This window comes from Wolffia australiana, chromosome 19 (genome assembly GCF_029677425.1).
Source record: "Wolffia australiana isolate 7733 chromosome 19, ASM2967742v1".
Taxonomy (NCBI): Eukaryota; Viridiplantae; Streptophyta; class Magnoliopsida; order Alismatales; family Araceae; genus Wolffia; species Wolffia australiana.
Genome location: NC_135853.1, coordinates 2369727 through 2441649, shown reverse-complemented (window position 1 = coordinate 2441649; position 71923 = coordinate 2369727). Strand labels below are relative to the sequence as shown.

At 40.1% G+C, this 71923-nt stretch overlaps 4 protein-coding genes and 1 long non-coding RNA gene across 9 annotated transcripts; 3 read left to right on the top strand and 2 right to left on the bottom strand.

Moving 5' to 3' along the window:
- The first annotated feature begins 7124 nt into the window (after positions 1 to 7124).
- Positions 7125 to 9964, top strand: LOC144715648 (uncharacterized). The gene is made up of 2 exons (XR_013584678.1): positions 7125 to 8663; positions 8902 to 9964. It is a non-coding gene; the product is annotated as an uncharacterized LOC144715648 (long non-coding RNA).
- A 17774-nt stretch (positions 9965 to 27738) lies between these two features.
- Positions 27739 to 30789, top strand: LOC144715645 (uncharacterized). 4 transcript variants are annotated; one of them, XR_013584674.1, is made up of 4 exons: positions 27739 to 28155; positions 28673 to 28742; positions 28831 to 28997; positions 30592 to 30789. XR_013584674.1 is itself a non-coding variant. In XM_078590604.1 (4 exons), exons 1-3 carry the CDS (start codon positions 27754 to 27756, stop codon positions 28881 to 28883), a joined length of 525 nt encoding a protein of 174 aa, XP_078446730.1. In that variant the 5' UTR covers positions 27739 to 27753; the 3' UTR covers positions 28884 to 28925; positions 30592 to 30789. The 4 variants fall into 4 exon arrangements, 1 of the variants encoding a protein (XP_078446730.1); XR_013584676.1 differs by lacking the exon at positions 30592 to 30789 and adding an exon at positions 29788 to 30147; XR_013584675.1 differs by lacking the exon at positions 30592 to 30789 and adding an exon at positions 29138 to 30147.
- A 58-nt stretch (positions 30790 to 30847) lies between these two features.
- LOC144715644 (putative 38.1 kDa protein) lies at positions 30848 to 34906 on the bottom strand. Its single transcript, XM_078590602.1, has 8 exons — positions 34610 to 34906; positions 33345 to 33400; positions 33159 to 33273; positions 32444 to 32533; positions 32141 to 32370; positions 31894 to 32053; positions 31723 to 31791; positions 30848 to 31053 (listed from the first exon to the last, which is right to left on the bottom strand). The coding sequence occupies exons 1-8, from the start codon at positions 34763 to 34765 to the stop codon at positions 30958 to 30960; spliced, it is 972 nt and encodes a 323-aa protein (XP_078446728.1). The 5' UTR covers positions 34766 to 34906; the 3' UTR covers positions 30848 to 30957.
- A 14955-nt stretch (positions 34907 to 49861) lies between these two features.
- Positions 49862 to 52560, top strand: LOC144715429 (putative WRKY transcription factor 26). The gene is made up of 4 exons (XM_078590336.1): positions 49862 to 50383; positions 50455 to 50966; positions 51093 to 51251; positions 52092 to 52560. The coding sequence occupies exons 1-4, from the start codon at positions 50111 to 50113 to the stop codon at positions 52390 to 52392; spliced, it is 1245 nt and encodes a 414-aa protein (XP_078446462.1). The 5' UTR covers positions 49862 to 50110; the 3' UTR covers positions 52393 to 52560.
- LOC144715430 (CASP-like protein 4B4) lies at positions 52500 to 53641 on the bottom strand. Of its 2 annotated transcripts, none has more exons than XM_078590337.1 (3): positions 53188 to 53641; positions 52967 to 53102; positions 52500 to 52807 (listed from the first exon to the last, which is right to left on the bottom strand). In XM_078590337.1, exons 1-3 carry the CDS (start codon positions 53421 to 53423, stop codon positions 52604 to 52606), a joined length of 576 nt encoding a protein of 191 aa, XP_078446463.1. In that variant the 5' UTR covers positions 53424 to 53641; the 3' UTR covers positions 52500 to 52603. The 2 variants fall into 2 exon arrangements, with proteins under 2 accessions (XP_078446463.1, XP_078446464.1); XM_078590338.1 differs by having other exon boundaries at positions 52500 to 52795; positions 53188 to 53619.
- Between the last annotated feature and the right edge of the window lie 18282 nt (positions 53642 to 71923).

Here is a 71923-nt window from a genome sequence, read left to right as displayed (position 1 = left end):
CCTCAAGTAAAGCACGTTTGCGTATTTGATTATTTTGATTTTTTTCGGTACGTGCTTCTTCTATTTGGTGTTTTCTCGCGTTCATGTGTTCATGTTCATTGGGCCCGTGTTTGTCGTATCATGTTCATATCTTTATCAATTGTGTCATTTCATGTTTTCATGTTTGTATCACTGAACTCGTGTCAAAAACATATTTTTGTTTTGTATTAGCGGGGGTTCTATGTATAAGAACCCCCACCCCTCCCTAGTAAGGGCACTAGTGCCCGTACTAATGGCTCCCTTACCCTTAGTAAGGACAATCATGGCCCTAGATAAGGGGCACGATGGAGCCCTAGCCCCCTCAGGCCAGTTTATTATGAGTAAGGATTTATTTGTCTCTCGCTGGTCGCCAAGAACAAAAGCAGAATGAGAGCAAGAAATCAGAGGAAGAAGAGACAGAAGGAGAAAGAGAACGCCGCTGCCTTGTGGCTTGGCTGGTGATCTCCTTCAACCGCTCAACACACGCCCCATGCAGTTGGTAGTCCATAATCGTGTGGTCCTTGTACCACTTGACCGTGCGTGTACAAGAGAGGGGAGGGAAAATGATTGCACCCTCGCAGTATGCTCCACGGTACGCTTTTTGTGCATGGTTTGTGCTGCTAACTCATGTCACGCTCAATGATCCGTGAAGCATGCTCCACAATCCAACAGGCCTCTAAGCTGGCCATCGCACCGTACGACGGCTCCCATTGGGATCTCCAACAACTTTGTGCCAGAGTGTGGCCCCACTATGACCGCACGTTGATCGGCTGATGCCCTGGTGTCAACGCCAACCATTGGTCTATTCGCTCGCATGCCATCCACTTGGTCGCATGACACAAGTACTCGATGCGACGTTGACCTGCATGACGACGCCAATGCTGTTGCAATTGTGTGACCTTTGAGGTCAATGCAAGGGTCCAGTAAGCGCTGCCAGTCGCCTCCTCTAGAGCCACCATGTTGCTGGTCATACGCTCGCCACTTTGTGGCTACGCACCACACATGTCATACTCATCGCATGATTTCCTGACGCCAACTGTGCCATGTCATACTACACGAGCTCTATGTTACGCCACTTGGTGTTGATCGCCTCGCACTCCGAGTTGCTGTGGGATTGCCAGAGTCACCGTCTCCTACTAGTGCACACCTACCAGCCTCGCCCGTGCCAGCAGGACTAGAGAGTTGTGACACCCTAACGGGTGGCCCTTTCCCCTCGAATTTGCACCGGTCATACCTCCTTTTGCACCCCTAGTGTTTGCGTTGCCTACATGCCTTTCAACGCCACTCGCATCTGCCGTGTGGCTCTGCTTGTGCTGACCCGTCTTAGGGTCACTCCGCCAAATCTGGCCGATTGCTTGAGTCACATCCACAGTGTACATCTCCTCCAACTTGCCCTTACCTCTAGCCATTGGCTACCCCTCCTCTACCGTGACACTGCCCCCACTTGAGCCAAGACATGCCCTACAAAGACATGCATCTACCTTCATGCGCGCTTCGGCCCGTGCCCAGCGAAGACACCAAGAACGAATGGTGCCACCAACGAGGTACGTTGTTCCCCTTGCTCATAATTTATATTACGTCATTCAATAAATGTTTGGCTGCACTCCATCGCGCTCAGGTTAAAATTAGGTGAGAGTTCATATATCAAAAAATATGACTTGAGCAAATTCCCTAGAACAGGTCGAGCCCGTCTGTTACGTGCGAGTGACAAGGGAATTATTCCATTTAATGCCATATTTTTTGCCATCCCTCTGACAAGGGTCAGAAGGTCAACATCACCATGTGCAATCGCCCACCCTGGTGCTTAGAACGCAGAGAATCCCCACGAGTCAGAGCCTGCACGTACGACTGCCTAGGATTCATTGCATCATTTAGTTACATTCCCCTTAGAGATTTATCCATCACGTGACGTCATTGACGTCATCTAGGTATCTGAGTATTGTCTCGGTACCAATCGGACGACGTCTTGATGATGTCCGACATCACTCATCCACACCATTTATTCATTTTCTCTCTATCTCCAGATTGGACCACTTTCTCTCTCTAGAGCATGTTCTTCCTCTTTGTAAATTCTATCACTATCGCTCTCTAAATTTTTCATCATCTCCCATTTTAAAATCCAAAAAAATCGCAATAAAATTTCATTAACTAGGCCAACCAAAGTCAGATTTATGCTCCTAGTGCCGCCATCGTGTGATGTTGTGTGGTGTCGTGTGGCGGGTATGCAGCACGTTCTGCCCGCTGGTCCACACACAAAAAATGCCTGCACCCTTTGGGAAAAGGGGTGCCATGTTCAGGACTTTACTTCCGCTATGTCTCGACTTAATTGGGACGATCCCAATTGTGTTGACCCGCTAGGCTGACCTACATGGGCCATAGTCAGGCCCCCCAACCCAAAGGCCCAAAGCAGAGCTGCCGCTGCCTGCACCGTAATCCCCTGCCAGGCTCGCCACCCACCGCCATCCCCCCCACACCCCCAACCCGCGTTACTAGAAAAAGTAAATTATTTATTCTAGGCATTTACAATTGTAACCAATCAGGAGATATCTTTGAAAAATATTTTGTGCATTAAAAACATGAAACAATTTTCTAAGTTAAGATAGTTAGTTTATCAAAATTTTAGTGTTTAAAAAAATTACAAAAATGTCTCTAACTGTAGTTTTATTAATTTTAGTGGTTTTTGGCGTAAATTATATAAAAATATATCTTCTATTCCTGGTGATTAATTAAAATTAGGAAAAGTAGTATGAAATATTGTTAGTGTTTTCTTTGTATGTATTCTTCAATTTAAATCATAGAAAAACATATATATTAACTAATTATCCATATAAAATCCCAGATATTATATTTATCATTTTTAAACGCATTTCCTTCATTTCCAACCTAAGAAAAGTTCTGAAATTAAATTTTTGCCTCTCTATGGGTTGACAGCTTACTTTCCCTATATTTTTAATAGAGTATTTAATTGTATATTTTCATAAATATTTTTTTGTTAAATGTGAATTAAAACAGTGACATTAGCCTTCTTAATTTCTGCTCATTGTTTTCTTTATATTATTGACTGAAGTTTGAAGTCTAGAGATATTTTTGATAGTGTAAAGGGAGAGGAGCACTAAGTGGTCTCTAGAAATTTTTTTCATTTATTTTTTTGCAATTATTTTTATTTCTCTTCGGATTAGATGTTTTTTACAGAAAAAAATATCTCAAAACTCACATTTAATAGCTTTATAAACTGTGGGTAAGACTAGAAATTCGGAAGAATCTTGTGCAAAATTGGAGGAGACATTTGTGGAGTAGACCAAGAATATGGCTAACATTTCTAATTTTTTGGTATAGAGTGATGAGATTGAGGGAATTTATGATCTAGCCGAGAGAAATACTCATCCTAGAGTCCATGAGGCTGTAGATATGAATGTGAATTTTAAAATAGACCCTCACCTTCATCAAATTTTATGGAAAATGGAATGAAGATACTTAAAAGTACTCATACGATATTGTGCAGAAATGTGATTCTTATAACATTGCAGATGGTACTTCAGATACTCTAATGGTTAAGGCAAAATATTGGTTCAAAATACTAACAATATGTATATTATATTAAATATGAGCATTCGCTTAAGCTATCTTATTGATAAGTTTAGTTTGATTTGAGATACTGCTTTTGGATATTGTTGATGCTAGAGCTTTATAGATGTTTGGGTATTTATATTATGTTGAAATTTTGGTTTAGTGTATTTTGAAAATAATAGTTTTCAAAAAACATAAATGAACCCACTTAAATGTGCAATGGTGCATGCTTAAATATGTTAGTTTACAATGGATATGTTTTGCCTAAGAGGGAAGGTCAATTATGCATTAACAATTTTTCTAGTTGAAACTATTCACAATGATATGATTTTCCACCCATTTAGTGCGGGATGGTTGAAGGAGGCCAAGACACAGATTTGTATTCATGTTAGGGCTAGTCCTTTACTACAGTCAAGAGTTTTTGAAATCCCTGACCCAAGTTTTATGGCACCCAAGCAAAAAACTTGGTAAAAGGGAATACACTAGATATAAAAAAAAGATTGATGAATATTTCAATGTCCTTAGCCCCCTTTGCCTCATGGGATCTGCAAGTCCTCCACCTTCTGAAAGGTCTCTCTTTACTTGCCCACATACCCAAATCTACATAATGTCCACAATGCCCTAAACCTTCATCGGAATTAAAGTGGTAATCAGGCAAGCTCACAAACAGATACTAATGATTTCCAACTTTTAAACAAAGCATTTCACAGATAATTTGGGTTCAACATAATATGTATGAAAGATAATATAATGTCAGAAAATGGTGTGCTCAACCATATATCTATGCAACATGATATAAAATTTAACTCATTGGATTTGAGGTTTATGTATCTCTCTTTCTTATTCAATGCCCTTCATTTCTACCCTCTCTTCAATCTTCAACTTCTTATTATTTCCTCTCAATTAATTATTAACTCTTTGCTTTGTAATATGATATATATTCTCTCAATATTTTTCCACTCTTTATCTAAGACATTTTCTTATAAGAATGGAAATCTAACCCTTTTGATGATTCAAACCTCAGATCTTTGCGTCTTTTATTTTCCCTTGAATGTTCCATTTTTATCTTCTTCTTTACATTTACATCGTCCTGTTGATCAGGCCTGAAATCAATAAAAAATGATAAAATAAATCAAGACGTACGATGAATGGAGATTGAATCCTTAGTTCTTTCTCTTCTCTTCGTTACGTTGTGGGGGATGATCACCATGGGAGCACAAGAGTGAAGGACTTCTCTATCTTTCTTGGGACATATTTCTTGCAGATAGAGTGCTATAGGAGAGACCTTTCAACTTCAAAAACTAGAGTTAAAATAGAGGGGAAGTTCTTCCTCTCTAAGGGAGACTAGGGGGCAGCATTAAATGCACACAACTTTTGAATTATAGTGAGAAAACTTGCCTTTCTTGCCCTCTTCTATCGCTTAGTAGTACAATTTCGTGGAAGTGTATTTTGGGAATTCTATAAAACCTCTGACCTCCATAAAATGAGATCACATGGTCTATGTAAAGACCAAATTAAGGATAGCATAGCATGGTCAACCATCAACTTTTAAATGTTTGTCTGGTGTTCACAACCAAAATTATTAAATACATTTTATGGATTGATTATTTCAAGTTTCAAAATTTTCATTAGAAGAAGTGGCATTGATCAGATTCCTATAAAAGGCTAAAAAATATACCATTAATTAATGTACGGTTGACTCAAAAATGAAATGCATAAATTGATGGCTACTTGATCTTCCTCAACCTGCTAATTTGCCTTATATACTCATACAGTTATGTGCTTCAAATCCTATTATTCTTAATTCATGTTGGAGAAAATTTTATTTCAAAGTTAAACATTTATTAGATGTATATTTCCTATAGAACATATTGAATCGAATTACTCAAGGGTAATTGAGTAATTACAAAAGCCATATCCTAATCGATGTAGTTGACTAGCCAAGAAAATTCAATTTATCTAGATATATGGGATCTATTCACACATGAAGTGTAGAGTTTACTATACAAATTTGTAGTCGATATTTGGTGGTGCGATCATTCAACCTTACCTGCAAAAAGCGTTATGTCCAGGCATTCCATGATCATAGGTGATGTGTTCATGTATAAGATGCTTTTTAGTTCCCAGCTCATTCAAATACTCTATGGACATCATTTCAACTGTTTTTGAAAATGTAATTGACATTGGTTGATAGAGTTGAATGGGTTGACCAAATTCCATGTAGACTTTGCATATAATTTCATCAAAATCCATACATTGGCCTGAAGTCAATGTTCTTCAATCATCAAAACACATTCATCATCTAATCAGAAGGTTTATCTACTCTCATGTAATCAAATGTACTCGAGACATAATTTTTTTATGCATTGGTTCCCCCACAAATAACACTCTATTCCTAGCTACTTATATTTTGCTTCTGCATAAAATGATGGTCATTTTTGACGTTTTATAATTTTTTTACATGGGTGTAGAGTTTTACTGCTAATAAAGGATCAAAATTTGAGTATAATAGCTGAATTTGAAAATTTATACTCAATAAATTATCGAGGTCAAGAGGTTTATTTGAAACATTGATTAGTGCCTTATTTGTGATATTTTTTTGTTTTTAAAGTAATTTTTATTTGTAATTGCTTTAAGTGATTTATGCTTTATTTGCAATGGTTTTTATTCAAATATTTTTCTCATCGTGTTTGTGCTTGTTCGACTATTGAAACTAAGACTGATATATTTTCAACAATTGTCTTTTCTCTGATTCACCCTGACATGCTATATTTATTATTTTAACCAAATCATGAAATGAAATACAAATTCACACATATCATTTACAGCCCATAAAGTTTAGTAATGACGGAGTAAATCATTGTTTTAACTTAAAACGGGTTCCAATTTTTTCAAAATCAATAATAATATTAATTGATTAATAACAAAAATTTTCATAAATTGCTGACTTTTGAAATATTTTGATAATATTGAATTTCACATTATTTAACTCCACAAACTCAATCTCTTGACATTTTGCGCAAAAGTCCCTGATTTTATTCATGCACGAAAACCAAAGCCACCCAAAAGTAATTTGAAATATGCCCATCTGCTTTCTCCCTCCTTTACATTTCCCTAGAAAACCTGATGGCGCACGCCATCAAAGTTTGTTGACAATGTCGTCCGCACTGCCCGCCACCGTTATCGACAGCCCGGTGAAGATGCTCGGTTATTAGATTTTGATTTTCGTCATTTTCCTAGTCATGTCTCGTGTTTTCTGTATTTGTCATTTTTTTTTCGTTGCATTCCCGACACGTCACGTAAGTCCGTCTTTGTCGTCATGGGAAGGGACCCCTAGTCCTTTCCCCTTTCCCTTTTTCTTTTATATTTTCAATTTCCCTTGTTTATTTCTTTGTAATGGGGGCCCATTCTATAAGGGCCCCTAACAAATCAGACTTCCCCCCCCCGGCCCCTTGTTGACCCACATAAGGGGCCCAATTGACCTCTTCACCCTTTTTATAAGGGAAGAAGGGGTGCCTTAGGTCATTAGACCAGGAAGAAGAAGAAAATTAGTGTTATTTCTCTTTAAAAGGGGAAAAGAAGAAGGAAGAAAGGAGAGGGAGAAATGGCCAAGAGACTGAGGAGAAAGACAAAGGAAATCTGGCGGAGAGCACCTTCCCATCACGAGATTAGGAAGATTCATCGCTGTCCTCATCCACTGAGGACCAGAGTCGACGACCCTTAAGCATTCATCCAATCGCTTCCATGAAAGGGGAATAAACACGATCGCGCTCGCCAGCTAGCTCGCGATCGAGGCGTCGGATCGATTGCAGCTTCATCCATGTGGCACCATGACAGTTTCCGTGAGCCCGAAGACCCCAAGTACTGGTCGATTGGCAATGATTGCCACCGCAACAAATTTGCAACGAACTCACCCAATCTGTGGGTGACCCGATCCTATGGCCGTGGTAAAATTCCTGATCTGGGAGAAGTCCGCGGCCGATTGTGTTCGTGAATCAAGGTCATCTGCCCCTTCCGCTTGTGAAGCCGTGAGATTTCACTTGCTCTGTTGCGTCTGAGAGGCTCCGGACGATCTGGAAAAGGCCCTAGTTGACATCCTGTGGACGTCTGCTGGCGATCTAGAATTCGGGAGACTGCCGTTAGGCAAACTCACCCGCTCTCCTTAGCCGCCTTGGCGTTCATGGATATCTCATTCTAGTTGGGGGCCAAGAAACGATAGCGCCCGTGGAGCATCCGATCGGCGCCCACCATGCCTCCTGAATTGTAACCAATTGGTAGACGGCGGTTGCTACTGAAACAGGCTGGGTGTGCCTTCCCCTGTCACCATCGCACGGAGTCGTCTCCTCTGTTCGTGGTGGTTTGAGGGATCCTGTGGTTACCACAATCACTTTGTTGCCGACCCCTGGCACGGAATTCGATGCTTGAGGTTCCCGTTGTCACTGGAAGAATCGGACGGACCGTTGACTCCCTCTCGGACCTTGGATTGACCTTGGCCGCCGTCTGTTGCCGATCTTCGCTCTCACTTGCTGAATTGATTCCGCCCGCACGACCCTCGCCAATGATCGCCCCGCCAGAGCCAGCAAGACTGCTCGAGCTTTTTGCTTACACGGTCCACCCGCCTCGTCCTCGGCATTGTCCCTCTCCCTTCGACCTTCAATGACTGCTCCTGCATCTCGTCAGTTGAGCCGCCACTCACTCTCCAGTGCCTCTCCATTACACCCGCTCCGACTGCCATGATTGTCAACAAATTCTGCACTACGAGCCCGCCGATGAGGTACGCCGTCCTCTCGTGACGCTTGTTTACTAATCTCTTTCAGTATAGCTTTGATTTGACTCTAGCGCGCTCGGGCTAGGTAGGTGAGAGAGGTATTTGAGAGAAACCATGACAACTTTGAGCGTCTTACCAGTGCGGACGAGTGCGTCCATTAGGTGCAAGCCCTACGGATTGATTCTGTTCGGCCGTAGACGCCTTCGTCGCTCCGACGAGGTTTGAGATGCCTCCACCGCCATCACCCGGCAACCCCGGTCAACCTTGGAGTTCAACGTCTCCCTCGAGTTGGAGCCTGCATGTACGACAGGTAGGACGCCTCTTCATCACCTCATAGTTGCATTTACCCGTTAGGTTTACCCATCAGACGACGACACCATCGACGTTTGATACCACTATCTATCTTTGGTACTAAGCCATTATACTCAGTGCCAACCATATGGCGTCCCTGACGACGTCTGCCACCACGTATGGCGCGCATGGAATAGACAGACTTTTCTGTACCGGTAGAGACGCTTCTTAGTTTTCTCTCATTTCTTTCCTCTCAGACCTACTTAGCCCTTGCGCGGTGAAATCCAGATGAAAGTATATTGTAGAAGGTAAAATAACAAGCTGCGGAGAGAGGGTGTACCTCGTCATCGGCGGTTCGTTGTGCAGGCTATTCGTCGATGCGGCGGCCAGAGCTGGTGCTACGGATAGGAGGCGAAGAGCAACGACTGCGCAACTGGCGTGTCTGCGCAAGAGCGAGGGAATAGGAGTAGAGGCTTGGGCTAGCGGAGATGTTTGTATCTAGCTGAATCCTTTAAGGGCAGTCACCTCGCACTCGGTGTGATCACAATGGTCACTTAGGAACCCAACCAGCGTTGGCGATGTCTAAGAATGCTGCACAATTGCGGACACAAAATGGAGTTGGCCAGTCTCGATGAAGTTCATGGCATGGGGGACGCACGATAGAGCCTAATTACGGGTGCTTCTCGAGATCTACTGTTGACCAAAGTCTGCTACACGCTCGATCGTCGATAGGGTATTATCGTGGAAGCTGGATTGACGGTATCTGCAGATCTGGCCGACCAGAGGGAGCACCAAATTTTTTCCCTAATGGAAGATAGAAGAGCAGCCCACGGTCACACTGTCCTGGGTCAACTGCAGGATCAAGTGCAGTTGCCCGTCAGAGTGCAATCAGCGTACGCAGCCAACAAGGCGACAACTTGTCTAGGGGGGGGACATCTCGATGGATACCCACATAACAAACGGGACTAATTAGGCTCTGAATTTTGTGACGGTGGATTCCCCAAGGGCAGGGCGATGAGTCAACACCGTCCGGTCGGGCAGTCAGGTTTGTTGACCGGAATCTTCACGACGCCGGCGTGATGTTTGTGCCAACTGAGCGCGTGGAGAAAAGGTGTGGGGAACACGTCCATGGCGGCTTGGAGAGGGTTGGAGGATCTTGTACCCACCAAAGGCTTCTCACGGCAGGGGAGGAGGCAGATCGACTCCACACGCTAGATAAGAACTTGCTCCCCCAACCTCTCGACCTCCTCTTCCTTTTTTTTTCTTCTTTAAGGGGCGGATCCTGCTTCCTTCAACAACACAATTTCTTAAGAAAAACAAGTCCGATATCTTAGGGTGCCCACTCTTCCCTTATGAAGGGAAGTCAATTGGGCCCCCTATTGGGTAAACAAAGAGAGAGGAAAATGGGGTCCATTAGGGGCCCTTATATCATGGGCCCCCCATTACAAAATAAAGTGGGAATGAAAACATAAAAAGAAAAGACAAAGGTGGAATAAGGGAGGGGGAGTCCAAATTGCTAAGGACCCCCCTTCAGCATGATCACAAGGACAGCGGCGTAGACGGGACGCGTGGCAGTACGACAAAAACAGGACGACAAGTGCGGAAATCGCAAAAATACGACTATAGAAGACGATGAAAATCAAAAGCAATAAACAAGCATGTGTCACCCCCCTGTCGATGACGCTGGCGGGCGGTGCAGATGATGTCGTAACGTTTCGCGATGGTGGATGATAAGCCTAAAAATGCGTATAAATATGTCGTTGATTTGATGTTTAGACTTGTACAATAAATTTATAAATACCCTTGATCACTAAATATAAAATATAGAGCAAGCAAGGGGTCGAACCACATGGAGGCAGCAAGTAAGAATTTTTATCCAATTTTAATGAATTAATTCAAAGATGAATTAATTAACCTTAATTATGCTTAATAATAATTTTATTTGATCAAAATCAAATAAAAAACTTAATTTTGATTTTAAATATTTCAGTCAAAAACCACAGGATAGATTTATTTCAATTATAAGATCAGATGAATTCGGATTCTTGATTTCCCAATTATTATAAAATTTTAAGACAACTTTTACAAATTAAAATTGGGAATTAAAAATTGAAAAAAGGGATTTTTAAATTCGACTTCAAGATGGATGAATTTTTTAGTCAAATTTTTTTTTAGGTTTTTAATATATTTAGTTAAATTTCCAAACAATAAAAATTGAAATCTAGAGACAGAAACTAGACAAATTAACCTAGAGAGAGAAAATGAAGAATTTGAGGAAATGATGAAATCCGAACCTAAATTAAAAATCCAATAATGCAAAAATGTTCAAAATTGATATATAATTAAAGATTAGAAACCAAATCTTGAAACCGAATCAAAATGCAGTGCTAATTTCATTCAAAAAAACTTCTACGGCATGTACATTTCGCCCATACCTTGGCGTTTTAGAATCGTTCAAGAAGAAGATTGAAATACAAATTAGAAACTTACAAATTGGAGTGCAGAATCAAGAACTGTCGACTTCCAAAGCAACTCTTGTGTCCTTCCTGGCCAAATCCTTGGAGAGAGATTCAAAAAGTGAATTTCGCCCTTTTCCAGACTTCTATTTAAAGATCAAACCATAGGGAATGTAGAGGGGGAAAAGACAAACATGCCCTCAAAATTGCAGCCCAATCTGACCTCTAGATCTCAAGATATCGTCATTTTACTAGCGCTTAATCTCCACCGTTGGATCTCGGTTATCTTTATTAAAAAATGGAATTTTTCTATTGGTTGGCATTTCTTTTTCTTCCATCCTCGGATCGTGCACTGTCGCATTTTTTTGCACTTGAGCGAGTCACAATCATTGTGAAATGATTGTCTTGTTATAGATGGTCGAGAAAGCTCCACGTCACCGAAATAATATTAAAAAAAGGACAAAAGACTTTTATTATTTTTTACCACATGCGTCGTCGATTCCGTGTGCATTTAATGCACGCGGTGAATCGACGCCGCATGCGCTTATTCACATGTGTCGGTTAGCGCGTGCATTAAATGCACGCCCTAACTACCTAAAAAAAAACTAAGCATTGCGCGTGTGTCGATTTGTGCGTGCATTAAATGCACGCGGCTAACCGATTCACGTGCAAAAGATCACGCGTATCGGTTGCGGTGTGCATTTAATGCACGCAGCTAACGGACAAGGTATATAAAAAAATAAAAAAGATACCTTCGCCGACTTTTGTGTTTTTCATATATATATGTATAAAAACGCATCCACGTATTTACCCAAATTTCGGGCGAATGACGTGGATGCCCCTTGATATATATATATATATATATATATATATATATATATATTATAAAAAGTGCTAAATAAATAGCATATGTATTATTTAAATACAACAAAATCATTTCTTGGCTAAATATTGGTCAGAAAATTATATAAAAATATGGAAAAATTTCAGAAAAATTATGAGAGCCCTTACCAACCTTTAGCCAAGTATTTAAAGCCTAAAATGTAAAAAATATTTCTTCAATAAAATGAGGTTAAATACCATGTAAAAAATGATAAAAAATTAGAAATAATAGTAAAACCAAAATGTAAGTCATTTATCTCCATTTTAATATGATAACATGCAAATATGGTGATTAAAAGACATAAATATAATGTAAAATTCATCAATTAATCATGTTATTTTGAAAATTATCAGTGGGCGCCATCATTATGATATTAAGAAAAGGCAAAAACCAAAGATTGATTTTAGTTCCTAAGTATCCCTGAGTTTCCTTGGGATGCTCCATCCACATTCAACTTATACATGTTCTTAGGAGGAGGCATCCACCAAATAGGTTTATTGTAGTAGACATATTCAAGTGGGTCGACTGGGAATTTCCAATTTAGTAGTCCTTGTACATCTTTTTTGCTTGTTATTTTAAATGGAGTAAGAAGGAGAGATACATTATGGATCACTCCCTCTACCTTTTTAATAATATTCCCATAACCCCTATGCTTACTTTCCCATTTGCACATATTCCTCTGTTTCTAAATTTCCCATGATAATAAAACTCATGAATGTTTTTTCAGGAGAGAAACTTTGCTTTCATGCATGTTTTTTCTTACTGGATTTGAAAACATTTCGAATGGGGAATGAATGTAAATCCGTTGGAGATCCCATTTAGTTATAAACCAATTCCAGGATTGCTTACCCCATTCACTTTCAAAAAACAGATGTCTCATGTTTTCCACTTGTGGGTCTCTTATGCAACAATAATATGTTGACACCATTTGCATCCCCAGGTTTTGTATATTTCCATCTAATGGTAACCTATCCCTGAGCATCCTCCATATGAAGAATTTAATTTTTGTCGGGACCATGGTTTTTCATACGACGGCTAACATGGGAATTTTTTGTTTTTTCTGACAAAAATACTCCCACACAGATTTTGTTGTAAAACTCCCATGTGTTGTAAGACTCTGAATTCCAACATCTAAGTGATTATGAAGTTGCGTATTTGTATTTCTAATTTTTTCAATGAATGTTTCTGGTATGTTAGATAGTCTCAAATAGTTTCCCCAATCATGATTTATGAGCTGTTGGACTATGAGATTTGGTTCTTTAATATCTATATTGGTTAGTTTTCCAATCCACCCTATACCCGTCCAGTTTGTCTTACAGGCATTTACTTTGCCTTCTCCAATATTCCAATGAATAATTTCCAGCATGTCTTGCCATATATCTTTGAGTTTTTGGATTTGATGGGGTAAATGTCTATCATTTACTTCTAAATCCCAGTGTCAAAATTTGGCTCTAACGAACTTGGCCCAAGACGAGTCATTTTGGTGAAAATTCCATGCTCTCTTCATTCTTAGAGTTTTCATGGTATCCTCTTATTATCTTATTCCTAAGCCATTTTCATCTGTGGGAAAACATATATTTTTCCATGAAACCAAGTGTCTTTTTTTGGTCGCCCTCACTATTGGAACATAAGAATCTGGCTAAAGTTTGATTGATAGCATTCATTATGTTTTTGTGGCATATCATCTACCGATAAAGTATGCAACGGAATGTTGTTAACTGTGTGCTTAATTAAGATAATACGTCCACCCGGTGACAACATCTCCCCTTCCCATCCTTCCAATTTTTGAGGCAACCTTATTAATAGCTCATCAAAATATTTGGATTTGGCTTTTCCAACAAAAATTGGGCACCCCAAGTAAGTCAAAGGAAATGTGCCTGTAGTGAATGAGGTCGCTTGAATTGCTACATTCATATTTGATGCCATCTTTTTCCTATTTGAGACCTAAAAATCACTCCAATTCCTATTTATTTTTTCGACTGAAATACGTTTATACCGAGATAGCAGGAGCATCAAGTTTTCCACAATTTTTTTCTTCCCATTCAGAAACATAATTGCATCATCTGCGAAGAAACAATGGGATATAAGCAGTGCACCAGGTTTAATGTGATAGTTTCCTATTCTATTTGTTAGCATGCTTTGCATTATATTCTTGCCTAACACCTCTTCTTCCATGATGAATAAGCTAGATGAAATGGGATCTCCCTGGCGGATCTCTCTTGTCCATTGGAAAAAGCTTGTAGAATTCCCGTCTACTAGAATAAAAAGGTTGCTATATGAAACACATCCATTTATCATTTCCATCCAGTTATTTGTGAATCCAAGTATTTGAAGGACTAGACTTAGGAAAGACTATTCTACTTGATCATATGCTTTCTCCATGCCCAGTTTGACAATCACATTGTGTCCCCGTATTTTGTGATTGATGGATTGGGTGATTTCTTGTACTAAACCAATATTTTCATGAATGGATTTACCTTTTAAGAATCCATATTGTTCTTCAGATATGAGTTTTGGTAGTATCCTCCTCAAATTCTGTTTCAGTATGTTGTTGATGATTTTTAGTTCACATTACACAAATTGATTGGTCTCGTTTCATCAAATGATGTGGTTATAGAGAGAATTTTTAGGGAATTCCAAATCAAATCAAATATGTCGGCTGTGGAGGATTCTCGCGGAATACTGGACGAAGAACACATCAACACCAAATAGTTCAGGCGTACCTCGGCAACGGAGTGTGTGAAGAGGTTGCGGGGAATTCTGGTCGTGATGAGACTGGGCGATCCGGGCGTTGTATGGCCCACTGGACGAGAAGATCTGGACGTTCCGGGCGTTGAGTGGCCTTGGCAAAGAGACATTCCGCGCTTCAGTTGCCGGAGTGCTTGGGCGTGGGGCGTCGTTGGCAGGAGGATTGATGTGCGCTTTGACAGGGTGTCGCAGATCCAATTGCGCGATCAATTAGCAGGGGGTCAAGGGGGGAGTCACCCCCTTGCGGGGTTCGGGGCAGCGCCCTGAAACCTAAATGGTATGCACCGTGCTAAGAAGCTTCGAGGGCGTCCAGAAGCGCGGGTGACGGGCACGCAGCGTGCGTGGGCGGCCTTGGGGCGGATGGCCTAGGGCGGCTCTAGCAGGAAGCCTGGGGCGATCCCTGGGCAGGCGGCCTAGGGCGGCCCTAAGCGGGCGGCCTGGGGCAGCCTAGGGCGACCCTGGGCAGGCGGCCTGGGCGGGCGGCCTAGGGCGGTCTTGGACGTCCCCGGGGTGGGCGGCCTGGGGTGGCCTAGAGCTGCCCTAGGCGGGCAGCCTTGGGCAGCCTGGGGCGGCCTTGGGCGGCCCTAGGCTGTCCTGGGAAGGCGTGAGGCCGCTCTTGGATGGGCAGCTGAGGGCTGTCCTGGGCGAGCAGCGATGGCGATAAGGAGCACAGGTAGCCGGCGACGCGAGGCAATGACGGCGGCGGCGGCGGCGGTGGAGATCAGAGATAGCGAACAGGAGGCTAGGGTTGGGGCAAGTACTCCAAGAAGAGAAAGATAACTCAATTCTTGAAATAAACTTGCCTAACTATTTCTTAAAACAATGGCCTATATATATAGGCCTTGGAGGAAAGAGAAAATGCAGTTAGTAAAAGAAACAAAGACGAGCGACATGTCACGTCAGTGGGCAGTTGTGGATCTGCCGTTGGCGATGTGTCAAGATGCATGAAGGAGCGTGCGTTGGTGGAGACGTGCATGATGCTGGTTTGTCGACTTGATCCTCTGACAATGGCGGCATGTCCTTAGCGGGGACGTTGACTTCGGATGATGGCGGTGACGTGTTTGGTGCCAATGCGTTGATGTCGTCGCCACCAGAGATCATTGTCGAACTTGCATTGGAGTGGAGTAGGGCACATGCTTGAGCAGCTCTTCGATACATGTTGTAGACAACACCATCAACGGTGCACAAATCTTCGTAACAAGTAGTTCCTGGAACGTGATGAAGCATTAACCTGAGGTAGTATCGCGTATTGTCGCGAGGGCACATGAAGTGCACCCTTTCGATACACTGTAATTGTTGACTTTGTGATCAACGTCGAGTGGAATCATTCCACGTGTAATAAGACGCGAAGTCACAATACAATGTTCGATTGGCTACTTCGTCTCCCAAATGCTCCCTATTGTACCGCATCCACTCTGTGAGGGGCGTGCTGACCTATCAATGATTTCACTGACCGGTTTGCCTTCAACATACACCATGGATTGCATATTCTCATTGTGAACTTGGAAGGCGTACACACTTGGATACATCTTCTGCATGCTAAATTCATAGATCCGTCAAAAGACTCTGATGTGGATACGTATCGGGCATCGAGATGCTGTTGGGCTTCATGACGTGATGAAGGGTCTTAAGCTACACCAGCGATGGCACCGTCTCTTGGAGCACCCTTCGAAGATACTTTGGCTTGGATGCGATCGTGTCCCTTATAGACATACTTGTACATGTACTTTACCGATTGGATGGAAGAGCAGATTTCCTCGTTGATGTGGCACTCGAACACCTTGCACAAATACTTGTACAAAACAACCTAGTGGTTGTCGATGAGATGCGAACCCTTTTGGACGACACTGCCATTATTGCGGCGCTGGTAGAGAGAGTACCCATCATTGTTTACTTGTGTTGAGCTGATGAACTCCTTGGGGAACTTCTTGGAGCACTTTCCGTCCTTCATACACTGGCATCTTGGGTTTGTAGAACCGCAAGGGCCATGAATCATATGTCTTGCCACACAGTCAAACAACTCATTGTCGTTGAGATTTGGTAACTCAGATCACACGATATTGTCGATGTCTTCAGGAGTCTTTGGCTTGTACGTATCATCCAGTATCCAGAGCATGTGTGCGTGTGGGAGACCACGCTTTTGAAATTTGATAATGTACACAATACCTTTTACTTTGCCGCATATTTCCATATCGATGACCAAATGGAGGAGCTCCTTTAGTTTCAACTGTAAAATGCGACAACAGAGGTCGAATTGATCTTACAACTTCTGGCCAAGTAGCAAAGCTTCTCTGGTGTCGGGCCATTTTGGGTTGCAAGTCATCCTGATGAATAAATCTGGCTTTCCCATCTTTCGTACGATGGCCATGGCATCCTGGTGCAGATCTTGCACGTAGCGTAGGCTGCTAGTGAAGGAAGGGGGGAGAATGATCATCCTCCCTGCGTGCGCGGCAACATCGTTGGTGGCAACTTAATCAATCAACCCCTAGCAGAGGCTTGCACGCAACGTCGCCCGGTTGCAGAGAACACAGTGCAAGCGAGATTCTTCAACCTTGGCGTAAGCATCCATAACATATTCTTGAAAAAGTCGGCGAGAAAGATGAAACACTCTTGATGAGTTTGGAACCATGAAGTGGTACGCATAAAACTGGTTCATTATCACCTTGCTTCTTTCCTTTAGATGCAGGCTCCATCTCGGACTACCATATAGAAAATGTAGCACAAAGTGGCACAGATCATAATTCCCGTCGAGCTGATTCACAAACTGCAAGCCCCCACCATGCTTCTGAAGAACAATGTTGCGTCTTCCATCTCCTTCTTTTCCGTCTCTAGGCATAAGAACAGTGACTTCAAAGCTATGGGTTGATCATAACAACAGTCGGGGACAGAAGGCTCGCCGATTCATAGCTTGAATTCTTGGGAGGATGCGGTAAGAAGGGCTTCTTTGTTGTTCGCTTGAAACTGGCAAACAAAGGGATTCGCTACACTCAGACAATAGTGGATATTTTCTAGGATGCTACGATGCAGATCGGGGAAGAGTGAGCTTCGTCGTTCGATCTAGCAATCTGTGTCATAGGTGTAGATTTGCGCGAAGCATAGAGGTTGACCAACGGGGGGCAGAAGAGCATTTGAGATCTGATGATAGACACCACCTTGGATGCAGTACGTGTACATGCCGACATGGTTGTCGGCGAGGGAACAGTCAAAATTTGCACCGCTAGACGTGAAACCGAAAGCTGAATTATAGGCTCAAAGAAAATTGCACTAGTGCTTTGCCTCCTCCGTCGTCCCCTTGAGCAGAGCAAGAAGCGATCCCGGCTAGAGCCAAGTTTGCATAAATGGAACAATGGGTTTCGCTGGCTGGAGAAAGGTTTGCATTCTTACATCCACATCTTCGATTGGCACGAAGCACATGTTGCAATCATGACTCCGAGATAATGTGGTTGAACGTTTGCCACATTGTGGGTAGCTGCAAGAAGTGTCCTCACGCTGGTTGATCTTGTCGAGCGACAGTACGCAATTCGCTCGGCCCTACAATTGCCCTCAATGGCGGTCGCAATCAGCGTCCAGAAGGGTACATGAATTCCTATAATTAGTTGTAGAGATTTGCAGTAGAGATAAATGTTTAAAATGAAATATTGAAAATAGTACAGGGAGATATAATATTTCATTTCCGTTGTTTTCCTTTTTAGATTTTAAATCCATGATACGACATTTGATCTATTTTAGATTTTTGCTGATTTCATTTTTAGAATCTGAATCCAATACAAAATATAGCATATGAATTGGAAATCTTGAATCCAATACACGATAGATTTTCAATTTCATATTATATTTTTTGAATACACTATTTTCCGTTTGTGTATTTGTAGATGTTGATTCAGAAGAATTCCACAGATTTCTGTAGATCTAGAATTCTGTAGATCTAAAATACACAATCGAATGAAATCCAGATTGAATTTAAGGAGCAGATAATAATATCTAAAATTAACAGTAATCAACAGCTACGATTCTAAAATTCGTAATAATCAGATGAAATCCAGATTGAATTTAAATATTTAAATAACAGATAATCAGATATAAAATTCACAATAATGAATAGTTCTCAAAGTCACAGTCGAATATAACAATCACAATAATTAGATGAATCAACATCTGCAATCACACAATCAAAGATCGTATAATCGAAAATCATAAAGGAAATTGGAATTCTAAAATTATTTAAAATTTACGAAGTCTTCAAAATCTAGGTAAATCTGCGCTCCAAAATTGTAAATCGATTGTGTATTGGAATTAAGAGTTTTGATTTCCATAGATTTTCGTAGATTTCAAATTATTGTATTGCAGTATTTCACTGCAAACATGCGGGATACTCAATGGACACTAAGAAGAAGGGGGGGAAAAACAGTGCTTCAGATTTATTTTTGTTGTCGTACCTGCTTTTTGATCTTGAGTGGGCTCAAACGGAAAAAGAGAGGCAAACTGTTCAATGTCTGAAGTTTTTTGGGTACGGTATTCTCTTTTTTTTAGCCTATGCAGATAAAGTTACATCAAATCGACAAACACTTTTTGAATTGCAATCTTTCTCTTCGTCCTTCTCCTTTCCCAAGTACTTGTGTCAGACAGTTCTCTCAATGCACCAACTTCTTTATTTCATTTGGAGTGCATAAAGGGTTGTATGTTAAACTGATGAAACTCAACACTGGTGAGCAGAGAGTTCTTCAAAGAATTCATGATAGAATAGAAACATGAACTTTTATGGATGCAGAATGAATGTTTTAATAGAGTCCAGAAAATAGATTAATTTCTGAAAATAGATTAATTTCAGAATTTGTGAGTTTGTGTATTTTTTTTAAATTTTGATTAATTTCATAAAATACAAAGTGGGGATAGAGATGAGAGCAATAGAGAAGATCGAAATTACTGAAAATTTTGATTAATTTAAGAAAATGCGAAGTAGGGATAGAGATGAGAGCAATAGAGACTATCGGAATTTTTGAAAATTTTGATTAATTTCAGAAAATAGGAAGTAGGGATGGACATGAGACCAATAAGGGAATTTTGGGACATTCAAAGAAAATAGATTAATTTCAGGCCACGATCAGAATTTTGACAGAGTCCAGAAGAAAATATTCAAAATAGGTTAAAAAGGCCAATCAATTATAAAAAGTCCCCCATGATTAGCTTTCCCAATTGATAGAAAACCATATGGAGCTCTGTCTCTAACAGAGAAGTGGAGATGTCCATACAGTTTCAGAAAATACGAAGTAGGGATAGAGATGAGAGCAATAGAGAAGATTAGAATTTCTGAAATTTTGGATTAATTTCAGAAAATACAAAGTGGGGATAGGGATGAGACCAATAAGGGAATTTTGGGACATTCGACAAAAATAGATTAATTTCAGGCCACGATCGGAATTTTGACACAGTCTAGAAAATACATATATTTCAGATATAGATTCAAAATTCAACAGCATCTGCCGTCGATCAATTTTCAGCAGAATATTCAACAGAAAATTCAAAACATTTTCAGCATAAAACATTGTGAGCAGAAAAGTATTTGATTTGCGCGATGATCGGAAAATAGATTATTTGATTCAGCATAAAACTCCAACAAATTTCGAACGAAACTTTTGAAAATTTTGATTAGTTTCAGAAAATACGAAGTAGGGATAGAGATGAGAGCAATAGAGATGCTCAATATTTCAGAAAGTAGATTCAGAATTCAACAATATCTGACGTTGATCCATTTTCAGTGGAAAATAGATTTAAAATTCATTAATTACGTTACAATACATTCAAAATTTCATTAAAATACATTTTCAGCGAAAAATATATTAAAAACTCATCAATTTCATTAAATTACATTAACTTCAGAAAATAGATTCGAAAGACAACAGCATCTACCGTTGATCCAGTTTCAGCAGAAAATAGATTCAAAATTCATTAATCTCATGAAAATACATTCAAAATTTCATTCAAAATACATTTTCACTAGAAAATTGATTCAAAATTCATTAATTTCATTGAAATACATTAATTTCAGAAAATAGATTCAAAAGTCAACACCGTCTATCGTTGATCAATTATCAGCAGAAAATAGATTCAAAATTCATTATTTTCATTATAATACATTCAAAATTTCATTAAAATACATTTTCAACAGAAAATGGATTCAAGATTCATTAATTTCATGAAAATATATTAATTTCAGAAAATAGATTCAAAATTCAACATCTGCCGTTGATCCATTTAAAAATAGGTTCAAAATTCATTAATTTCATTAAAATACATTCAAAACTTCATGAATAAGAGAGAAATAGAGAGAGCGTGAATAAGAGAGAAATAGTGAGATAGAGCATGATTAAGAGAGCAATAGAGAGAGAGCGTGATAAAGAGACCATGGAGAGAGAGAGCGTGATTAAGAGTGAAATAGAGAGAGAGAAAGAGAGAGCATGATTAAGAGTGAAATAGAGAGAGAGAAAGAGAGAGCGTGATCAAGATAGGAATAGAGAGAGAGAGAGAGCATGATTAAGATAGGAATAGAGAGAGAGTGTGTGATTAAGGGAGAAATAGAGAGAGAGATTTTGAGAGCGAGACAGGGAGATTAAGATAGAAATATAGATAGCATAAGAGCAAAATTAGATAGCATCAGAGGAGAGAGGGCAAGCGAGACAGGGAGATGATCCATTTTCAGCAGAAATGGATTCAAGATTCATTAATTTCATTAAAATACATTCAAATTTTCATTCTATATATTTTCAGCGGAAAATAAATTCAAAATTCATTAATTTCATTAAAATACATTATTTTCAGAAAATAGATTCAAAATTCAACAGCATCTGCCATTAATCCATTTTCAGCAGAAAATAGATTCAAAATTCTTTAATTTCATTAAAATACATTCAAAATTGGTTTAAATTTTGTTTAAATAATTTGGTCAAAATTCAACAGCATCTGACGTTGATCCATTTTCAGCAGAAAATAGATTCATTTTCAAAATTCAACGGCACACTTTGATGACATGCTTTAATTTTGAAGGGGATCTAAGCAATGGGGATGAAACGTGAGTCGATAGAGAGCGAGAAGAGAAGAGAGAGAGAGAGAGAACAGATGAAATGCTTTACCACTCCAAAGCATTGCTCACTCCCACCCTCCTCATTCTTCCCCTAAATCTCTGTCGATCGTCGTTCCGAGAGTATGCGGCCCTCTCTTCAGTTCCTGATGTAGTGCAGAACCTCCATTTTTCTTCTAATATCCCCGTTGCTTGGATCCCCTTCGATGCTTAGATGCTTCGATGACTCTTGATATGGTAGTTCATAACCGCCATTTTTCTTCCCATATCCCCTTTGATGCTTTTCTCTCTTATGCATGACATAACCTCCCAAACAAAGGCTTCTATCTCTCACTTTCTCTCTTCTCTCTCACACTCTCTCTTCTCTCTCACTCTTTTTCCAGCCAATCAGAGTCCAGAAGGGTACATGAATTCCTATTATAGTAGTAGAGATACTCTATTTGCATGATGGTATTTTCGTATTTTGCCTACAATAGTTAAACAGAAAAATCTGATGTTGGCATACTCTATTATTAAACTGATATTTAACGAAATTTGTGAAGATTTATTCAAAACCTAAAAAACTAAGTAAATACAGTCATCATCTTGAATTACAAAATTTCCAAACATTATCGGATAAAGACACTATTTTTTTGAATATTAAATGAGATAATAACAAATTATGCATTACTTTCTATTATAAACATTATTTGAATAATTCAGTAAATATGAATAATATTTATGGTACTTCTGATGTTTCTATTTGAATATCAGATGAGTCCAAATGGATAAAACACATTCATATATAGATGACGTGGTATCTTCATGTCATAAATGGTTTTAACTCATTGAACCAACAGTACAAAGTCTTTTTTATAAACGTAAATATAGTAAGTACGCATTTCAAAAATGTTAACTAAATATTACTTATTTTCCTATTAATAAATTTCATAATATAGTCTAAAAATATTCCAGCTGTTGGATATTTTATCAATGTAGAACTGTGTTGACTAAGGGATGACAAGGTCACTTACAAATATGCATTTTGTATATTTATAAAAAAATCAGAAAAAATCAATCAAAGTATTTGAATTTATAATATCATTTGTGATTTTTAGATGAACTCAATAATTTCAATACCCTAATTTTAAATACATAAATATTAACTACTCTGGCTTTAGGAAAGATCTCTCTCTCAAATTGAGTTCCGTACTATGGCATAGTAACGCAAGTGGCAATACCATTTGAAGAAGAAAAATTGGGGAATCCACAATGTATAATATTCTTTTTTAGAATCACAATTGTAGGAGATGTTTTTGAGATGACCAAGTGTTTTAAGAAAACACCAAGTGGCATCTGCATAAATAAATCTTAGATAAAATACAGTACAATACATGCTAAATATTTTAAATATGATTGAGGAATTATTCTTAAGTCTATAAGAATAATAAAAATAATACACTGGTCTCAACTATTTTTTCATGTAGTTTCATATATGCCAAACATGAATATCTCCATTATTAATATAGAAAGATCTATTATCATAAGGAAAAAAGGTTGCATGAAATTTTAACCAACCAACAAAAAAACTCTGGTTTGATTTGAAGATCAAGAACCATCCAGAGACAAGTGACATGAAATTTTTTGCTATCATCTTGTAATATAAACTCACTTTGTGATGGAAATATTATCCTGTATTTTGATTGTTATTCTGATTATTATGTTCATCACATTCTCTCCCTACCCTTTACCATCTTGAAAGTGACCAACATTTATTAACTTCTAGTTGACAATTCAGCTGCCCTTACTTACTCCTACTGATATTCACCATCCAAATAAACTGGAAAACCTAATTTTGTGTGGGAATCATGTTTGACATACAAAAATGAAAATATTATTTATCCACTTTATAGAACTTGATCTCTTTGATTAAATTTGACTCATTCTGCTTGATTTTTTCTTGATTGTTATTTCTAATATATTTTTTTGTATTGTGTACCTCTTACTTACGTGTTGGCAGATCTAGGTAGGAACTACATAAGGAGATAACAAAATAGCATATCGTACGTTGATTTTGAGTGAATGATATGTCTAATATTTGTGTTCTTATTAATATGTATTGAATTCAGCTTCCATCTCATAACAAGTACAAATATACAAATATAAGTTGGACAAAGATAGAATTTTGATAGGCAAATATAAGATATGAAAGGTAATATTCAAATTAACGTATCATACCCATCAATAAACTTTTTCATAAAAAAAATAATTTTGAGTTAATATTTAATTTTTTTACTAGACACAAACACTTATATTGAAAACAATTATGAAATATATTGATCTAAACTTGAATAAAAGATTCATTTAAGTAATTTTAGTGAAAGACATAAGTATAACATGTAAAATTTAAATAATCGATATGTTGAGTCCCCAACACGTGGTGTGCCAAGTTACACTTCGTGCTCTAGAAGATACAAAGGAGTGTGTATCGACTCACTCATGGAACACGTTCGTCATCGGTTACCATGTACGTATAATCCATCTTCCACTTGACATCCCTTGTACGCCGTAGGGTATGGTCAGCTGTCAAACCCTAATTGGTCATCCGAGTTAGTACTGATGCATTTGGAAATCATCTGAGAACTCTTCTCTGATATTTCACTGCCTTGCCCAAGGACTTCATCGCATTGTCTTCCTTGAGCTGTCACCTATTACACTGTGTGTGGGATCTTGTACACTTAATTGTCTTCTTGAACTTCTTAATGCACCCAAACTAAGACTATTTAGAGTCCCATGATTAGGGACACATATGTCATAGTCAAAGTACAACTATCCATCCACAAGATATCTTTGGTGTCTCAGGCCTAAGAACCACTTACACAACTGTAACCTGAATAAACTTGATTGACAGTTCGGTAAAATACCAATTAGGGAGTCGTACAGATCAATATAGTGAACTCTTTCTACTAAGGAACACCCACTATCTATCATTAGTGTCAATACTCTAATGGCTGCAAGAATGACCATACTCATCATATGAGTTAGGATGGATAGTGATATTCTATCTGAATATTTTGATGTCCTTCTTGAACATCCTTTGAATAGGAATATTTAGAACACATGCTTAAAGACTAGTGATCTCCGTATTATGATCTCATCATAATTCACTAAATCTGATCATGTATTCATGGACTTCATTATAAGCAGAACATATGGACTATAATGAATATATTCTATTTATGAACTTGGAACAAGATATGGAATGTATGATTTTGCTTGCCGATCACATATCTTTCCATCAAGAATGAGGTAGAATAAATGAATGACATATGTTTTTATACGAGTCAAATTTGAGTCTCTTAATCCTACGATAGATGATCTGATATACGACATACATATAAATTTCAGAACCCCAGGCCAAAATCCATTGGAATAGGTAAATAAAAAAAATATTAACATCCTCAACCACCAAGGTAGTTACTACCATCCTCAACCACCAAGCCTCCAGGACAGGGAGACAAATCCTTCTATTACTCAACTTGAACTCTTCAAATATATTTCTCAATTATTTTAACATTATTTTTGGCTTGGAAAAAAATATTAATGGTTCGATCAATCTACTTAAAAACCTAACTCGAGAAACTAATATATTGAAAAAATTTATAAGCCAAATTCCACCAATCAATTATAATTTAATCATTTTGATATGCAATCTTTTCAATTCTGTGAAATATAGTTCTCAACTATTTTATTTCAACCTCAAATATATCACAGAATATGCAAATCAATTTATGCCAAATAAATCATAAAAAATTCAAACTAATATATTGAAAAAATTTCTCAACACTATATTAATAATAGATGTCAATAAGCTAGAATTATATTTCCCGCACGAAGGAGTAACTTAGGTACTATATTAAAATAAACATAAATCATGTAGAAATTATCTTTGGGAGATTCAGATGTGATTATACAAATAATGTTTTAAATTACATGGTTTCACATAGGTCAAATAATAGCTTTATAATGAGTAAAATAATCATTATAAAAAATCATCACTTCACTATCAAAAACTTAATTTTGATTTTCATCCCAAAAGACTAGTGTAGTTATTATACAGTTGAAGGATAAAGTGAATCAGGGATACATTTAAAAACATGATATGAATATTATGTTAGATGACGTAGATTTAGCAGGCCAGAATAATAAACAGCACACTTAAAGTAAATAAAAGAAACAGTGAGGATTATATCATTTATAGCAAAAGCACAGGAGATATTACTTCTTACAAATATAAGATATCATGAAAGAAAATATCTAGTGAATTCATCCAACTTTGATGGACCAAAACAAAATGACTTGAATTATTATCTTTGTTGAAAAGTATAAACATACTACATGATCATTTAAATGATTGTTAAAAAAATGAATTTCATGAAGAGAAAGATGAAGAAATATAAAATCAGAGGTTTTGATATCAAAGGGAAGAAAATCAATAATTTGAATACCTAGGTTGAGGCAGGACTGCTGGAAAAATGCTGAAGAGAATATGGACGATGTCTGATGGGTTCAAGAAAGCCACTATTATGGCATAATGTAATAATGTTAAAAATAGTTAAAGTTATTGTAATAAACCTTTTCTGAAGAGAAATAGTTAAAGTCATTGTGACATAAAGTGCTTCAATAGCTAAAGTTATTGTAATAAACCTTTGTAAGGAAATCTGATTACTCTTGTTCCTTGAATGATGTGTGTGACTTGGCTCTGATACCATCACTAGAATTGGCTGATCAAGATATTGATTTAATTATCCAAATGTACAAAATCAATGCTGAATGTTAATTCCAGGAACTGAACGCATGTAAGAGGAGTGGTCATGGATGGCAGATGAGATGGATGGGAGATTGATATAATGAAAAGTGGTAATAGCTATCTCTCCTTCTTCTGGTTGCAGAAGACTCCCCGGCTCCAGCCTCAACTTCTGATACCAATTAGGGATACTGACTTCTTGAGCCCGACTTGCTGGTCTGGTCTTTATTTATTGTTAACTTGACTTAACGTTGGCAGTACGTTCTTTGAGCAGAACATATCAGCTCCTTTAGTGGATCAAAGTGATCTTTTTATTATATAAGTAATCGTTCTTCGCAAACATGAGATTCAAATTAAAAGTTTCCAGGGTACATATTGGAGTTGAGAAGATGACACAAAATCTAGAGGTTTGTCTCATGGGTACATAGTGCACAGACGCAGAGGGGATGGTTATTTCATCTGTGGACAAAAAATTCCCTTCTAGGACTATGGACCTTTGATGGGATGTGGAATTGTCCGCCAGTAACTGAACATGATGCTTTTTTTGTCCATGGATGAAATAGCCGTCTGTCCCGGTCCTTAAATGGTGGATGGGATGATATCATCGTCTGACAGGACGATAATATCTTAGAAGGGACAGTTTTGGGACGGGACATGTACCAAAATTTAGGACGGAACGAACTCTAGATAGGACGATTCAGACGAACCTCTAAAATTTGGGACGTAGGACCGGACAATCTTAGTGCCTTCCTGGAAGACGATGACATCTTAGAAGGGACAGTTTTGGGATGGGTCATGTACCAAAATATTTAAGATGGAACGAACTCTGGACAGGACGATTCGGACGAAGCTATAAAAATTGTGACGTAGGACCGGAAATCTTAGTGCCTTCCTGGAATACGATGACATCTTAGAAGGGACAGTTTTGGGACGGGACGTGTACCAAAATATTTAAGACGGAACAAACTCTGGACAGAACCATTCGGACGAACTTCTAAAAATTGGGACGCAAGACGTGACAATCTTACTGCCTTTCTGGAAGATTGTGCAATATACCTGGGCCCCACCGGTTTGATATTTATTATTTTACTAGAAGATATTTCTTGGTTCAAAAAAGGAATTATAAATAGGCCAACGGCAGATGAAGGGGAGGAGGCTTGAATGAATTCGTGTTGTATGGGAAGGCGGCTATCTTCTCCGGCGGCGGCGGCGGCGGCGACGGCGGCGGCGGCGACGACGAATCTCCGCCACTTAGCGCGAATCGCGGTCGGCAAGGTCGGGAAGATCAGGAATTTGGCCTCTCCGAAGTCGTCTTCTTCGCCCAAGTCCGCCGTTCAGTGTAGCACCAGCGTCGCCGATCTCTCCGTCGGAGGAAATCTAGGGTTTGAGAGAAACATGGAGAACAGCGGCGAGAGACTCCCTCTCTCGGAGGTTGTTTCGGATTGCGCGAAGCGGTGGTTCCAGGATACTCTCAAGGAGGCGAAATCCGGCGACGTCGGGATGCAGGTTCTCGTTGGGCAGATGTATTACAGCGGATATGGGATCGGCAGGAATGTGCAGAAGGTGCGATTTTCTCTCTTAAATTTTTTTTGGGTTTTGAGGGATTGATGTTGGCGCCGCTTTTTTGTCTCGTTCTTCGCTTTTTTTTTCCTCGTTGGGTCTGTCAGTTTTGGGATAATTGAGAGTGTCTGTCGTTGGCTTACTATGTTTGATTATTTTTAACGGAGTTCTATCGTGATTCGTCCGATATTGTTTTAATCGAAAGTCAATCTGTGTATGAAAGTGAACCAAGTATCAGCATCTACGTTTCTTGCGTCGTATGTTATTTTGGAACATCAGTTGCTCTTAAGTTCGGGTTTTCCCTGAAGCGAAATGTGGTGAAATTGTGTCACTTAGGGATTCTAACGAGGGTTCGAAATCAATTTTCTTTATGGGAGTTCAAATACCTGGCAGTATCTTAATCAATTTGTTGATAAGATATGATGCAAATTTTATCTATAGACTTTTTTCGCTCTTTTTTGTTTGTTATCTCCCTTTTTTTCTGTGTATTTCATTTCTCGTGGGTCCTGGGGGTTTGCAGGGCAAGGCTTGGATATCTAGAGCTTCTAGATACCGATCGTCTGCGTCTAAAGTTGCTGATAAACGTCCTGGTGAGGGATCCATCCCTTCTAATCTTCCAAATTTTTTTATTGTTGGACCATTAATTCGAAAATTTCCCCTTTTGAATGTTAAAATCAGGATACAATGTCAGTGATTCTGAATCTGATGACCTAAATGAAGTTGCCAATTGAGAGACTGGGGGTGCCTTCCTTGCTCTTGGAGTGTCACGAGAGGTGAAACGACCTGGTTCCTACGTTTCTTCCCTGATCTAGTTTTTTGTTTTCGCGTTACACCAGTGGGAATTTGTAAGTGTTTTTTCTCTCTATTTTCATATTCTAATTAATCGAAACGATTTGGTTTATTAGGCTATAGAATTTTTTTCATTTCCAAGTATCATACTTAAAATATTTTATCCAGTTTAATTTTTGAGGTGCTTTTGTAACAGTTGTAGGGGCTTCTTCAATCTTTATTTTGTTTTTTTTTGCGGAAAATTCATTGGAATCGAGGTTACTACCTTCAGTGGAATCCAGTTCTCCGCCAGTTTAATGCCGTGGAAATCTGGGAATTGCTTGATGAAAGTATAGGCCAAGATGCTGCCAATTCTGGCAAATATTTCCATTTAATCAGTGTTGTATGGTGGTCAGATTTCACCAACGAATCGAGCATCACTTCACAATATAATATTAATTTCAAAAAAAAAATCTTAATTTCAACTACTTTGCTATTATCGATATCAGATCCTTGCTTTTTTGTTGCGCTGTATCATACTTATCTTATTGTACCCACCACAACAGCTTAAATCTGTCATTCCAAGGAACAAATTGGGTGTTACTGAACTCCAGTTTTCAGTAATAATGTCTATACCCTGCGTTTGGACATAAACATGGCGGCACATGCCCACACCTTGTACCATATGATAGTCACCTTAATATCCCCGTTATTTTGTAACTCGTTGACTGGTTATGATAAATTTTTTTTACAACTCGTTACAAAATAATCCTGTTATTTTGTAACTCGTTGACTGGTTATGGTAGAATTTTTAAATAACTCTCTGCAAAGTAACCTGATACGACTTCCTTCTCTCAATGAAATCAGCACAGAAGCAAATGCAAGAATCCTTCCGTACCAATATTTATTGTCTCCTCGATGCCTTGACTCCCTCTTGGATGTAGAATTCCTCCCTGGAGTGGATCAATACCAGAGAGGTCCCTCCCGCACGCCTCCGACCGGATGCAGTCGTGACTCTCTGAAGATACCTCCCCCAGATCTGCTCCACGTTAGTAGATGTCTCCCGCTCTCTCAAGAAGTAGAATAACCACCGATGCCTCCTCCTCTCCCTTATTTATATTCTTTATTTAAACACCAACTTTCCCGCCAAATTACCTGGCAGTTATTCACGCTGCCAGCCCATGTCATCGATCAAGCTGGGTGATTCCTTTGTTATTGGTTCCTTTCCCCCTCCTCTTACCTTCCTCTTTACTCTTCTTCATATACTTCAATGCCGGTATCGTAACATAACCCCGTTATTTTGTAACTCGTTTTCTGTAGATTTTTTAAACAACTCTCTACATAGTAAATTGTGAGTACCCCTTCTTTCCGTCTGAATAACGACTCTTAACTTGTAAATTACTCCTGCATTTAATGAGAGTTTGATTGGCAAGGCAGACAAAGAGAGACAGATATGGAGGTTTTTTTGATCTGATTGATTAATGGTGCCGGATTGATGTGTTTCTTAATTCTCTTAATTTGGCTTTCCTTGGAAAGAGCCCATTTAAAATTATTCCTACATTAGTTAACTCAGGAAGAGTAAACACCAAAAGATAAAACATCCCCTTTTTGTATATTTCCCTTTTTTTTGAAGAATATTCCCCTGTTATGTATGGTTTTTTTTTTATGCAGTGTCTAGGAATAGGACCCGGCTGAGGGAATGGAACTGTGTGGAGGCGCTTTACCATATCAACCCTGTACCTTCTCTGATTTTCTCATTTAAGCGTTTCTGTGAAGTTCCCTAATGGTTCTGTTTCTTCTTTCTCTTGCTTATATGCCTAGTCATACCTGCTAAATTTTTCCTGCAATAATAAGGTTGGTTTTCATTAATGATTATTATTATGCAAATGTTACCTGAGAATTTCGCCGGCTTACTATGGACATCATCTTCACATGCCTAGTGTCATTTTATTTTGGAGTTCCTTGGATAGAGGAATAAGGCCAAAGGGATGGGCCTTAATCCTTCATATGTCTCTCTCATCAATTATCATTGGTACATCACCCATTTCGACTCTCCCTCCTCCATTCCCAGGGCTTCTGCGGATTATTAGATGCCCACAGCCCTCTCCGGGCTTTCCTCGCTTCACTCTCCCACTGCATGTCAGCGGATGAGAGCCATAATCAGAGTTGCTGAATTGCATAGAAATTTTGGGGGCGATAATGAATGGATTAGATAATGATCATGTCGTTTGATGATGTCATTCGTGATGAAGCTGTTATCTGATGATGATGTCGTGTGATGACCACAATGTTATTGATAATGTCGTGCAATTAGTGATGCGATGATCAGAATATCATTGAAGATGGTGTCATACAGTGATCAGTGTCATGATGATCATTAGCACATGCCATCATCGATGCCATTGTAATCATCGCATGACATCATTGATGATGATGACCATTAGCACTTTTTTTTTGAAAAAAAGTGTCATTGATGATGATGTCATGCAATGATTACAATGTCATTGATGAATGAATGTGCTAATGATCTCATCGGCTTGAACATCATACTTACCAGGACATTACAATTTAATGATGATGATCATGAGGTTGGGCAATGTAATAATGGTGATGAGAGGATGCCATGCGATGATTGATAAAATGGCATGCATGCTGTGATGACAGTGATGTCTTATAAGGATGATGCCAATTCTGAAAACGCCATCCATTGATAGCGCAGATGACGACATGCGACCAAGACGGTAAGAGTTTGTAATGATGACCAAGATGCAAGAGAAGAACATGACAGAAGATCGTCCACACCATCTGAAACTCCGGTCTTCGATCATAGGCCACATAATGCCAGGCATGCCCACCTCTCAGCATCGCCTCCTGCAAAGAAACATCATGCTTAGTCACTGTCTACCACCACTAGAATCATCATCATCATCTCATCATCATCATCATCGCTGTTGTAGTAGTCATCATCATTACCTGTATAAATATGCCATCACAGAAGACATCGCCAACGTGGCGCTCGTATTGATCAACGCCATAGAGGACAACTCGCAGAGACTTGCCCTGAACCATCTTGGCAAGCGCCTCCTTGGCCTCCTTCCCGTATGACATAGCCGTTTCGGGCGCATCTATCCCTCTGAGCCCAATATCTCAAAAAAGTCAATATGGGCACATTACCAGAAAGTCAAAGTCAACTCTTCTCAAAGCTGATCATGACTCTGACCTCAGCCTGATCCTGTACTTCTTCTCAAGAATTGGGCGGTTGGACTGGCCGTCTTTGATTCGGAAACCTGCGGCCTGAATCGTCTTTTGGAGGGCGTCGGCATGGGTGAAGTTGCGGATAGCTCGAGCACGAGCTCTTTCTTCGACCGCAAGTCTCACATCTTGGGGGATTGTGGTGGCGGCGACATAGACATTGATCGTGTCGCCATCGCTGATGTCGCGATAAACCACCTGGGGAGGGAGGCTGTGAGCACGCAGGCAGCAGGCAATTTTTTCCTGTGGAGTTGAGAGAAATGTGGCTTACTGGGGCTGTGAGGAGCTGCTGCTTGGTGCCATCCGGCAGCGTCTCCGGCAGCGCTTCCGGCAAGGACAAGCCGTAGAATTGCAGGAGACCCTACGAATCGTAGATGATTATGATGGTGATGGTGATTGGAGTTGATGATGAAGAGTATGGGGCTACGAATAAGAGAGAAGTCGAAGTAGAATAAGAGAAAATCCTGGAAAATTACAGGAGTAGAAACCAGAAGACCCTTGATTATGAAGAAGATTATGATGATGACGATAATGGTGATGAGTGTGTTGCCAATGGCCTAGTAGAATGATGACAAAATGTAATAATTGACAAAAATGCTGCCAGAGGAAGGATGCTATTCAAGGAAGAAGATTATGATGGTGATGACGATGACGACGACGACGACGAACTAGATGATGACGATGATGATGAACAAGGTGATGATAATGACGATGATGATGAACCAGATGATGAGGATGATGAGAACCAGATGATGATAGATGAGGATCACGATGATGACGTTGATGGTGAACCAGATGATGATGATCATATTACGACAACAATGATGATGATGATGATCATTTTACTATGACGGTGATGACAATTGTGATCATTTTACAACGATGATGATGACGAGGATGATGATGATGATGATCATGGTTATGACGATGATGAGATGATGATCATATTGGTAATGAGGATGATGATGATGAGAGTGGATGATCACCTCGACATCAGTTTTTTTGTGGCCTTTTAGAGTCTGAATGATGAGACGAGCAGCTTCGGCGGGAGTGGAGGGAGGAGGGTGCGTTTGCTTCCACGCCGCAGAAAGCTTTGCATACCTTCGATGCCATCAACAAGAAGAGTGAGAGAAGGATCAAATTCAAAGGCAGCGATTGATGATTTTGCTTACCAGTTGGCCTGTGCCTTCTTGGAAGAGACCACGTAGTGACTCAGCCCATCCGGCACCTAGAGAGATAGACAGAGTTCTAAAGATTGACCGATGGATTGAGAGATAAGTTGATGGAGACTGATTGTGGATAGATTAAAATATACAGGTAGAGAGGGAGATAGTTTTGATAAAGAGTTCGTTCAATTGAAAGAGAGATGGGTTGATAGAGACACCTAGATAGAAGAGAGAGAAGATATATATATATATATATATATATATATAGAGAGAGAGAGAGAGAGAGAGAGAGAGAGAGAGAGAGAGAGAGAGAGAGAGAGAGAGAGAGAGAGAGAGAGAGAGAGAGAGAGAGAGAGATGGATGAGAGAGAGAAAGATAGCGAGAGATCGATGAGAGAGAGAAAGATAGAGAGAGATCGATGAGAGAGAGAAAGATAGCGAGAGATCGATGAGAGAGAGAAAGATAGAGAGAGATCGATGAGAGAGAGAAAGATGCGAGAGATCGATGAGAGAGAGAAAGATAGAGAGAGATCGATGAGAGAGAGAAAGATAGTGAGAGAACGATGAGAAAGAGATAGAGGAGAGAGAAAGATACCGAGAGATTGATGACTGATGAGATAGAGGTACAGGAGAGAGAAAGAGAGCAAGAGAGCGATGAGAGAAAGATAAAGGAGAGTGCGATACGAGAAAAAAAGAGAGAAAGATAGCGATGAGAGAGATAGAAATGAGAGACAGATAAAGAGCGATGCGAAAGAGATGGAAAAGAGATACAGACAGCGAGAGAGCGAAGAGAGAGGAAGATAGCGAGAGAGCGAAGAGAGAGAGGAAGATAGCGAGAGAGCGATGAGAGAGAGGTAAAGGAGGGAGAAAGAGAGCAACAGAGCGATGAGAGAGAGGTAAAGGAGGGAGAAAGATAGCAACAGAGCGATGAGAGAGAGGTAGAGGGAGAAAGATAGCAACAGAGCGATGAGAGAGAGGTAGAGGGAGAAAGATAGCAACAGAGCGATGAGAGAGAGGTACAGGAGGGAGAAAGATAGCAACAGAGTGATGAGAGAGAGGTAAAGGAGGGAGAAACAGAGAGCGAGAGAGCGATGAGAGAGAGATACGGAGAGCGAGAGAGGGGGTTAGAAACAGTCCTCTACCAGGAGAGGAGAGGGAGAGAGAGAGAGAGAGAGAGAGAGAGAGAGAGAGAGAGAGAGAGAGAGAGAGAGAGAGAGAGAGAGAGAGAGAGAGAGAGAGAGAGAGATCTATTCTGGGGGGTGTGTTTGGGACCTGGGAAGAGATGTCGAAGTTGAAGAGATCGCGTGCGAGGGCGGAGACGCCGACGGTGGCGGGGGTGACGCCGTGGGGGCCGAGAGGCTCCTGTGGCTTCGCCGGTGGCTGCTGCTGCTCGAAGCAGCGTTGTAGCAGCCTCAGCGCGTTCCCCATCCTCCCCCCGCCCAAAAAGACGAGATCTTTCTTGCTTTTCCGGACCTCCTTGCTGGTTGGGTCACGACGTGGCCATTCCTAATTGCCCCGCACCTCTGACCCTTCTTCCCCTTTCTCTCTATCCCTCTCTTTAAAAACTCTTATATTTCTGCTACCTAAGTCTAGATATCTCCATCTTTATCTCTCTCTCTCTCCCTCTCTCTTTCTCAATCTCTTTTATCTCTCTCTGTCTCTCTCTCTCTCTTCTATTTCTCTCCCTCTCCCTTTTATCTCTCTCACTCTCCCTCTCTCTTCTATACTTCTCCCTATCCCTTTTATCTCTCTCTCCCTCTCTCTTCTATATTTCTCCCTCTGCCTTTTATTTCTCTCCCTTTCTCCCTCTCCTTTTTATCTCTCTCTCTCTCCCTCTCCCTTCTATCTTTCTCCCTCTCCCTTTTATCTCTCTCACTCTCCCTCTCTCTTCTATACTTCTCCCTCTCCCTTTTATCTCTCTCTCCCTCTCTCCCTCTCTCTTCTATATTTCTCACTCTTCCTTTTATCGCTCTCACTCTCCCTCCCTTTTATCTCTCTCTCTCTCTCTTCTATCTCTCTCCCTCTCCCTTTTATCTCTCTCACTCTCTCTCTCTCTCTCTCTCTCTCTCTTCTATCTCTCTCCCTCTCCCGTTTATCTCTCACTCTCCCTCTCTCTTCTATCTTTCTCCCTCTCCCTTTTATCTCTCACTCTCCCTCTCTCTTCTATCTTTCTCCCTCTCCCTTTTATCTCTCTCCCTCTCTTCTACCTTTCTCCCTCACCCTTTTATCTCTCTCCCTCTCTCTTCTATCTTTCTCCATCTCCCTTATATCTCTCTTCCTCTCCCTCTCTCTTCTACCTTTTTCTCCCTCTCCCTTTTATCTCTCTTTCCCTCTCTCCTTCTCTCTTTGACCTATTTCTCTCTCCCCCTCTTTCATTTACCTATCTCCCTCTCCCTTTTATCTCTCTCCCACCCTCTTTTATCTCTCTCTCCCTTCCCCCTCTCTTTAACCTATTTATCTTTCCCCTTATCTCATTTACTTCTCTCTCTCCCTCTCTCTTTTATCTCTCTCCCTCTCTCTCTCTCTTATCTCTCTCGCCCACCCTCTTTTATCTCTCTCCCTCTCTCGTTTATCTCTCCCTCTCTCCCACCCTCTTTTATCTCTCTCCAGCTCTCTTTATCTCTATCACTCTTTTATCTTTCTCTCTACCCTTCTCGTTTATCTATCTCTCGCTCTCTCCTTTTCTTCTTTATCTCTCTCTCACACCCTCTTTTATCTCTCTCCATATCTCTTTTATCTTTCTCTCGACCTTTCTATTCTATATCTCTCTCCCTTTCTCTTTTATCTCTCTCTCTCTCTCTCTCTTATCTCTCTTTCTAGTTCTTAATATCGTTTTATTTCTCTCTCAATCTTCATAGAACTTTATTTATATGTTCTCTTTTGTATCTATGTCTCTCTTTCACTTATTACTCTTTTATCCCTCTCTCTGTCTCACTTTTCATATCGCTTTATTTCTCTCTTTTATCCCTCTCTCTGTCTCACTTTTCAAATCTCTTTATTTCTCTCTTTTATCCCTCTCTCTCTCTCTCACTTTTCATATGGCTCTATCTCTCTCTCTCTCTCTCTATTTTATCTCACTTTCTCTTTTATCTCTCTCTCACTCTCTCCCTCATGTCTCTAGCTATGTATCCAGGTATCGCTATCAACTAGCAGAAATGATTCCAACTGTTGATGATACCTAAAGTTAAAAAGCTTTTTACAGGAGACCCGATGTCACAATCTACATTGGAAAAAGCAAACTACCATAGAGAATAATGCTCATCGTAAAACGACGAAAGTGTTTTCCTGAAGACACAGTGTTACCTTTATTATTATAGTGCATACTTCACAGGTGAGTTTTCCATAAAACTTTAAAATCCTTCAATTTTGACAACATTCCTTCTTTTCCATAAAATAATTGTGAAATATCATATTGGTCGTGATTCCTCCGGGTAATTTCCTTCATGTACCTTCCACAGAAGGCAATAGGGAGACTCTCGTTCCATGATTACTAGATCATACTTGTATGTACTTTTTAGTGGAAACCTTACATTTGCATCCAGTGAAGTTAAATGCACAATGTGTCCACACTTATCCCACATTGGACTGATTACTTTTTTCTGGCAATAGTTAAAACTTAAAGGATACAGTAAGCTACGACAGCAAAAAAAATTCCTAAACTAGTTGAATACCATAAAAATATTAAAAATAGGAGTCGCATGTCTAACCATGCTAATGGATAAGTTGATCTGATGGAAAGTGGTAGGGATTTGCCAAAGCAACTGCGTCTCTTCATAGCTACCACAAGTCCTAGGCTTCGGAAAATATTTTTTGTTTGGGAAAACTTGTTGGAAATCCATATCGACAGACATTTCTCTATAAATTTATTTCATTTCGTTATAACAAACCCGTTTACTATAAATTCTACAAATCTGATGTTTAAGCAGATAAATGAGACAAAATGCCTTTTCTTGACTTAAAATCAGGGAGATATATTTTTTAATTTACGAAGTAAAATCCTTTGGCACAAAATTGTTGGTTAGTTTGTGTAGTGGTCACCTATGGAAAGGGGTTGAATTGATGATATGTAGAATAACTTATTTTACTTTTATTTACATATATGTGTGTGCGTGTGTGTTTGTGTGTTTAATATAGCTTAATTTTTCTTTTATTAATTAAAATATTTTCTAATGATCTATTCAATTAGAAATTACAATGTACAGCATTTTATGCTGATTGGACTCATTATTAATCTAAAACAAAAGTGGACTTCTCCATTTGCTGGTGCAAAACTGGCCAGGAAATTCATATTAACCCTACATGAAAATATCTAATTAGTTACCATTTTATCTTCTCAACCATTTCCATCTAGAAAAGCATCCTTTGTAATTAAGCTGTTCCCTCTCCTGTTTAGTGGATGATGGAATGTGTACGTGCAGGGTTTAATCTCAATGAGTTTTGAGTCTATCTCCTAATGCAAAATTTATGTTTCTGATGAAATAATCATTTATTGTGCATTCAAGTCCACTTAGATGGCCTTGTTTTAAACCATTTATTAATTTCTTGCCTGAATTCATAATACAAAGATGTAGTGAATCACAGCATAACCAAGAAAAGAGCATTACATAACTTGATGTAGACAAGGAAATTGATGGTAATAAAGATAAGGAAAATCACAAATTGGTCTTTTAAGTAATTTAATAATTCTTAAATATAAGATAACAATATCATACTCAATACAACTGAATTCGTTCTAGAGGAAAATTTTGTAACTAAACCTAAAATTTAATTTGTAACTAATCCTTGTAAAGTAAATTCTCACAACTTGTTTCTCGATTTGAAATTTCTTTTGTTTAGTTCTTCATAGAATCATCAAATGATTTCTGAGAAAAAATTTGAAATTTTAATTTTGTGATTTTACAGGATTTAAATGACAAAATATAGCTTAAATGACTCTAAATTTGCTATATTTATCCCCATTAGGATAATCAAGCTTGCACCTTTACCTATGGTAAACATATCAAGAAGTTGAGAGAAAAGTATAAGCAGTATTTCAATAAATGGAATCAAAAAATAATTTATCTTGACAAAAAACTGACCCTCTATAAAATAGCCAGATCAAGGTAAGGTTATAAATTAGAAAAAAGTATATTGACAGACTAATCATATGTAAATATTAAAATTTCATATAGTAAATGAAAATTGCAATAGAGTTTTAAATTTGACCCAACTACTGGGCCTTTTAGGTTAGATTGATGCATGCAACATAAATGAAATTGGATAAAATCTAAATCAAAAAAATTATTACATTACCCTACAAGAAACATATTGCACTATCACTAGGTTCCTTGGAAGAGTTTCTTTGAGCCATCCACATGTCTACCATATAACTTAGATATCCTCCTTTTCCTAAAATGGAACTCATAAAAATACTTTAGGATCTCCTCATCACCCAATCTCTCTTGAAGGAGAGATTTTAAAAATGTTAGAGAAGAGAGTAGAGAGCACCTAGGTTTGGCATGCATGAGCACCTAAATTGGATGCCCTTCCCAATTTTACTATTGATGAACTTTTCATTCAAGTTTTTATGAGTTCCCATCTAGACCACACATTCACCTTTGCAAACTTGTTGTTGCATTTAAGCTAATGTTGAGTTGAATACTCTGGTCACGGATTCTTAAGTAATAATCAAAATTTATTCACCATCCAGAAGGTGTCTTAGGCATCGTAAATCTAACAATGAGTTATAGAACTATCACGTGAATTGACCTGATTGACGTCAAGTATAATAATATGATGTGGCCGTCAAGCCAATCACACCACCATGTTCATTTAAGTTCAGTGAATAATATATTTATGTTCATTATTATTCTACTGGGATGATTATAATGAAGTCTGTGAATACAAGCAATGACATAGTGAATTATGATGAGATCATAATACAATGATCACTAATCTTTAAAGATGTATTTTAAATATTCCTATTCCATGGATAATCAAGACGGACATCAAATTATCTAGATATAATAGGACTAGTTGACCCTACTTCTACGATAAGTATAGCTGATAATGTGATTATTAGTTTGACGACACTAAGGACATATAGTGGGTGCTCTTTGGAGAAAAAGAGTTCATTGAATTGATCCGTACGCATCCTTGAATGGTATTATACATAAGTGTCAATTAGGTTGATTCATATCATGGTTGTATAAGTGATCCACTGTCTTGAGACACCAAGGACATATTGTGAATGGACGACTACATTTTGACTACGACTTACGAGCCTCTAATCATGGGATTCAAGTTAGTCATAACTCGGATATAGTAAGTGATGGAAACATATGTGGCCATCAAGCCAATCACACATTCCACATCTCGTTCCATGTTCATTAATAGAACATATTCATTATAGTGCATGTGTGATGCGTATAATGAAGTCCATGAATACATGATCTGAATTAGTGAATTATGATGAGATCGTAATACAGAGATCACTAGTCTTTAAGCTTGTGTTCTAAATGTTCCTATTCGAAGAATATGCAAGAAGGATATCAAAATGTCCCGATAGAATAGTGCTATCTAGCCTCACTCATAGGATGAGTATGGCCGTTCCCGTAGCCATTAGTGTGGAGACACTAATGATAGATAGTGGGTGCTCTTTTATGGAAAGAGTTCACTGAATTGATCCGTGCGAATCTCTGAATGGTATTATACCGAATTGTCAATCAGTCTGATTCACGTCACGGTTGTGGTCCTTAGACCTGAGACACCAAAGATGTCTTGTGGACAAACGGTTGTACTTTGGCGATTGCCAACGAGTCTCTAATCATGGGATTCTAAATGGTCTTAGTTCGGGTACATCAAGAAGTTCATGAAGACGATTGAGTGGTCAAGATGGGATTATCCACCCTCGGTATAAGAGGTGACACTCAAGGAAGATGATGAGATGAAGTCCTTGGCCAAGGCAGTGAAATATCAGAGAAGAGTTTTTCGATGATTTCTGAATGCATCAGTACTAACTTCGATGATCGATTAGGGTTTGACAGTTGACCATACCCTAAGTCGTCCAAGGAGCGTCAAGTGGATGAGGGATTATACATACATGGTAACCGATGATGAACATGTTCCATGAGTGAGTCGATAAACACTCCTTTGTATCTTCTAGGATACGAGGTGTAGCTTGGCACCCCACATGTCGGAGCCTCGGCCTATCGATTGGGTTAAATCAATCCGACATTAATTAAACTATATGATGATATAGTTAATTAATTTGGAAGGCCAATAAAGGTTATTGGGCCGCTGGAGACATTAACTTTACTGATACATGGGCCTAGAGGGTCACACTCAAATGGTGTTTTGGATGTCGGAAGATATACTTAAGTTTTGGGGGCTTTTATGAAAAATACCCACTTAGTATAAATAGGGGAAGGCCCTGAATGGAATTCAGTGAGGCCAGAATTGTTCAGGGGTCTTTTTCCTTCATCTCCCATCTCCCAACACCCCCTCTCCCTCTCCGATGTGATCAGGACGACGTAACAACGCCGACGGAGAAAGAACAGGGCTTGTCAATGAGAAGGAGGAGATCGGATGTGCCGAGGACCGCGTGGATGCGTCTAGAGGCTACACACATGAGCATATCGACTTGTCTCACTCTGGGATCCAAGAAATCACGGATGCGATCCGTGGAATGGTACTCATTTTAATGTTCTTGTTGATGACATTCAATTCGTTCAAGTCTTCCGCAGCGAATCGTTTTGTTTTATTCATCCATGTCAAGGCCTTTAGAACCCAACAGTAAGAATATCATAGAGATGATTGAGTGGTCGAGACAGGATCAACCTCCCTCGATATGCGAGGAGATCGACTCAAGGAAGATGATGCAAAAAATCCCTGGCTAGGGTAGTGAGGATACTAGAGAAGGAGTTCTCCAATGATCTTCATTACGCATCAGTACTAATTGAATGACAGATTAGGGTTTGATCATAAACTATACCCTAAGTCGTTTGAAAGTCTCTCACGGATGATGGCTCATACATAGATAGTAATTGATTATGGTAAAGGTTCTATGAGAAAGTTCAACACTACTTTGTATCTTCTAAAGCAGGAGGTGTAGCTTGGCACCCCACGGGCTGAAAACTTGACCTATCGATTGGGTTTAATCGATCCTTATTTAATTAATATATATGTTGATATAGTTAATTAAAAAGGTACGCCAATAATTGTTATTAGGCAACTAAAGTTATTAACTAGAAAGATACATTGATCTGGAGGGTCACACGCACAAGCTCATAAGGGTATTGATGGATATATTTTACTTTGTAGGGCTTTTGAGAAAAAAACTTAAGTAAAATATAAATAGGGAAGGGGCACTCATTTCAAGCACCCAGGCCAGCCAGATTTGGGAGGCCCTCCCTTTCTCCACTCTCTTCTCTTCTCTTCTCATCCAAGGAGAGTGTCTTCATGGTGAGAAGATCTTCTAGATTTTCAAGAAGAGTTGAAGAGGAAGACGTTGAGATCCAAGCCTCGAGTGACCGCGTGAATACTTCTAGAGGGCAGATGCATGGACGGGTTCAGAAAAATCTTGGAGCGGCAAAGTCCAGGGTGGAACAAGTTCCCTACAAGGTACACTCAATGTTTAATTTTAATGATCGATTATGAATCGATCAACACACTTCCGCATTCATGGAATCATGTTTTCCATAGATGAACCAAGGCACAAAATCCAACATACTAATCATATGAACATGGCTAGATAGTGTTATTATTTCAAGATATTTTTATATCCTTTTTGAGCCTTCTTTAAATAGAAAACATTTAGAACACATGTGCGAAGATTAGTTATTATTTTTTGGATTCAAGTACATTATAAACATCAAATACTAATCATAGTTAATATTTTGTGTTTCAATAAAAAATGAATGAGACATGGAAGTGTGATTGGATTTTATACCAAAGATATCCACCATAGAAATATAACTAATTTATAAATGTTATCAATTCACCTGGTCCTTAAATATTTCCTATGTGCCATTAGAATAATATGACATGGACTTTATTGAGGGTAAAATATAATTTTAAAATAAAAGTGAAGATATAAACTCAAGAAAAGTAATATACTATTTATTAAATTAAAATTATATAGATCCCACATATTTCAATGGATATATTGTGTATAACATTTGAAATATGACATATATTAAAAAATTTCCATAATAGTGCAAGAAATATGATTTTTGGTTGAATTTTTTATGACTTATGATTAGATAAATCCTTTATGAATAAAAAATTGAGATATTAAAATGAGCTCTAATAGATTTCCATGAAACTGTGTCAAATATTATTAGGTTCTATGGAAGTTTTATAATGGTGGTGTATGTTAAATCATAATATATATATTCTCAATAATGTATTAGGTTCATTGGAAGAGTTATCCAATTCAAACATATACTTAAATATATTTTAAATTTTTTTAATGAGTATAGTTATTTTTTTGTCTGAATGAAAATTTTTAGATGCTGTAGAAATATTTCAAGATAGAACTTAAACCTTGTCTGATAAAGATAAAAAAATATGTGCACTTATTATCAACTCTTAACTGATGAAGGTTTAAAATATGCATTCTCATATCCTTTACATAAAACTTATATGTGCTTCATTTATTTATCATTCACTAGCTATGTTTTTTTCCTCAACATTGAATCAAATCTTAAAAAAAAAATTTACATCTCCATGTTGAAATTAGTAGTGATGCCGAATGTCTGCCATGTATGATTTCATAATTTATAGGCTAAAGGGTACAGAAAATAATAGAGCATCCTTTACTACACCCCTTCCTGGTAATTAAATATGTGGTTTTTGATACAAAGGGTGACTTTCCATTTCAGGTACAGTTCACCGCTTGTGACTCAAAAAAAGTGTAATACCTGCATATACTATCAATCCAATGTATCTATCTTCTAGCCTTTTTGAATTGATATTATGATATAAGTTTAGGATGTAATTTGAATATTAGGGTCCCTTTAATATCATAGCACATTGAATTATTTGTATCCCTTGCTATCTGTTTGTTTATATATCAAAACATAAAAAATAATAATGGTTTAGGTTTTCAAGTATATAAACGGAGCCTGATATCACGCATTCTACGACATACATGTATGTAACAAGTTAGAAGTAATGCGGTTAGTGGTTGAAATGACACTAATGAAAATTTTTTCATGAGACACAACTGGTCTATTTGAGAATCGATAATTAATTAGAGGATTGGATAATTCCCAAAATACCATGATCAATATTGTATTTTAATTTTAATTAAAATGCATATCATTTGAAGGTTTTGTGTTTAACAAATACCCAACCATCACATTGAACTCAACTATCTCTACCATGAATTGTTGGGTTCTATTGGCCTAGATATGGATGAACAAATTAAAACATTCCCCAGCAGAACACTTAAACATAATGGAATGAAAGCGATAAAACCATGAATCGAAGTACCTTGGCACAGATCGCATCTGTGATTTCTTGGATCCCAGAGCGGGATGAGTTGAGCTGCTCAAGTGTGCAGCCTCTAGTCGTATCCTCCTTCTCATTGACGAGCTTTGCTCAATCTCTATCGCCGTTCTTATGCCATCCCGATCGCATCAGAAATGGAGGGGAAGTGCAGGGAGAAGGGAGAAGAAGGGGAAGACCCCTGCACAATTCTGGTCAAGGTGAATTTTGTTTAGAGCATTTCCCTATTTATACTAAGTTGGTATTTTTCATAAAACCTTAAAACTTAAGTATATCTTTAGACGTCCAAAAACCATTTGTATGTGACCCTCTAGGCCCATGTATCAGTAAAGTTAATGACTCTAGCGCCCAATAACCTTTAGTTACCTTCCAAATTAATTAACTATATCATCATATAGATTAATTAACATTGCATCAATTTAACCCAATTGATAGGTTGAGTCTCCAGCATGTGGGGTGCCAAGCTACACCTCGTGCTCTAGAAGATACAAAGGAGTGTGTATCGACTCACTTATGGAACATGTTCATCATCGGTTACCATGTACGTATAGTCCCTCATCCACTTGACAATTCTAAGATGACTTAGGGTATGGTCAACTATCAAACCCTAATCGATCATCCAAGTTAGTACTGATGCGTTTGGAAATCATCAAAGAAATCTTCTCTGATATTTCATTGCCTTGGCCAAGGACTTCATCTCATCGTCTTCCTTGAGCTGTCACCTCTTAATCGTCTTCATGAACTTGATCACTCAATCGTCTTCATGAACTTCTTGATGCACCCGAACTAAGACTATTTAGAATCCCATGGTTAGGGACACATAGGTCGTAGTCAAAGTACAACTGTCTGTCCACAAGATATCTTTGGTGTCTCAGGTCTAAGGATCATTTACACAACTATGATGTGAATCAACCTGATTGACAGTTCGGTATAATACTGTTCTGGGATTCGTACGGATCAATTCAGTGAACTCTTTCCACAAAAGAGCACCCACTATCTATCATTAGTGTCTCCACACTAATGGCTACAGGAACGGCCATACTCTTCATATGAGTGAGGCTAGATAGTGATATTATATCTGAATATTTTGATGCACTTCTTGAGTATCATTAGAATAGGAATATTTAGAACGCATGTTTAAAGACTAGTAATATTTGTATTAAGATCTCATCATAATTCACTAAGTCCGATCACGTATTCATGTACTTCATTATAAGCATCACACATGCACTATAATGAATATGTTCTATTAATGAACATGGAACGAGATGTGGAATGTGTGATTGGCTTTGTGGCAACATATATTTCTGTCATGCATACGTACTTATTATTTCATCAATGAATCTGTTTCAGGAGTGTAAGAGTATAGTTTAAACATTTCAGAAATTATTCTATATCATTTAAATCTTAATATTGTAACCCAAAGAAAACTTTTTTGGGAATAGGGTGATAATCTCAATTTTAGGGCTAAAATTCGTCGTTGGTGATTGAGATTATTCAATAAAATATATTTGACCGTACTTGAAAATACGTAGTTAGTGATGAGTACGGATCGTCTCCACAGGGAACGATGATTAAGGAATTACTTTCTTAAACTAGTGATGATCAATGAGCGATCGACAAAAAACACAATTCAAGGATATGAGCGAGTGATATCGATTAAGAAGTACTTAATTTATATGTTAATTTAACTTAAATAAAAGAGTAAGTGATTGTGACGGACACGATAATGAACTATGGTATGAACGAGGATAGTGGTTGGATATGGAATGGTACTATGGCAAGGATGGAGAGATGAGAGAGTGGGGATGCAAGTAAGTGAAGTGATAAATGAAACGTTTATAAAAAAAAACTATAACTATGATAACGATGATGTTGGGAGAGAAACAACGTAAGGCGAAGACACTTACCTTAGATCCTTACGTTCCACCAGGATCACGGCGATTTGCGAGTGCCGGTAAGCTCCCCCTCTTCTCTTTTGTCTCTTCCCACACACCCAAGACACTAAGAACACTCTTGATGGATCTCAAAACTCACTCTCTTTCAATCAGCCCACAAAAGTGGGAAGCAAGTTCAAGATCGTTTTTACAATGATCCAGGCCTCTATTTATAGATTAGAGGGTATGGATAGAAAGAGGAGGGGAAGATGAAAAGTTATGGCCGTTGGAAGTTGAAGCAATCCTAGCCTTTAATTTCTTCTCACTCCTCATCAATGTCATCAGTTTGTGCCTGTTAAGAAGTCAAAGCACTTGGTATTCTGTGGCTTTTCGTATTCCGTGGCTTTTCATATTCCATGCCTTTTTGTATTCCGTGGCTTTTCATATTCCATGGCTTTTCGTATTCCGTGACTTTTCATATTCCGTGCCACATGTACATGTCAAAAGGACAAAAAACAAAGAAAAAATCTCTTTCTCAATGCTGATGTGGCGGCGCATCCGCACGCCACGTCACACTATGCCATAAAAAAAAACAAAATACTTAAAAAATTTCATATTAAATCAAATAAAAGCCCAAAAAATACGTATAAATATATTTTTTGAATCAGAAAAATCATATCTTTCCAAATTTAATATCCAAAACATCCAAAAAAATCATATTCTTTCTCAAAAATTTTTATTCTTTTAGAATATACTATTAGAAAAATCCTAAAATATAGAAAATTCAGAAATTTGTTCTAAAAATAGATTTAATCATTTTAAGCTTGATAACATGCAAATATGAGTAATTTAATGCATAAAGCCGCATAAATATAATAATATAAGGCACTAAAAATGCATGTTATCATAGGGCATATGCTGACCACAAAGTAATTTCGATTGTTTATTTAAGACCAAGTTAGCCATTTATAATATTCATCCAACAATATCATATGGGAAACTATGTAGTTAATTTACCATGGGTATCTTTTTAAGACTCATGTTTTTTTTCTTATTTTGTGGTACAATAAGCGCTTTGAATTCTCTAAAAAATTATCCGGAAGTTTCTGCATAAAACTCTGGTCTGGTCATATATGCTTGTTTTTATAAAGCATATAATATTACAATATCATTCAAGAAAACATAGGCTCTTTAACTGGAAGTGTGTCTTAGTGTAACAAAGGTGGAAATTTATTCAAATATTTTATCTATGAATAAAATAGTATTGTATCCTGGTGTACATGAAGTCCCTTAACTGATCCATTGTAGTATCTTTTTAGACTCAAAGAATAATGGGTAAAGATCTATATAGTCCTACCATATTCAAATAAATTTTATTTTATTTTATTTATTTTTATATAACTCAGCTAAAAAATGAAAACAATAAATATAGAGAAAATAATCCGAATAAAAAATAGATTATGATAAAATAAATATTTTATTCTACTCACAGGGCAGCCAATCCTCAGTAACAACTCCAATTTGATGGTGCAAAATAAGGGGTCTAATTTGTCATTATAATTAATGTTCTCAAATGAAATAATATTAGTAATTATTTAATCTTGCTCAGGAATGTATAGTAGAGAGCAGGGTAATCACTTAGTGAATGGAATTTAGAAATAGTATTAATTGAATAGTTGAAAGAGAGGAAGAAGAGATATTTGGATTATAAAACTGGTAAATTTTATTTTGATCATTATTATTATTATTGGAACTCTAGACATGAAAAATGTAGAAAGCCGTGTATAGATGGATGGGTAGAAGATTCTGAGGAAGGTATATATGAAGGGTAATTATGAGAGGGAAAAGTAAGTCTAAATGAAGGAAATGAAGATAGCAGACTAGTTTTTTTTAATATGTGAAACTGAGAGAGTGCTTATCTGGCTTTTCAAAGAAAAATCATATTATTTTATTTTTTTATTTTTCTCTTCTGCTATTCTTCCTTTCTTACTATTCTATTCTTCCTCTTCTTCTTCGTTTTTTATTCATCCTTTCTTCTTCTTTCCTTCTTTTTTTCATTTTCGTTTATTCTTATTTTCTCTTATTTTCCATGCCATTTTTTTATTTTTATTCTTTGACTTTGCCATTTTTTCTTCTTTTTCATTTATTCTTATCTTCTCTTCCTTTTCCATGCCATTTTTTTTACTTTTATTCTTTGACTTTGCCATTTTTTATTCTTCTTCATTTATTCTTATCTTCTCTTCTTTTTCCATGCCTTTTTATTTACTTTTATTCTTTGACTTTGCAATTTTTTCTTCTTCTTCATTTATTCTCATCCTCTCTTCCTTTTCCATAGAATTTCTTACTTTTATTCTTTGACTTTGTCATTGACTAGCCAACATGACTGGACAAGGGCCGGATATAACCGAACCGAGACCGGACATGGCTGAAGTGAAATCGGACAGAAGTTTAGATAAGGTTCAGGCCCATGCTAGAAACCTGGGCCGGATGGGGACTGTCAAACAGTATATATAGGCCTGTTAATTTGGTGACTTTTTCTCTTGCCATGATAAAACTCTTACTCAATGAACATTTCTGATCTTATTATATGGGTTCAGTAATTGGTCATAAAAAGTAATTCATGTCATTATTTCCATACCAATAGTCCATTCAAATGGCAGAGTAGCCAAAAGTCACATGATCTAGGAATAATCCGCAGTTTGCGATGTTTTATGTATTATTATCCCCATCCCTGCCATGCTCATTTCATAGACAAAAAAATTTGCAAAATTTTTAGATCCCTTATATACTGTATCCTTATCTTAAGTCACTTTACACTTAATCTTAAAGTTTCCTTAATTTCAGGTATGAAACCAATTGTGACAATGATTCAAAGGATTGGTCAGTCTGGAATTATTTCGTAGTCATGATAAAAAATCTTAAAAAATATCTATGATACTATAATGTTGGGTTTATCATTGATCACAAACCAATTTCTTCTTAGTACTCTTTCCTTCGAGTTAGTCTAACCACTGGCAGGGTAAGAAGTCAATGGTTGAACAATCTAGGTCTAAAGCTGAAGTTTGTTACGTCTTAGGTATCATGAGAAGAAATTTTTATGGCTCTAGGAAAAAATATTAAATACATGCCTGATATTTTATTAAATTATTTCAATACTTTTATGTGTTCTATGTATAGTGGCGCATATCATACAGTGCTTTAGACCACCCCATCAATAGAGGTATTGTGTATGGTGGGAACCAATCTAAGCAATTTCTGACATGTCAGGATAAGAATCATTCGTAAGTAGGCTATAGAACCAAACAATAGATTAGATCTCGGTGCTCAATATACTTTAGTTACTCTATTGTCGTTCGATATGAACGAATCAAATTTGAGATTAAGCTCAAGCTAACTTTTTAGGTGGAGAGGCCGTTTGATATAAATAAAAATGTAAACAATAACCATTGTCACAAGCGGAGACATGAAGAGCCCATTCATTGTCCATTTACTAAAGACCACACTGATGTCTGGCTTGACTTCTCGTCCATTCTCAGCACACGGCATTACGTTTTGTAGATACAAACAAGAAAACCCGTTGGATAGAACTTTTGGCGCCTCAGATATTTTAGCTGCTTAGTTGCGCCTATTCCCTTTATCTCAATCTCTCAATCTCTCAATCTCTCTATCTCTCAATCAATCAATCAATCTATCTATCTATCTATCTAATTTACCTACCTACCTGCCTATCTATCTATCTATCTATCTATCCGCCAGCGAGTTGGAGGGGAGGGGCCCAGAAATCCCCCACAACGTAGTGGGCTCGTGGCTTCCTGTTTAGAGTCGTACACGTGCGCGGAAATCGTGACTATGCATGATGTCATATTCCGCGTGCGAGTGAAACATCCTAATTGAGTTCCAAAGATGAACATTCTGGCAAGCTTCCTCAACCGTTCAAGTCAAACCCATCAAATTTGACTCTTGCCCATCACCGCCTCTCTGTCTCTCTCTTCATCAATTATCCTTTTCACATCTCTTTAACTCCATCTCACTCTCTTTCGTTCTATCTTTCTCTCTCTATGAGCCTCCACCCGTAACATATCTCTTACGTCTCCTTAAGAGTCGTAATAGTAGACATAAGCCCCTTCTCTCTCTCTCTCTCTCTCTCTCTCTCTCTTCTTGTCGCTATCTTTCTCTCTCTTTGCGCGTCCACCTGTAAGATATCTCCTACGTCTCCTTTGGAGTCGTAATAGTAGACATAAGCCCCTTCTCTCTCTCTCTCTCTCTTCTTGTCTCTATCTTTCTCTCTCTTTGCTCGTCCACCTGTAAGATATCTCCTACGTCTCCTTTGGAGTCGTAATAGTTGACATATACGGCTTCTCCTCTTTCTCTCTCCCTCTCTATCTCTCTCTAAGACTTCTGGTTCATGGGTTCTGCATCGGAGAGGACGGGGAAACCGGGGGGGGCAGCAGAGTTCTCCTTCCGGTCGCGTCTACCGTCGTCGTTCACGGAGCTGCTGACGGCGGCGGAGGACCTCCCCGCCGGCGGCAGCGGCGGCGCCGCCCCCAAGTTCAAATCAGCTCCGCCGCCGTCTCTTCCCATTTCCCCGCAGCCCTTGACGCCCTCTTCCTTCTTCGGCTTCGTCCCCGGTCTCAGCCCAAGCGAGCTCCTCGAATCCCCCATTCTCCTCTCCTCCAACGTGAGCAAAAAAAAGAAAAAAAGTTCAACTTTCTCTTTTCCAACTCCGATCTAACCTTCTCTTCTTAACAGATCCTCCCTTCGCCGACGACGGGGGCCCTGCTCGTCAAAGAAGAGGATAACGCCGTCCCCACCTACGATTTCTCCTTCCAGACGGCTACGCCGCCGCCGGAGCCGTCCCGCGGCGGCGACGGTGGAACTCTGAGCTGCTCCGGCGACGGGTTCAATTGGAGAAAATACGGGCAGAAACAAGTGAAAGGGTGCGAAAATCCACGCAGCTACTACAAGTGCACACACCCGAATTGCCCGGCGAAGAAGCAGGTGGAGACGAATCTGCAAGGCGAGATTACCGAGATTGTTTACAAAGGACAGCACAGCCACCCCCAGCCGCAAGCCGCGAGAAGGAGCTCGTCGGCGCAGTTGGCCATGGCGCCGCCGCCGCCGGAGAAGGCGGAGTCCGCGGCGGCTCTGGGATACTCCTCCGCGTCTTTCTTCGAAGAGGAAGAGGTCGGCGGAGGAGCTCACGCTAGCTTCGCCGCCGCTGGCGGCGAAACCGAGGACGACGAACCCGGGCCCAAGCGAGGGTATGACCCCACCGCTGTGTTAAAAGCCGACTCCCACGACTTAAAACTCTCTCTGGATAACCTGTTGACCTGCAACAGTTTGTGGGTTTTGGAGATCTTATGGTGTTTGGTGGGTTGTGTTTGTAGGAGGAGCAGCGATGCGGATTCTGGCGTTGCCGGAGGGAATAGGCCGGTGAGGGAGCCGAGAGTTGTGGTTCAGACGAGGAGCGACGTCGATATACTCGATGATGGGTACCGCTGGAGAAAGTATGGGCAGAAGGTTGTGAAGGGGAACCCAAATCCTAGGTTAGATCCATGGCCATCGCGGTTATGATCATATTCTTTTTCGTTATCATCGTCGTTTCCCTCGTCGTCTTGTTAGTGTTTTTATCAATGTTCATCACACCATCATTAGAAAAAATTGCCTTTATCGCCGTCTTTTTCATCGACATTATCATGATAATCGTCGTCTTTTTATTTTATTCCTCATCCTTTTAATATTACTTATCTCCTTCTTGTGTAATTATGCCGCGTTATAATTAAAATGATCATCATCGCTGCCTTTATTTTTTTAAACCTAGGAATGAGCAACATTTTTATCATGGCTACCTTTATTCGTCCAGATTGACAATATAATAATCATCGTCCTCATCGTAATCACTTGCTCAATTGATTCTTCATCGTTATCACATTACATATCCCTATCTTGTGTTATTATTCCTCGTAATAATAAAAATAACCACCATCACAACCATTATTCATCAACATTGTCGTGATAATGATCGTCGTCATCATCTTTTTCCATTTGATTCTTCATCATTACAATACTTACACATCTCCTTCTTGTGTTATTATTCAGCGCAATTATAGAAATAATCATCGCAACTACCTTCTCGTAATGATTCACCAACGTTATGGTTATCGCGATTATCTTGTTTCCTTATTCATCCTCATTACCGCGACCATTATCATAATCAACATCTTCCTTGATGTTATGATTCACCCTTATCATCAAGTCCTCCGAATCATCATCTTTCTATGATCATTGTTCATCGTTATCATCGGCATCTCCTTCCTTTTCATCGCATTATTATCAGTTATCACTATCATCATCTTCCAGAGCACGATGAAAATTTCATTGAACAGGAGCTACTACAAGTGCACTAGCACGGGATGCCCGGTCAGAAAGCACGTAGAGAGAGCGTCTAACGATCTCAAGACGGTGATCACAACCTACGAAGGAAAGCACAACCACGAGCTTCCCATGGGTCGCGGCGCGGCCGGCGCTGGCAGGCCCTTGCTCGACGGCGGCGACGCTGGCGGCGCCGCCGCTCAACTCAGGCATTCCGCCGTCGCGCAGCCGCCAACCCATAACCCAGCTCGTCCCCCCTTCACTCTCCAAATGCTCCGACCACCGGCTAACTACGCCTCTCAGCCGCCGATTTGAACCCCAATCTCATTCATCGTGCTGTGTCTAGTCCAGCGTTGTATCAACTTAGGCAATGAAAAGAAAAGAAAGAGAGATTGCCCACCGTCTAGATTTTGGTGGAGTCGTTGTAGGAGATTAAATCTATGGATTATTTTGCAATGCCAATAAATCGAAACAATTATATCACCTCCATCGTCGACAAGACCGCTCATTGCCTCTCTTCAAATTGTTAGATGCACGTTTGGATTGTGAGCTTGTAGCCGGCGACCATGGCGGAGAGGGCGACGGCGACGAAGGCCAAGAACGCCATGCCGATCGACCCCCCCAACGCATCCGTGAAGATGTTATCCGCTCCCTCTCTCATTCTGTTGGTCAATGGAATCGCCGCCGATACTGCCGATATCAGAAGGTAGGCAAGAACCTGCGAGTCGGACTTTTAAGAATGATAGGTAGGTAGGTAGGTAGGTATACAGGTTAGATAAACAGGGAAAAATAGATAGATGGATAGATTGAGAGAAGTAGATAGAGAGAGAGAGATATGGATTTATGGATCGATCGAGAGAGAAGAGACGAATTGTGCTACCGCTGATACCTGATCGGTTGCGAAATCCACCATGGCGACCGCTCGGGGGGACAGCGCGGCGATCGAATAGTCGCCGCGAGAGCTCAGCAGCACGAGTTTTGCCGCCGCGTAGAGGAACCCCAAGGCGAAGATCGCCGCGGCGTACCTGCGAAGAATGAAATGGCAGAACTGAATTCAGACAATTTGAGGAAGATGATCAAACGGGTAGAACCGGAAGATCGACTTCTCACCTGAACTCTTCGTACTTGTTGAATTCCTTCCAGTCTCCGTGCTTGTTGGTGACCATGACGATAAAAGCGAGAGCGGAGAAGAGGCAGGATACCGCGCGCAGAACTGTGGTCGCATTCTTCAGTCGCATCTCATGGCGATGACGCCGCAGAACGACCACCTCTGACTCCAGCCGTGGTGGTGGTGGCGGTGGCGCAGCTGTAGCTTCGCCGGCGGTGGCGGTGCCCTCCTTTTCCATCTCTCTCTCTCTCTCTCTCTCTCTCTCTCTCTCTCTTCTATCTCTAGATCTGTGGGCTGTGGCGTGTAAGCGAAACTTGTTTGTCTGGAAAATGGAGGTCTATCTACCACGTGGTAAACAGTCGAATCCATCCTCATGCTCCGGACTTCTCGATCCTCGTCTCCCGTGTCCCCGATAGCTCTCTCCCTCTCTCTCTCTCTCTTTCTCTCTCTCTCTATCTGTCTCTCTCTCTCTCTCTCTCTTCCTCTCTCTGTCCTTCAATCTCTTCCCCCCTGCCCCCCTATCCCCTCTCTCTCTCACACACTCTCTCTCTCTCTCTCTCTCTCTCCCCTCCCTCTGTCTCAAACGTTCGCTCTCCTCGCTTCCCCCCTCTCTCTCTCACACACACAAAACACTCTCGTTCTCCCTCCCTCTCTCTCTCTCTCAGTATCTCTCTCCCTCTCCCCTCTCTCGCTCACACACTCTCTCCTCGCTCTCTTTCTCTCTCTCTCCCACAAACATACTAGCTCTCTCTCTCTCTCTCGCTCTCCCTCTCTCCCACACTTATTATCTCTCTTGTTCTCTCTCTCTCTCATACACATAGTCTCTCTCTCTCTGTCTCTTCCTCTCTCTGTCCTTCTCTCTCTTCCCCCCTATCCCCCCTAGGCTTTGACATTTTGGACCGGGACCGGACGAACCAAACCAGACTGGACCGGAACTGCACCGAAGTTCAGGTAAGGCTTAGGTCCATGCCAAAAAACCGGACCGACCCTGTCCCACGCACTACCCATCCCCCTCCTCGTCGCCCTTCCCATCACCCGCCCCAAGCGCTCATCGCCGCTGCTCCACGCCCACAATGCCTCCGCCACTCCCGTGCTCCTCCGCGACCCCCCATACCGGACCGGAGCGGGACCGAACAAGACTGGACCGAAACCGAACCGAGTTTCAGGTAAGGTTTAGGTCCATGCCAGAAAACCGGACCGGACCGGGACAATCAAACCCTAAACCCCCCTATCCCCCTCTCTCTCACACACACTATCTCTCTCTCTCTCTCTCTCTCCCCTCCCTCTATCTCAAACGTTCGCTCTCCTCACTCTCCCCCCCTCTCTCTCTCACAAAACACTCTCGTTCTCCCTCTCTCTCTCTCAGTATCTCTCTCCCTCTCCCCTCTCTCTTGCACACAATCTCTCCTATCTCTCTCTCTCTCTCTCTCTCTCTCTCTCGCTCGCTCTCCCACACACATATTATCTCTCTTGTTCTCCCTCTCTCTTTCTCATACACACAGTCTCTCTCTCTCTCCAGCCCTCCCTCGCTCTCTCTCACAAGGACTCCCTCTCCTCGCTCTCTCTCTCTCTCATACAAAGACAATCTAGCTTTCCCTCTCTCTCTCTCTCATAGTCTCTCTCACAAGGACTCCCTCTCCTCGCTCTCTCTCTCTCTCTCTCATACACAGACACTCTCTCCTTCCCTCTCTCTCTCTCATAGTCTCTCTCTCTCTCCAGCACTCCCTCGCTCTCTCTCACAAGCACTTCCTCTCCTCGCTCTCTCTCTCATACACAGACACTCTTGCTCTCTCTCTCTCACGGTCTCTCTCTCCCTATCTCTCTCCTCTCTCACACTCTCTCTCTCCCTCTGTCTTTCCCTCTCTCCCTCTCTCCTCCTCCCTCTTACACACGCTCTCCCTCTCTCTCCCTCTCTCGCTCTCCCTCCCCCTCTCTCATACACACTCCCACTCCTCTCTCTCTCTTACACACACACTCCCTCTCCTCGCTCTTCCTTCCTCTCTCTTTCTTTCCTTCTCTCTCTCTCTCTTACACACACACACACTCCCTCTCCTCGCTCTTCCTTCCTCTCTCTTTCTTTCCTTCTCTCTCTCTCTCTTACACACACACACACTCCCTCTCCTCGCTCTCTCCCCCTCCCTCCACCTCTATATCTCTCTCACATACACTGACACACACACACACACACTCTCTCTCTCTCTCTCTCTCTCTTTCCCTCTCTCCCCCTTTCTCTCGCTTCCTCTCTCTTCACGTCATTCACCAAATGCCGATGTATGTTTAACCAATTTACCCGAGTTTTTGTAATTAATGCCTTTTTAAGATATACCAGAGTCATTTCCCTCTCACATACCTTCATCTAATAGAGTTTCCACATGATGTGTAAAAACAACTGGCATTCTCATCTTGACAAATCAGTCTTATGATAGTATCTTAAACTGAATGTAAAGTTTCATCTGCTTGAGGCTACTTGAATGGGTGAGGTTTTGCATCTGTTTTAATATTTCTGTCATCTTACCCATTTGTAAAATAATAATTGGTTGGAGGCCCTTATTCTCTTTAATCTAAAGAAGTAAAATGCTATTTTCTAATAAGTTCTCAGACACAAAATCTGAAAGGATTATACCATTTACATTGCCTTACAAAGAGAATATCTTGATCAGATTAAAAAAAATAATGGAATGTGTAGTAACTTAGACTTTTAAGTATATAAACCTCTCTCTACATAGTCCATTGAATAACCGCTATGTATCCTCAAATCCAGATATTTGTCACTTTAATACCAAATTTTAATTTTAGCCTAGAAACCCCAAGTTTTCAGTTCACCAAAATATACTTTATCAGAAAGTCTTTCCAATAAAATTGATACATATCGCGTTGTTTATTTACGCAACCATCCTCAGATCTTTTCACCATAATGAGACATGAGACAGGCATAGTTGCATACATCATCACATATCTAATGATTTTTGTAAACATTATAAGTACTTTTTCAGAAGTATATCTGTATTGGTTCTGTCAGGCATACTATGCTGTTAATTTATTTTCTTTTATGCGAGAATTATATAGAAATCAACTTGTATTTTTCCTTCAATCATATCAAACTTATTGTTATACTTGATCAAATTTCATTCACTTTTTTTTTAAAGTCAATGAAAATTGACTTAAACTTTTTATTCGCCATGTACCAAGAAGATATATATATTTCTATAAAACAACCATCAACAAGGGTGAAAAAACCCCTTCTGTCCCTTGAAGCATGAGTCAAAGGGTACTGATAACTTAGTATGAATCGAATCATGAAGATGTTTTCTTGTTGTAGAAACAGTATTGATAAGGTAATGGTCATAATGGAATTTTAATAGTCAAATCAATCATGGTAGTTAGTGAAATTGAAATTGTATAAATAATTATTAGTAGTCTTCTAATATTTTTTTCAAGAAAACCAACAAATTACATGGTCATCCAAGTAATAATTGGTTTGAAAATTCCATAACTTATTTATGTACAATAGGAGTCTTCTTCCAAATAAAATATATTAAAAAAACAAAGAGAAACTACATGTCTTTAACCAGTTTGGTAATTGATATCAAAATTATTTAGGCCTTTAAGTCTACTTATTTAGGGATTCTTCATGAAGGCTTCCAAAATGATCCTTTAAAATATTCCTACAGTTTGTCTGATCCTAAAGCATAGCATTTGCTTACACTTATTCCTTTCCACAACACTACTTATATTATTATTGAGTGACTGTTATTCTTTCATTAGAATGTATTTTTTGAATATACCATACATCTCTAATATCATTTGTGTCATATAATGAAAAATAATTTCTTATGCATGTGGATATCACATATATCCACCTTCTCAATGTGTTCACAGATGCCGCCCAGTTCTATATGATGGATATTATGTGGTCGTCAAGCCAATCACACTATCAAGTTTATTTAAGTTTGTTGAATAAAATACTTATGTTCATTATTATTCATTGTGGTGTTTATAATGAAGTCCATGAATATGTGCAATGACTTAATGGATTATGATGAGATCATAGTACAATGATCACTAGTTTTTAAACACATATTCTAAATATTCCTATTCGATAGATAGTCGAGACAGATGTTGAATTATCCGAATAGAATAGCACTAGCTGATTGTACTGATACGATAACTATAGATGATCTTGTGGCTATTAGTGTGGCGACACTAAGGGCAGATAGCGGGTACTCTTTGGAGAGAAAGAGTTCACTGAATTGATCCGTACGCATTCCTGAATGGTATTATACCTGTACGTCAATCAGGTTGATTCATATCACGGTTGTATAAGTGATCCACTGACCTGAGACACCAAGGACATCTCATGAATGGACGACTACTACATTTTGTCTATGACTTACGAGCCTCTAATCATGGGATTCAGACAAGTTACGCTTGGATGTAGTAAGAAGCTTAGAGAGATGATTGAGTGGTCAAGATGGGATCATCCACCCTTGGTAGAAGAGGATATTGACTCGAGGAAGACGATGCAGAAAAATCCCTGGCCAAGATAGTGAGGATGTTGGAAAAGGACTTATCCAATGATCCCCCTTACACATCAGTACTAAGCGAATGACGGATTAGGGTTTGGGGATAAACCATATCCTAAGTCGTTCGAGAGTCTCGCATGGATGATGGATTATACACATACGGTAACGGATGACAGTAAATGTTTTATGAGAGAGTTCAACACTACTTGGTATCTTCTAGAGCACGAGGTATAGCTTGGCACCCCACGGGCTGGAAACTTAACCTATCGATTAGGTTAAATTGATCCCTATTTAATTACTTCATACGTTGATATAGTCTATTAATAAGGCTGGTCAGTAATTATTATTGGGCCACTAAAGTAATTAACTAGAACGAGACATGGGCCTAGAGGGTCACACGCATAAGGTCATAAGGGCATTGGTGGATACATTTTAATTTTAGGGTTTTTGAGAAAACTCTTAAGTGAAATATAAAGAGAGAAAGGACTCTCATCTCAAGCACCTAGGCCAGCCAGATCTGAGAGCCCTTCTTTTCTCCAGTCTCTTCTCCACTCATCCAAGGAGAGTGTCTTCTTGGTGAGAAGATCTTCTAGATTTTCAAGAAGAGTTTAAGAAGAAGATGTGGAGATCCAAGCGACTAGAGACCGCGTGGATACATCTAAAGGCCGAATGTTGGATTTTCATGAGAATAAACTTTGATCAGGTGAGTTTTAAAGGCATATCAACATTTTTAAATTTAATGAGTAATTAATCATTCTTGATGCAGGTTACTAAAGTAGTTAAAAGAATACTATTATTTGATTTTATAAATAATAATACTTTTATCGATATAAAATTGGTTTAAAAATATTAAATATATATGTAGTGTTGTTTGGGTTTTGAACCCAGACCTCAAAAGTGTGTTTTAAAAAAGGAGGAATTTAACCATTTCTCCTATTTTACTTTATTGATATAAAAGAAAAAATTATATAGATAATACCTTTTTCAGCCCATTAGGGTAAAGGGACTATAAAAGCACCTTCTTTGGAAAACATGCTCATCTTTTTGGGTGCCCTCTCTCTCCAAAATTTTGGTGCTCACCTTGGGATCTGAGATCTGTTCTTGGTTGAGGGCTTCAAGCTTCAAGAAATTGAGGCTTTGTTGGTGGATTGATTTAGCATTCACTCCTTGGGATCTGCATTCATGAATATTGGTGAGGTTGTTTCATAATAACTGCTCTTGATATTTTCAAATCCTAGTTCCTGAGATATTGATTAATTTATTCAACCTGTGATCTGTATCTTGAATCAAAATTCTGATATTAGTAATTCAGATTAGTCGTCACTCATTTTATATTTCTTGATTCTTCAATCTGAAGTTCAAAATTGAATATTCGAATCTGAACCTACTATTCTAAAATCTGAAATTCTAAATCTTTTCTATTTTTGATCCCTGAAACCTAATAATTGAAAGTTGACATTGATTTTCCTAATTCGATTCTAAAATTCTTGATTCAATATCTTGATGACTCAGCTGATTATCCAGATTTAAGTCATCGGTTATCTACGCTGAAATGCATTCTTGTTAAATTGATTTTGTAATAATCAATCTGTTGTTAATCACGCATCTTATCCATATCATATTTGCTTAACTTCATCAAGTCTGTGCATTCATATAATTTGATCATAACACATGATTTTATTCAATATTACCTATTAATTGAATTTTATCATTTCATATCAATTCGGTTAATCTGGTTGTGACCTTACTCTTCAACTGATACTATTTGTATTTTTTAATTCATTTCAATTATAAATTTGATTAAATAGTTGATCATATTTGTTTTGGTCATTGATTTGAAAATACTTCATCTCATCTGTTGTACCTAATTTTGACTTGATCACTTTTGAATAATTGATTAATACATTCCATCATAACCTTGATTGGAATCAACCAACATTATTTTTCTCTCATTAAGTAAATTGAAATCGATCACATCCATTATTCTAAATTGATCACATTTAACTCTGGATCGATTTCAACTGATCATATTTGATGTTATGATTGATTTAATCATAAATGATCACATCCAATATATCTAGTTTGATTTGATCACATCGTGGTGAAAATTTAATGAATCAGTAAAATCGACTTGATTTTGACTTTATCAATTACTTTTGACCATTCATAACTGATTGAATACGATTGAGACAATTGAAGTAAATTGAGATTGTTATTAGACTTTATTTGCTCACGCTGAGCTTATTAGCTTTGACTTGAATCATTGAATTGAATTTGAATTTCCAACAGATTTCATTCAAGAATTCTGATTTGATTGACATTGATTATTAAGATTCTGTGTTTGATCCATATAACATAAAATAATATCAACCTGATCTTGATTCAAAGCGACTTATCATTTTCCTACTCTGAAGTTGATATTCTAGTGTCTTTCAATTGATTTAGTTAGGAAATATATTTGGACGGAAATTGGTGAATCTAAGAAGTGCGTGTGTTGACCAAGGGTCCACTAGGGAAGATTGGGCTTTGTTCTATTGCAGGTAGGTGGTCATTGAGGCTGAGAAGATTAGCTTGGGTCAGGACAAGGAGGGTGGACGTTAGGAGCTCTATGGTGTTGTGGAGGAGACATCTCTAGTTTCCTTGTTCTTGACTTAAGTGTAATTGTAAGGCGAGAGTGACGCTCACCCCGCATATAGTGAATTGCAATTTTTTTTGATGTAGGATGACAGGAGATGCAGGATGATAGGACTGACTGGGTAGGGCAGGCTAACTTAACTAGGGTGGGATAATTCAAACCACAATCTACACATTCAAATTTGGGAGATTAAATCTGGTGTAAATACCAATGGTGCAGCCCCTTTCCTTTATCGAGGACGGGAGTACAGTTTTTCAACCACCGTGGTTCAAACAATTGACAATTTCAATAAATGAACGATCAATTGCGAGAAGATTCAAAGGCCTAATCATTTAATTGCAAGAAGATTCAAAAGCCAAATCAGCTAATCTGACAGCGGTGGAAAAACAACCAAGGAACACTAGAAGAAGAACAATGACACCAAAGAGGATAGAATTTGCCTTGGCACTAGAGCAGTGCGATGTGGCGATGCGCTCTTGGCGGGGGCGAGTGACCTGTGCTTCGACAAGGTGTTGCAAATCCAACTGCGCGGTCAGTTGGTGGGGGGGTCAAGGGGGGAGTCGCCCCCTTGCGGGGTTTGGGGCAACGCCCTAAAACCTAAATGGTATATGGGGCGTGCACTTGTAGAATGAAGGCTGCATGGGCGGGTGGCCGCGTGGGCAAGCGTCTGTGTGGGTGGCCAGCCACGTAGGCAAGGGGTTGTGTGGGCGGATGGGTGCGTGGGTGGACGACGCGGGTGGACGTGCGTGCGGCAGGCGCGGGCAGTCGGTAGTGCGCACGGGCGTAGGAGGGCAGGTGGTTTTCTCTCGACGGTGGCGGAGGCAGCAAGAGGTAGTGGCGGCGGCTCGGATGGGAGATGGCTAGGGCAAACTTCCTTTGAAAAGAAGAAACTTCAATTCCAAAAGAAATTCACCAAGTCTTTCTTACAACATTGGCCTTGGAGGAAAGAGAAAATAAGATAACCGTAAATTGAAAACCCTAATATTAATCAACGTTGGTGACCTGTAAACGTGTCACGTCAGAGGACGGTTCTGAAGTTGGCGATGGAGACATGTCATGATGCGAGACGTCTCATGAGAAGGTGGAGGCACGTCCGTTACTGGTGCGTTGTCGTGGTCGGCATCATTTTTATAGGACTTTCATTGGGCATTTGAGCCTGTGACTATTCTGAGATCTGGACGATCTCTCGCGGCTACATTAAGGGCACCTTTGTGCCCCCAAGCAGGATAAAATACTGTGTTAAGTTGAGAAGAGTGGTTGAGAGAAAATATTAAACAAAGAATCTTAAAAAGACAATTAGATAACATAAATACAAAAGTAGACTAACTCACCCCACTCTTATTCAACACCGAACACATGAATCGCTTTAGAAAGATCTCGGAGAGGTAAGTCAAGGGTGGGACGAGTTCCCCTAGAGGTACACTCAATGTTTGATTTTAAAGATTAATTATGAATCGATCAACATGCTTATGCAACCATGGAATCATGTTTTCCATAGATGAATAAAAGCATAGAACGCAATAGTGGTATCAGAGCCAGGTTCATGAGTGTTTTGGTTCAAAAGAGAAAGAAAAATCGTCCAAAAAGGATGTTTTTCAGGCCTCCTTGGGTGGCCGGCGCCGGAGGGGCGCCCAAGGGCTCCCAGGGGCGTCCAATCACTGTCCAAGGCGCCCAAGGCCACCGAAGGGCGCCTAAGACAGAGATGAAGAGGGGTGGTGCTACCACCCCTTGCTCTTTAATTAATATATATGAGATATTTCTTTTAAATACTTTCGATGTAATTTATTAAATTAAATAATTTATAAATAAATTATTTACAGGGTCCATAAATTGCAAAAATTCTAGAAAACTCAAGAAAAATAATTCTTAATTTTATTGACTCAAATAAATAAAAATTAAAACTATTTGATGTTGATAGATTATGAAAAATATAAATTTGGGTTTATTAAATCGAATAATTTAAGAGTTAAATTATTATGACCTTTAATAAAATTCCATAAATTATTCAAAGTGTTTACATAATTATTTACGTAATTTAAAAGCATGAAAGTCATGTTTCTTTACTAGAATTTTTCAAGTATCTAAATAATTGTGCTATATTACATTTTTTATATGATTTCATCTGGAAGTATTTATATAATGTGATGTGGAAAATTAAAACTTCGGTGGACCAAATGTAGGTTCCCTTAAGTTAGTAGACCAATGAGATTTAAATGTGGAGTTGACTATATGAGATAGTCAACCTACACTCACACATACAAATTCATACACCATACATAAGTTAGGGCATATGTTAATATGAGATATTACATGTGCATATGTCATCAAAGAAACCATATCAAGATCCCTCTCTTTAAAATCTGAGCCGAAAGTGACGAACTTAAGCGTGGTCCTCCTTCATTATAGTCTTAAGATCCAAGTCCCTATTAAGCTAGGTTGGTGGAGTCAACTCCAGGCCTACGTCTTTGGGAGGAGGAACTAAGAGCTAGTGTATGACACAAGGTCGAGATAGAGGAACCATGTAGTTTGGTGGGGGTATACTCCAGGATTACACGCAAATCTATTTTTAACAATTAACAATGGTATTGCTCAGACCAAACTCAGTGGTTGATGGGGGATATGCTCCAAGTTGCATGAGCATTGGGGACCAAAATATGACTGGATATTGCAAAGGGTTACAAGTCCCATGGGATGGGTGTTATGATTGGTATGGGTATACTCCAGGCCGAATTACACATGTTGAAATTCTGATCCCCACTAGGAGATAGTCAGTTTCTCAACTTCTGTACACTTGAGGGTTTTATGGAATGATGAATTTGAGTGGGAGCTATTTATATTCAATGAACCTAGAATCTGCTTGAACTAGTAACTCCTTAGATATATCCCCTGTAGGCAACGATGTCGTTGAGCAACCCGATACGTGGCATAATGGATGCCAACCATTAACTAGACCAAACATTGGCTCAGGAATTTAAAGATCCTCCTTAAGTCTGAGCACATAGCCTACGTCGTTGAGAGTGATGGCTTGGGAGAGCTTGCATCGGATGCAAGTGAAGGGGATATTATGGAATATCAAAGGTGGAAAGATGATACCACTACGGTCCAATGCTATATGCTAGCCTCTATGTGCAATGAATGGCAGAGGCAACATGAAGATATGGTGCCAAGGCCAATACTACTCCATTGGATGGAGTTATTTGCCAAACAGAGTAGGATTTAGAGATATGAGATATCAAAGAGCCTATTTAGGACTTGCATGACCGAATCGTCTTCCGTACAAAGTCATGTACTAAAAATGATTTGAGTGGACAGAAAGTTTGGAAGTGCTGAGTATTAAATTCCTCGTTGAGATGAGCCGCAACTTGTGGATTTTGCATTATGGGTAAATTACCCAAATCACCATGATGCCGGACGGACGTGGTCGACGTCCTACGGCGGGAGCGTGGGTCCGCATGTCCCTCTCGGGGACGTTTATCTTGGACTGCACGCCCCGCTTGTCGGTGGGTGTCCTGGAAAGATCTTGTCCTAGGGTCCTCAATTCGTTGGAGGGCCGAAGTAGACTCTATCTCCACGTGGTCTGCGCTCCACAGGTAGTCGTCAGGGCGTTGGTGGGCCCGACTACCGGCAGAAGGGGGCTGTTCAGCCGGCCGGATGGCAAGGACGGCGGCGAACTAGCAGCTGCATAAGACGGCCATAGGCGACGTCGTGTGGCGAGCGGCGATGGTCAGCAACAGTGGCAGCAGTGGCAGCCGAAGATGGCGGCGGCGACCGTCGGAGATGTCGACGACCGAAGGTGGGCAACGGCCAAGATGGCGGCAGCGGCGGCAGCCAGATATAGCGGCGGCAGTGGCCAGAGATAGCCGGGATATTGAGCCGCGGTAGTGAGCCTCCTTCGGGGTAACAGACCACCGAGATTGTGACGGTCCATTAGGTTAGGCCCGTAACGGGCATAGGGCTGTCGTGGCATCCTCGAGATGCTTGCATGGTGATTGGGCTTCCCAGAGAGCGGTTTGAGGCGCGACGGCTGGACTTCGTGGGGATTCGGAGGGCGGCGATGGCGCTTTGAGGCGTGGGATGCGACACCTCGGGATGCGGGAGCCAGTTCATCGAGCGGGCCCCTTGGACCGGAATAGAGGCACCGACCCATAATGCTTGGGCCCAATGGGCGGAGTCGGCACGGCTGAGGACTGACCAGTGTGGGGCGCGGCGTGGGCGTGGCACGACGGGCGGCCGTGCGAGGGCGCCTTGCGACCCTGTGCGGCGGCAGCGTGCGCGGTTCCGGCGGTTGCGGGCGGTTGCAGCCGCTGCGGCCATCGCTGCGGCGGCTGCGGACCGCTGCGGCGGTGCGCTGCCGCAGCGGCTGCAGGCCGCTGCCGATCCAGCGGCTGCGCGGCGCGGCCGCGGGCGCTCTGGCGATCGCGGGCGCTCGCGGCTACGGGCGCGCTGCAGCCGCTAGGGCTGCTGCGCTGACCCGGCGGCTGCAGGCGGCTGTGGGCGGCTACGGGCTGTTGTTGCCGCTGCAGGCTACTGCGGGGGCGGCTGTGGCCGGTACTCACGGCGGCGGTCGCAGTCAGGCGGCTACGGCCCATGAGGGCGGCGGCGGCCGCTGAAGGCGACGGCGGTCGCTGCGCAGCTGCGGGCTCCTGCGACTGCTTCGTGGGATGCGGCCGCTACTCGCGGCGGCGGCCCCTACTTGGGCGGCGGCTCCGTGATCCGGGTGGTGCTCCACCGACCTGGGACCCCGGCGGCGGCGGCCGCCTAGGGTTCCGTCGGTCTGTCCTGACGGAATGGGGGAGGGGCGGAACGGGATGGGCGGCCGAAGTCGGCCCCGTCCCGTCCGCCCTTCACTCCCTTACTCTCTTCGCTCAAAACGGGAACGGAACGGGACTCTTCTCTTTTCCAAAAATTTAGAATGGACTTACTCCGTCGGGCGCCCTCTCCTTCCGTTATGTAGGGAGGATAATGGGCCCTAAGGAGGGATCCAAGAGGGGGGAACCCATTAGGAAAGGGTCCCCCTCTTTAGACCACTAGTACACAGTTTATTTAAACATGCACTTTAACTAAACCTAGGAAAAAAAATGCTGATACGTTGAGGGCTTCGCCATCACACCATTCTCGCAGAATGGGGAGCATGCCAAAGGAATTCTAGAACTCGTACATTCTGATGTACGTGGTCCTATGCTTGTGCAAGCTAGAGGCTGTTGTTCTTACTTTATTACTTTCACCAATGATTTCTCTAGATACGCATGGGTATACTTGATGAAGTATAAATCAGAAACTCTTGAGAAATTCAAGGAATTCAAGAATAAAGTAGAGAAACAATCTGGAAATAATATTAAAGCCCTTCGATGGGATAGATATGGACAATATTTAAGTACACAATTCACTCAATACATGAAGGATAATGGTATCCTAACTTAGATAACTACTCCATACACACCACAAATGAATGAGGTGGTAGAAAGGAGAAATTGAACATTGTTAGACATGGTAAGATCTATGATGAGCTTCTCAAAACTATCCGTGTTTCTTTGTGGATATGTGCTTGCAACAACATTGCATATACTGAACATGTTACCTAGCAAGTCGGTAACTTCCACACCATATGAGTTTTGGAGATGAAGAAGACCAAAATTTATGTATGCTAGAATTTGGGGATGGCCTGCCACGTAAAGAGGCATGATCCAAGAAAGCTGGAACCCAGAACTGAGATGTGTAGATTTGTGGGATACCCAAAAGAGACACATGGATATTACTTTTACTGGCATGAGGAAGAAACCTTTTTTGTTTCAAAGAAGGCCGCCTTCTTAGAGGATGAATATCTTCTAAGAGAAGATAATGGGAGTAAAGTAGTTTTGGAAGAAGTTCCAAATCAAGACACAAATAGTATCTCATCAGATGAGCGCTCAGTTCATGAACATATTCAATAAAATACACTAGAACATAAGTCAAGAAGAGTAGTGAGACAACCGGATCATTATATCGGACATATTGCATCAGGTGAAGTCGAGACACTACATCTTAAGGATTATGACCCTCTCACATATGACGAGGTGGTTCGAGATTATGACTCTCAGAGATGGAGAGAAGCGATGGATTCTGAAATCTAGTGCATGCATCAAAATCAATTATGGTACTTGGTTGACCGTCCCAAAAGGTATAGTACCTATCGGGTGTAAGTGAATCTTAAAGAAAAATATCGATGCAGGTGGACAAGTTAACACATACAATGCAAGACTTGTTACGAAAGGTTATTGTCAAGGGCAAGGAGTTGACTATGACTAAATATTTTTTCTAGTTGTCATGATAAAGTGAATCATAATTCTTATCTCCATAACTACACACCACGACTATGAGATCTGGCAAATGGATGTCAAGACTGATTTTCATAATGAAAACCTTGAGGAATAGGTGTATATGATTCAACCCGAGGGTCATGCATCAATGGAATTTCCAGATAAGGTGTGCAAGCTTCAAAGATCCATTTATAGATTAAAGCAAACTTCGAGGAGCTGGAATCTTAGATTTGATGAGGCTATCAGATCTTATGACTTTATTAAGAATGAAGACTAACCATGTGTATACAAGAAAACTAGTGGGAATGCAATAAATTTCGTGATTTCATGTGTATGATATCTACTCATTGGGAGTGATGTAGGAATGCTGTCATCACTAGAGGCATGGTTATCTAAGAACTTCTCCATTAAAGATTTGGGAGAGGTAACCTACATTTTTGGAATACGTATCCATAGAGATAGATCAAGGAGGTTGCTAGGATTATCGCAATCTATGTACTTAGACACCATTGTCAAAATGTTTGGCATAGAGAACTCTAATAGATGTCTCATACTAATGAGACATGGGGTTCAAATATCTAAGGATCACTCATCTAAGACTCTTGAAGATAGAGCAATGATGTCTTAAGTTCCACATGCTTTGGCTATTGGATCCATCATGTAGGCAATGCTATGTACTAGGCCTGATGTTGCTTTTGATGGAAATAAATGTGGGCGGCAAGCCAATAACGCATTCCAAATCTCATTTCACATTCATTAATAAAACATATTCATTATAGTGCACGTGTGGTGCGTATATTGAAGTCCATGAATACATGATCGGACTTGGTGAATTATGAAGAGATCGTAATACGGATCTCACTAGTCTTTAAACATGTGTTCTAAACATTCCTATTCAAAGGATATGCGAGAAGGACATCGAAATATCCGGATAGAATAGCACTATCTAGCCTCACTCATATGACGATTATGGCCGGTCCTGTAGCCATTAGTGTGGAGACACTAAGGATAGATAGTGGGTGCTCTTTAGTGGAAAGAGTTCACTGAATTGATCCGTACACATTCTGGAATGGTATTATACCGAACTGTCAATCAGGTTGACTCACGTCACGGTTGTGTAAGTGGTCCTTAGACTTGAGACACCAAAGACGGCTTGTGGACAGACAATAGTACTTTGGCGACGGCCAACGAGTCTCTAATCGTGGGATTCTAAATGGTCTTAGTTTGGGTACATCAAGAAGTTCACGAAGATGATTGAGTGGTAAAGATGGGATCGTCCACCCTCGGTATAAGAGGTGAGAGCTCAAGGAAGATGATGCAATGAAGTCCTTGGCCAAGGTAGTGAAATATCAGAGAAGAGTTCTCCGATGATTTCCGAATGCATCAGTACTAACTCGGATGACCGATTAGGGTTTGACAATTGACCATACCCTAAGTCGTCTAAGGAGTGTCAAGTGGATGAGGGATTATACATACACGGTAACCGATGACGAATAGGTTCCATGAGGGAGTCGACACACACTCCTTTGTATCTTCTAGGATACGAGGTGTAGCTTGGCACCCCACGTGTTGGAAAGTTGACCTATAGATTGGGTTAAATTGATTCGTATTTTATTAATCTATATGATGATATAGTTAATTAATTTGGAAGGCCAATAAAGGTTATTGGGCTGGTGGAGACGTTAACTAGGCTGATACTTTGGCCTAGAGGGTCACACTCAAATGGTCTTTTGGATGTCGAAAGATATACTTAAGTTTTGGGGGCTTTTATGAAAAATACCCACTTAGTATAAATAGGGGAAGGCCCTGAATGGAATTCAGTGAGGCCAGAATTGTTCAGGGGTCTTTTTCCTTCATCTCCCATCTCCCAACACCCCCTCTCCCTCTCCGATGTGATCAGGACGACGTAACAACGCCGACGGAGAAAGAACAGGGCTCGTCAATGAGAAGGAGGAGATCGGATGTGCCGAGGACTGCGTGGATGCGTCTAGAGGCTACACACATGAGCAGATCGACTTGGCTCACTCTGGGATCCAAGAAATCACGGATGCGATCCGTGGAATGGTACTCATTTTAATGTTCTTGTTGATGACGTTCGATTCGTTCAAGTCTTCCATTGTGAATCGTTTTGATATGTTCATCCAGATCAAGGTCTCTAGAACACAACATCTTTTGTTCTAAGTGTTACGCACCGATTTCAAGCAGAACCATGAGAGGAGCACTAGATAGCAGTAAAATACATCCGTAAGTACTTGAGATGGACAAAGAATTTATTTCTAATTTATGGAGAGGAACTGAAGCTCTAGGGTTACACTAACTCAAGTTTCTAGTCGGATCCAGACGATAGTAGATCTACATCTGGATTCCTGTTCACATTGAATGGAGGCGCGATAACTTGGAAGAGTTCGAAGTAGAGTACTGTCGCAAACATGATGACATAAGCTAAATACATAGCAACAGTCGAGGCCGCCAGGAAGCAGTTTGGTTGAAGAAATTCATCACGAAACTTGGCCTTGTTCCTTCCATCTCAGAATCTATTCCATTATTGTTCGACAACAATGATGCAATAGCACAAGCGAAAGATCCCGGTCTCATCATAAGTCAAAATACATTCTCTGGCGATTTCACTTGATTAAGGAGATCATTACACGAGATATTGTGATGGAATGGGTTCCATCAACCGACAACATAACATACCCACTAACTAAGCCACGAGCTCATGAAGTCTTTGAGCATCACTATCAAATAATGGGATTGCTGAACAAAGGTGATTGGCTTTAGTCCAAGTGGGAGATTGATGAATACTATGTAGCCGTCAAGCCAGTCACACTACCATGTTTATTTAAGTTCACTGAATAAAATATTTACGTTCATTATAATTCCATGTGATGTTTATAATGAAGCTCATGAGTATGTGCAATGACATAGTGAATTATGATGAGATCATAATACAATGACCATTAGTCTTTAAATATGTATTCTAAAAATTCCTATTCCATGGATAGTCAAGACGAACATCAAATTATCAAGATATAATAGCACTAGCTGATTGTACTGATACGATAACTATAGATGATCTTGTGTCTATTAGTGTGGCGACACTAAGGGCAGATAGCGGGTGCTCTTTGGAGAGAAAGAGTTCACTGAATTGATCCGTACGCATTCTTGAATGGTATTATACCTGTACGTTAATTAGGTTGATTCATATCACGGTTGTATAAGTGATCCACTGACCTGAGACACCAAGGACATCTCATGAATGGACTACTACATTTTGTCTATGACTTACGAGCCTCTAATCATGGGATTCAGACAAGTTACGCTTGGATGTAGTAAGAAGCTTAGAGAGATGATTGAGTGGTCAAGATGGGATCATCCACCCTTGGTAGAAGAGGATATTGACTCGAGGAAGACGATGCAGAAAAATCCCTGGCCAAGATAGTGAGGATGTTGGAAAAGGACTTATCCAATGATCCCCCTTACACATCAGTACTAAGCGAATGACGGATTAGGGTTTGGGGATAAACCATATCCTAAGTCGTTCGAGAGTCTCGCATGGATGATGGATTATACACATACGGTAACGGATGACAGTAAATGTTTTATGAGAGAGTTCAACACTACTTGGTATCTTCTAGAGCACGAGGTATAGCTTGGCACCCCACGGGCTGGAAACTTAACCTATCGATTAGGTTAAATTGATCCCTATTTAATTACTTCATACGTTGATATAGTCTATTAATAAGGCTGGTCAGTAATTATTATTGGGCCACTAAAGTAATTAACTAGAACGAGACATGGGCCTAGAGGGTCACACGCATAAGGTCATAAGGGCATTGGTGGATACATTTTAATTTTAGGGTTTTTGAGAAAACTCTTAAGTGAAATATAAAGAGAGAAAGGACTCTCATCTCAAGCACCTAGGCCAGCCAGATCTGAGAGCCCCTCCCTTTCTTCATTCTCTATATCACTATTCAATCAAGGAGAGACTCTCATATGAGAGTTCAAGAAGATGAGGTAGAGATCCAAGTGCCGAGTGATTGCATGGATACTTTTAGAGGCTGGACGTGTGAACGGCTTCAAAATGATCTCAAAGTGACCACGTCAAGGGTAGAATAAGTTCCCCAAAAAGGTACATTTAATGTTTGTTTTAGAAATTGATTATGAATCGATTGACAGGCTTCCACATCCATGGAAACGTGTTTTTATGAATGATAAAAGCAACAAACCCAACAATACCCAAAGATAAACAGGAGAAAAAAGTGTTTATTTTTATTTATTTATTTTGAGTTATTTACAAAAATGCCATTACAAATTTGGGGATCATGGTGAACTCTAACCCGCCACTGATGACAGCGCCGTCCACTGCCATCACCACTGCCCCCTCCATTGCGTGCCTTGCCACCAGTTTGACCACCGCTGCCACTATGCATAGTAAGCCTTGTTGCACCCTTGCGCCGATGCTGCCTCTGGTGTTGCCGTGCCATCGTCAAACACGGCCATGCCATAGTGCCACCACTACGTCATCGCCGAACGTGCCGCCAATATGTAGCCTCACATCGCCAGCTACTGATACATGCCACTACCTTCCCAAGTGCTGCCATTACTACCTGTCTCGGGTGCTCATTCCCGCTCAGGCATTGCCACACAACGCCGTCACACGCGGCGTACCAGCGTCGCACTCTTTGGATCACAGTGCTACATACCCCTATATGCCACCACCCATGTGCTCACTCGCCACCACTCCCCCGCATTGTCACTTGCCATTCTCATGCTCTACAATTTCGTTGCCCGCTGTCATTGTACTCTCCATGCGTTGTCTCCCGTTGTGGCAAAAATGCCATTGCCGTGCACATTCCCTGCCTTCTGGTTACATTTGTCGATCAACCTTGCCACCGTGGCGGGGACCTCTTGCTGTCGTCATCACCATAGTCGGGCCATCGGCTCCTTTGGGCTGATGTTGCTTCTGGTGCACTATCGCATCCTGTCCACGTTTGCCACTCTGCTGCCACCCCCGTGACCAACAGGACACATCTATTCTGTACACCCGTTCCTCTCCCTGTTTAAGCATTCATTATTTCTTTAGTGCCTCTGAACTCGTCTCCACCACTAGGGTTAGGATAGAGATAGATAGGGGCATCGATATGAAGGATAGGGTTTCTTTACGATACACTCTTGGTTGGATCGCCGAGGGTGTGTGAATTAGCCACAATAGCCGCGCCCACACCATGGGGCTTCAACCCAACGTTCGGGTCATTGGGATACTTAAAGCATACCCATGACC

Excerpts from the sequence above, each read along its gene's own strand:
- LOC144715645 (XM_078590604.1), top strand. The coding sequence starts at position 27,754 with ATGAATTCGTGTTGTATGGGAAGGCGGCTATCTTCTCCGGCGGCGGCG. Across the intron at positions 28,156-28,672 it reads TCGGCAGGAATGTGCAGAAG|GGCAAGGCTTGGATATCTAG; the intron begins GTGCGATTTTCT and ends GGGGGTTTGCAG. Across the intron at positions 28,743-28,830 it reads AGTTGCTGATAAACGTCCTG|GATACAATGTCAGTGATTCT; the intron begins GTGAGGGATCCA and ends TGTTAAAATCAG.
- LOC144715644 (XM_078590602.1), bottom strand. The coding sequence starts at position 34,765 with ATGGGGAACGCGCTGAGGCTGCTACAACGCTGCTTCGAGCAGCAGCAG. Across the intron at positions 33,274-33,344 it reads AAGAAGGCACAGGCCAACTG|GTATGCAAAGCTTTCTGCGG; the intron begins GTAAGCAAAATC and ends ATGGCATCGAAG. Across the intron at positions 31,792-31,893 it reads GTGATGGCATATTTATACAG|GAGGCGATGCTGAGAGGTGG; the intron begins GTAATGATGATG and ends GTTTCTTTGCAG.
- LOC144715429 (XM_078590336.1), top strand. The coding sequence starts at position 50,111 with ATGGGTTCTGCATCGGAGAGGACGGGGAAACCGGGGGGGGCAGCAGAG. Across the intron at positions 50,384-50,454 it reads CCATTCTCCTCTCCTCCAAC|ATCCTCCCTTCGCCGACGAC; the intron begins GTGAGCAAAAAA and ends TCTTCTTAACAG. Across the intron at positions 50,967-51,092 it reads GAACCCGGGCCCAAGCGAGG|GAGGAGCAGCGATGCGGATT; the intron begins GTATGACCCCAC and ends TTGTGTTTGTAG.
- LOC144715430 (XM_078590337.1), bottom strand. The coding sequence starts at position 53,423 with ATGGAAAAGGAGGGCACCGCCACCGCCGGCGAAGCTACAGCTGCGCCA. Across the intron at positions 53,103-53,187 it reads AACAAGTACGAAGAGTTCAG|GTACGCCGCGGCGATCTTCG; the intron begins GTGAGAAGTCGA and ends CATTCTTCGCAG. Across the intron at positions 52,808-52,966 it reads TGGATTTCGCAACCGATCAG|TCCGACTCGCAGGTTCTTGC; the intron begins GTATCAGCGGTA and ends CATTCTTAAAAG.